A 62,695-nucleotide genomic window follows, 5' to 3' on the forward strand; every position below is an offset into this window, starting at 1 on the left:
AGCATTTTCCATAAATGGTGCTGGTTCAACTGGAGGTCAACATGTAGAAGAATGCAAATTGATACATTCTTATCACCCTGTCCATAGCTTAAGTCCAAGTGGATCAAGGACCTCCACATCAAACCAGATACACTCGAACTAATAGAAGATAAAGTGGGGAAGAGCCTCCAACACTTGGGCAGTGGAGAAAATTTCCTGAACAAAACACCAATGGTTTATGCTGTAAGATCGATAATAGACAAATGGGACCTCATGAAGCTGCAAAGCTTTTGTAAAGCAAAAGACACTGTCAATAGGACAAAAATGGCAACCAAGAGATTGGGAAAAGATCTTTACCAATCCTACATCTGATAGAGGGTTAATATCCAAAATACACAAAGAACTCAAGACATTAGACTCCAGAGACCCAAATCACCCTATTAAAAAATGGGATATAGAGCTAAACAAAACATCCTTAGCTGCGGATTATTGAATGGCCAAAAAGCACCTAAAGAAATGTTCAACATCCTTAGTCATCAGGGAAATGCAAATCAAAACAACCCTGAGATTCCACATCACACCAGTCAGAATGGCTAAGATAAAAAACACCAGTGACAGCAGATGCTGGTGAGGTTGTTGAGAAAGAGAAATATTCCTCCATTGTTGGTGGGACTGCAAACTGGTACAACCACTCTGGAAATCAGTCTGAAGTTTCCTTAGAATATTGGACATTACACTACCTGAGGACCCAGCTATACCTCTCTTGGGCATATACCCAAAAGAGGCTCCAACATATAACAAAGACACAAGCTCCACTAAGTTCATAGCAGCCTTATTTATAATAGCCAGAAGGTGGAAAGAACCTAGATGCCCTTCAACAGAGGAATGGATTAAAAAATTGTGGTACATCTACACAATGACTTCAGCTATCAAAAACAATGACTTTATGAAATGCATAGGCAAATGAAATGAACTAGAAAATATCATCCTGAGTGAGGTTACTCAATCACACAAAAACACACTTGGTATGCACTCATTGGTAAGTGGATATTAGCCAAAAAACTCAAATTAGCCAAGATGAAATCTACAGACCACAGTAAGCTCAAGGAGAAGGATGACCAAAATGCAGATGTTCCCATTCCTTCTTTTTTTCTTTTTTCTTTTCTTTTTTCTTTTTCTTTTTCTTTTTTTTTTTTTTTTTGAGCTGGGGATCGAACCCAGGGCCTTGTGCTTGCTAGGCAAGTGCTCTACCACTGAGCTAAATCCCAACCCCCCATTCCTTCTTAAAATGGGGAAAATATTCATAGGAGGTGATATGGAAGTAAAGATTAGAGCAGTGACTCAAGTAATGGCCATTCAGAGCCTGACACATCTGTGGCCCATTTATATGCAGCCACCAAAACTAGATAAGATTGATGAAGCTAGAAAATGAATGCAGAAAGGGACTGGCTATAGATCTCTCCTGAGAGTCACATCCAGACAATGTCCAATACAGAGGTCAATGCTAGCAGCAAACCACCGAACTGAGAATAGGGCCCCCTTGGAGGAATTAGAGGAGGTATTGAAAGAGTTGAAGGAGCTTGCAACCCCATAAAAACGACAACCAACCAGAGCTTCAAGGGACTAAACCACTACTGGACTGACCCACGGCTCCAACTGCATATGTAGCAGAGAATAGCCTTGGTGGGGCACCAGTGGAAGGGAAAGCCCTTGGTCTTACCAAGGTTGGAACCCTAGTGCAGGGGAATATGGGGGAGGGCAATACGGGGATTTATAAGGGGAATACATGTATGGGGGATGGGGAGGGAAGGGAATGGGGATTATGGACAGGACAGCGGGAAGGGAAATTATCTTCGAAAGGTAAGTAAAGAAATATATAATAAAAAATTAAAGAAAAATGAAAAATAAAAAGTCATGCCAAGAATGGTCTTTAGAGGAAAATAAATGTCACTGAAAAAATGCAAAGGTAAATTAACTTTGAAAAAGAAGAGGCATTCCCTGGCAGAGGCTGTGGCATTACTAAATTACTTTTGATCTTTCCCCTATGTAGACTGTTAGGGGCTGAGTCCCATAACCTGACACACACAGCTGCAGCCAATGAGTGGTCTGTGTCTCAAACATCGAACTGACTGAACTATGTCAATGAGGACAGCACATATCCACATAGGACAGTACCCTAACTGGAAATTCAACATTCATTGCATCAACCTAATCGCTCCAAATTGTACACCCACCAATCTTGTGTGTTTTACATTAAAACGTATGAATTAACACTTGGTAGGAAATTACAAAACCACCAAGCCTTTGTCAATCAGGTCTTTCTTTAAATAGGCAAGGCCTGCAGCTGAGTACTTTAAACATTAATGAGTCTGTGACCTAGCTATTACCTATCCTGTTTCACTGTCCAGTGTACACAGGACACTGTTTCTACTGTTGTGGTCTGAGAGCAGAAGCCATGCTCCACAGGCAAATCCTCTCCCTGTTACTGCAATTCATTTCATTCCATGACTCAAATAGGTAATTTTAAAAATCTCTTGTGGGGGTTGGGGATTTAGCTCAGTGGTAGAGCGCTTGCCTTGCAAGCGCAAAGTCCTGGGTTCGGTTCCCAGCCCCGAAAAAAAAAAAAAAAGAAAAGAAAAGAAAAGAAAACTCTCTTGTGGTCCTACACTTATATTGAAGAATTTAGAAACTTTAATCAAGAAGAAAGCAAGGGGGATAAGGGCACAGGAGCAGCAAGTCTGCTGCGTCTGAGACACCGCCGAAACCTGAAGGGACCGACCGGATAAACAGTTCTCTGCACCCAAATCTGGTGGTAGGGAGAGCTAAATCTTCAGAGAGGCAGACACGCCTGGGAAACCAGAAGAGAATACACTCTGCCCACATCTCTGACTCCAGAGGAAAACACCAAACGCCATCTGGAACCCTGGTGCACAGAAGCTCCCGGAAAGGGCGGCGCAGATCTTCCTGGTTGCTGTCCCCGCTGAGAGCTCATAAGCAACACCCCACGAGCAGAATTGACCCTCCGGACCACAGATAAGACAAACCATCCTGCTCCAAGCGACCTGCCTGGTCAATTCAAGACACAGGCCCACAGGAACAGCTGAAGACCTGTAGATAGGAAAAACTACACGCCCGAAAGCAGAACACTCTGTTCCCATAACTGTCTGAAAGAAAACAGGAAAACAGGTCTACAGCACTCCTGACACACAGGCATCTAGGACAGTCTAGCCACTGTCAGAAATAGCAGAACAAAGTAACACTAGAGATAATCTGATGGCGAGAGGCAAGCGAAGGAACCCAAGCAACAGAAACCAAGACTACATGGCATCATCGGAGCCCAAATTCTCCCACCAAAGCAAACACGGAATATCCAAACACACCAGAAAAACAAAATCTAGTTTCAAAATCATATTTGATCATGATGCTGGAGGACTTCAAGAAAGACATGAAGAACTCCCTTAGAGAAACACAGGAAAACATAAATAAACAAGTCGAAGCCTACAAAGAGGAATCACAAAAATCCTTGAAAGAATTCCAGGAAAACATAAATAAACAAGTAGAAGCCTATAGAGAGGAATCACAAAAATCCCTGAAAGAATTCCAGCAAAACACAAACAATTGAAGGAATTAAAAATGGAAATAGAAGCAATCTAGAAAGAACACATGGAAACAACCCTGGATATAGAAAACCAAAGGAAGAGACAAGGAGCCGTAGATACAAGCATCACCAACAGAATACCAGAGATAGAAGAGAGAATCTCAGGAGCAGAAGATTCCATAGAAATCATCGACTCAACTGTCAAAGATAATGTAAAGTGGAAAAAGCTACTGATCCAAAACGTACAGGAAATCCAGGACTCAATGAGAAGATCAAACCTAAGGATAATAGGTATAGAAGAGAGTGAAGACTCCCAGCTCAAAGGACCAGTAAATATCTTCAACAAAATCATAGAAGAAAACTTCCCTAACCTAAAAAAAGAGATACCCATAGGCATACAAGAAGCCTACAGAACTCCAAATAGATTGGACCAGAAAAGAAACACCTCCCGACACATAATAGTCAAAACACCAAACGCACAAAATAAAGAAAGAATATTAAAAGCAGTAAGGGAAAAAGGTCAAGTAACATATAAAGGCAGACCTATCAGAATCACACCAGACTTTTCGCCAGAGACTATGAAAGCCAGAAGATCCTGGACAGATGTCATACAGACCCTAAGAGAACAAAAATGCCAGCCCAGGTTACTGTATCCTGCAAAACTCTCAATTAACATAGATGGAGAAACCAAGATATTCCATGACAAAACCGAATTTACACAATATCTTTTTTCAAATCCAGCACTGCAAAGGATAATAAATGGTAAAGCCCAACATAAGGAGGCAAGCTACACCCTAGAAAAACCAAGAAACTAATCGTCTTGGCAACAAAACAAAGAGAAGAAGAGCACACAAACATAATCTCACATCCAAATATGATTATAACAGGAAGCAATAATCACTATTCCTTAATATCTCTCAACATCAATGGTCTCAACTCCCCAATAAAAAGACATAGAGTAGCAAACTGGATACACAATGAGGACCCTGAATTCTACAGCCTACAGGAAACACAATTCAGAGACAAAGACAGACACTACCTCAGAGTAAAAGGCTGGAAAACAAATTTCCAAGCAAATGGTCGGAAGAAGCAAGCTGGAGTAGCCATTCTAATATCAAATAAAATCAATTTTCCACTAAAAGTCATCAAAAAAGATAAGGAAGGACACTTCATATTCATCAAAGGAAAAATCCACCAAGATGAACTCTCAATCCTAAATATCTATGCCCCAAATACAAGGGCACCTACATACATGAAAGAAACCTTACTAAAGCTCAAAACATACATTGCACCTCACACAATAATAGTAGGAGATTTCAACACCCCACTCTCATCAATGGACAGATCATGGAAACAGAAATTAAACAGAGACGTAGACAGACAAACAGAAGTCATGAACCAAATGGACTTAACAGATATTTATAGAACATTCTATCCTAAAGCAAAAGGATATACCTTCTTCTCAGCTCCTCATGGTACTTTCTCCAAAACTGACCATATAATTGGTCAAAGAAAGGGCCTCAACAGGTACAGAAAGATAGAAATAATCTCATGCGTGCTATCAGACCACCACGGCCTAAACCTGGTCTTCAATAACAATAAGGAATGATTGCCCACATATACGTGGAAATTGAACAATATTCTACTCAATGATAACCTGGTCAAGGAAGAAATAAAGAAAGAAATTAAAGACTTCTTAGAATTTCATGAAAAGGAACGTACAACATACCCAAACTTATGGGACACAATGAAAGCTGTGCTAAGAGGAAAACTCATGGCTCTGAGTGCCTGCAGAAAGAAACAGGAGAGAGCATATGTCAGCAGCTTGACAGCACACCTAAAAGCTCTAGAACAAAAAGAAGCAAATATACCCAGGAACTCCTCCTCAGAAGACAGGAAATAATCAAACTCAGAGCTGAAATCAGCCAAGTAGAAACAAAAAGGACCATAGAAAGAATCAACAGAACCAAAAGTTGGTTCTTTGGAAAATCAACAATATAGATAAACCCTTAGCCAGACTAATGAGAGGACACAGAGAGTGTGTCCAAATTAACAAAATCAGAAATGAAAAGGGAGACATAACTACAGATTCAGAGGAAATTCAAAAAATCATCAGATCTTACTATAAAACTATATTCAACAAAACTTGAAAATCTGCAGGAAATGGACAATTTCCTAGACAGATACCAGGTACCAAAGTTAAATCAGTAACAGATAAACCAGTTAAACAACCCCATTACTCCTAAGGAAATAGAAGCAGTCATTAAAGGTCTCCGAACCAAAAAGAGCCCAGGTCCAGATGGGTTTAGTGCAGAATTCTATCAGACCTTCATAGAAAGAGAACTTCAAAACAATTTCCCTTATGAATAGCGACACAAAAATACTCAATAAAATTCTGGCAAACCGAATCCAAGAGCACATCAAAACAATCATCCACCATGATCAAGTAGGCTTCATCCCAGGCATGCATGGATGGTTTAATATACGGAAAACCATCAATGTCGTCCAATATATAAACAAACTGAAAGAACAAAACCACATGCTCATTTCATTAGATGCTGAGAAAACATTTGACAAAATTCAACACCCCTTCATGATAATACACCTAGAAAGAATAGGAATTCAAGGCCCATACCTAAACATAGTAAAAGCTATATACAGCAAACCAGTTGTTAACATTAAACTAAATGGAGAGAAACTTGAAGCAATCCCACTAAAATCAGGGACTAGACAAGGCTGCCCACTCTCTCCCTACTTATTCAAGATAGTTCTTGAAGTTCTAGCCAGAGCAATCAGACAACAAAAGGAAATCACGGGGATACAGATTGGAAAAGAAGAAGTCAAAATATCACTATTTGCAGATGATATGATAGTATATTTAAGTGATACCAAAAGTTCCACCAGAGAACTACTAAAGCTGATAAACAACTTCAGCAAAGTGGCTGGGTTTAAAATTATCTCAAACAAATCAGTAGCCTTCCTCTACACAAAAGAGAAATAAGCCGAGAAAGAAATTAGGGAAATGACACCCTTCATAATAGACCCAAACAATATAAAGTACCTCGGTGTGACTTTAACCAAGCAAGTAAAAGATCTGTACAATAAGAACTTCAAGACTCTGAAGAAAGAAATTGAAGAAGACCTCAGAAGATGGAAAGATCTCCCATGCTCATGGATTGGCAGGATTAATATAGTAAAAATGGCCATTTTACCAAAGGCAATCTACACATTCAATGCAATCCCCATCAAAATACCAATCCAATTCTTCAAAGAGTTCAACAGAACAATTTGCAAATTCATCTGGAATAACAAAAAACCCAGGATAGCTAAAACTATCCTCAACAATAAAAGGACTTCAGGGGGAATCACTATCCCTGAACTCAAGCAGTATTACAGAGCAATAGTGATCAAAAACTGCATGGTATTGGTACAGAGACAGACAGCTAGACCAATGGAACAGAATTGAAGACCCAGAAATGAACCCACACACCTAAGGGCACTTGATTTTATTTTTTTTATTAACTTGAGTATTTCTTATATACATTTCGAGTGTTATTCCCTTTCCAGGTTTCCGGGCAAACATCCTCCTAATCCCTCCCCCTCTCCTTCTTTATGGCTGTTTCCCTCCCCATCCTCCCCCCATTGCCGCCCTCCCCCCAACAATCTAGTTCACTGGGGGTTCAGTCTTAGCAGGACCCAGGGCTTCCCCTTCCACTGGTGTGGGCACTTGATTTTTGACAAAGGAGCCAAAACCTTCAAATGGGAAAAAGATAGCATTTTCAGCAAATGGTGCTGGTTCAACAGGAGGTCAACATGTAGAAGAATACAAATCGATCCATGCTTATCACCCTGTACAAAGGGTAAGTGCAAGTGGATCAAGGACCTCCACATCAAAGCAGATACACTCAAACTGATAGAAGAAAAACTAGGGCAGCATCTCGAACACATGGGCACTGGAAAAAATTTTCTGAATAAAACACCAATGGCTTATGCTCTAAGATCAAGAATCGACAAATGGGATCTCACAAAACTGCAAAACTTCTGTAAGGCAAAGGACACTGTGGTTAGGACAAAACGGCAACCAACAGATTGGGAAAATATCTTTACCAATCCTACAACAGATAGAGGGCTTATATCCAAAATAAACAAAAAACTCAAGAAGTTAGACAGCAGGGAGCCAAATAACCATATTTAAAAATGGCGTTCAGAACTAAACAAAGAATTCACAGCTGAGGAATGCCAAATGGCTGAGAAACACCTAAAGAAATGTTCAACATCCTTAGTCATAAGGGAAATGCAAGTCAAAACAACCCTGAGATTTCACCTCACACCAGTGAGAATGGCTAAGATCAAAAACTCAGGTGACAGCAGATGCTGGTGAGGATGTGGAGAAAGAGGAACACTCCTCCATTGTTTGTGGGATTGCAGACTGGTACAACCATTCTGGAAATCAGTCTGGAGGTTCCTCAGAAAATTGGACATTGAACTACCTGAGGATCCAGCTATACCTCTCTTGTGCATATACCCACAAGATGCCCCAACATATAAAAAATACACATGCTCCACTATGTTCATAGCAGCCTTATTTATAATAGCCAGAAGCTGGAAAGAACCCAGATGCCCTCAACAGAGGAATGGATACAGAAAATATGGTACGTCTACACAATGGAATACTACTCAGCTATCAAAAACAATGCCTTTATGAAATTCATAGACAAATGGTTGGAACTGGAAAATATCATCCTGAGTGAGGTAACCCAATCATAGAAAAACACACATGGTATGCATTCATTGATAAGTGGCTATTAGCCCAAATGCTTGAATTGCCCTAGTTGCATAGAAAACATGAAACTCAAGAAGGATGATCAAATGTGAATGATTCACTCCTTCTTTAAAAGGGGAACAAGAATACCCTTGGCAGGGAATAGAGAGGCAAAGATTAAAACAGACACAGAAGGAACACCCATTCAGAGCCTGCCCCACATGTGGCCAATACATATACAGCCACCCAATTAGACAAGATGGATGAAGCAAAGAAGTGTAGGCCGACAGGAGCCGGATATAGATCTCTCCTGAGAGACACAGCCAGAATAGAGCAAATACAGAGGCGAATGCCAGCAGCAAACCACTGAACTGAGAATAGGACCCCCGTTGAAGGAATCAGAGAAAGAACTGGAAGAGCTTGAAGGGGCTTGAGACCCCATATGAATATCAATGCCAAGCAACCAGAGCTTCCAGGGACTAAGCCACTACCTAAAGACTATACATGGACTGACCCTGGACTCTGACCTCATAGGTATCAATGAATATCCTAGTAAGGGCACCAGTGTAAGGGGAAGCCCTTGGCATTCGAAATGTAAATAAGAAATACTCAAGTTAATAAAAAAAAAGGAGGTAGAAAGTATAGAAAGTATAAAACCTCGGGTGGGGTAGTGAGGGGCTAAGGTGGATGCTAAGGGAAGTTTCTGAAGAACAGCAGCTGTAGACTACCTACAGGGAAAAATGGAAAGAAATGCAACACTCCCGTGAAGTCAGCAGGAACTACCATACAATGGACAAAAGAAAGAGGGCTCTATCAAACAATTCTGCACACTGAGAACAGAGTAATTTCATCAAAATTACTGACCATGACTACAGTGGTTTGGAACTGATTCCATTAGCCCCACGTGGTAGGAATTATTGGAATCTCAGGATCAGAGATACCCCCTCTCCAAAGGACCTGGCCCCAGACCATTACCAGCTCTCCCAAGCACATGGCTGGTTTTAGAGAAGGAGCTCTATTTCTTGTTTTTTTTTTTTTTTAATAAATACATCAAGGCATTAACTAAAGGTACAAGTTCTAGGACCCAGGCTGTTACATGCTCAGCCAAGGATATGGTTGAGTTTCAGAGGGAACCATGTAATTCTCCATCCATGAAGGCCTCAGGGAGAGCCTTGCTCAATCAGGCCATTCTGCAACACAACAGTGCTTTTCCTTTTCGAATGGTATCACCAGATGTCTTGTCCATGGGACAGAACTATGCTTTTCTCAAGAAGAAAAGCAGTCCTTTATGGCACACCAGGCCTTAGTGTTAGTTACGACCCCACAATGCTCCATTGAGCAGTTTTTTAATAGGCTGGTCTTTGACCCGGTCATGGACATTGTGGGTGTTTGTTAATTAAGGTTCTCTTCTTTTATACGATCTGGAGCCATATTTCCCCACAACCGTGAGAAACAAACATGTGTATCCTACCACCCTAATCTCTGACATGATTGGTTAACATATGTTGGGAGCATTTATCTATAGCACTGACATCTAGTGGTCGCTTGTATTACTACCACCTTTAGCTTTCTTCTGACATCTTTACTAGGTCATAGTTGATAAGCATGTTAATAAGATGTCTTTACTCCACCAATCCCCCGAGGACAAGTCCTTAGCCATGCTGTCTGTTTTGTACTTAAGGCAAGTGCCTTTGTTCCCCGGGGTCCCCGTACTATCAATTAGGTGTTCCTGCAATAAAGGCTGATTGAGAAGGATCCAACGTTGTTGCGTCTTCCTTGCCGGTCGAGGTGGGCGCGACAACCTGTGGCCCGTACGGGGATCCGAGATCTTTTCTCGTCTGGATCCAGAACTTTTTCAGCCTCGGGACGGTCGGCGTTCCCAGTAGGGGCAATTAGGTGCCGGAATTGGGACAATAAAGTTCCTAGAAGTGGAACGGTAAAGTTCCTAGAATTGGGACTGTAAAGCTCCGGGATAAGGGATTGTAAAACTTCCCTGGTAGGACAATAAAGTTCTCTGGAAAAGTAGAGACAATGATGGCCTTGATTTAGAGGCAAAAAGGGGTTTGTGGAGCACGGTAATGTTGTCTTTTCCATTTGATCCTTTGTGGGTTGGACTAGCACTTTTGCCTTATACTCTTTTTGTGTTGTGGTGTTGCTTCTGTCTGAATTGCCACCGCCCAGGGCACGAATGCATTTGTTGGGAAGAGTCCACTGATGAGCCACAAGATCGTGTGTAAATAAACACGCCAGCTCGCCAACTCGCCTTGGTTGTAAATCGATCGTAAATAAGGTCGTAAAAGCATGGGAAGCTCTCACTCCACCCCGCTCCTGTCAGCTCTTCAGGAGCTTCTTGGTCAGCGTAAGCTTAAAATTGAAAAGAAAATCCTGCTGAGTTTTCTTGATGAGTGTAACCGTTGTGCCCCATGGTTTATAGTGTCAGGGTCGCTCACTTTGAGAGCATGGGAGAGGCTGGGAAAAGATCTTGATAAGGAGACTACTGTGGGCAAGCTTAAACCAGGGACAAAGCCGCTTTGGCATATAATCCGTGCCTGCTTGGAAGATAAAAGATGTGAAGAAGCTGTTAGGACAGGTCAGAGAATCCTTACAGAACAACAGGAGAGTATGTCAGAAGGAGAGAAAGTTTTGAAGGAAGGAAAGAAAGGAAAAGGAGGAAAAGAGGTAAGAGAAAAGATAGAAAAGATCAAAGAGAGGACAGACAAAGGCGGGAAAAGTAATCAAGATCAAGGAATAACGAAAATTTATCCCTCATTAAAGGCATTGACCTTGGAGATGTCTAGTGATTCAGAGTTTAGTGATAGTGACCTAGCTGATCTTGAGGAGGAGGTAGCTCATTATGAGAAAGAGATTTATCATTCTGACTGGCCAAACACTTATGCTGTGCAGAAACAAGCCAAGGACTTAGATAAGAAGGCAATTATGCCAACAGCACCTCCTGCACCATCGTATAACTTTCAAAGGAAAACAATAGTGAAGTCTGCAAGAGGTACTTCTTTTTGCCCAGAAATGTGGAAAGAGTTAGGGCTGAGTTTTCCAGTTTTTCTGGATGCAAACGGGCAGCGACATCATGAACCTGTTGACTTTAAGACAATAAAACAATTAGCAGAGTCAGTCAAAACCTATGGAGTCAGCGCAGCCTTTGTTATGTCTCAAATTGAGACTCTTGGCAGATACTGTCTCACCCCTGGAGACTGGGGGACTTTAGCCAGAGCTTGTCTCTCTCCGGGTCAATATCTGGACTGGAAATCTTTTCTTTATGAAAATGCTAACGCTCAGGTTGCAATCAACTTGGCTTCAGGAGCCGACCCTCAGAGACATTGGGACGCTGACATGCTATTGGGAATAGGCAGATTTGCTTTGGACCAGACCGGTTATCCAGATCAGGTCTATACTCAAATTAATGATATAGCAATTAAAGCCTGGAAAGCATTGCCTAATAGAGGCGCAGTCTCTGGGAACCTTACCAAGGTTCTGCAAGGACCCACTGAGCCATTTTCAGACTTTGTAGCCCGCATGGTGGAGTCCGCTACTAAGATTTTCGGAGACCCTGATACAGCTATGCCTCTTATTAAACAACTAGTGTATGAACAGTGTACTAAGGAGTGTAGGTCTGCTATAACGCCATACAAACATAAAGGTTTGGAAGTCTGGATGAAGGTCTGCAGGGAGATAGGCGGGCCATTAACTAATGTTGGACTAGCAGCGGCAATGATGCAATTAAAAGGAAAGGGTTCTGCAGATACCTGCTACAAATGTGGCCAAAAAGGGCATTACAGAAGGCAATGCCCTGAAAATAATAAGGAACAGAGTATTAAAAAACATCAAAGACCTAACTTGTGCCCTCGCTGTAAAAAAGGGAACCATTGGGCAAGTGAATGTCGATCTGTAAAGGACTTGAATGGCCAACCTCTGGTGACAGGAGATGGTAGTGCATGGCCAAAAAACGGACGACGGGGCCCACGTCCCCAGGGCCCTCAAATATATGGGGCTCTACAGAACGACAGGCAGGGACAGAGCAGACGGAGGTCCTGGCCTTCTCTTCACCACCCGAAGGACCTAGGAGAGCCACTAAGGGCTCCGCAGGACTGGACCTCCACTCCACCACCAGACTCGTATTGACCCCCCAAATGGGAGTACAGCCTATAGACACAGATTTTAAGGGACCTCTCCCTAAAGATACAGTTGGGCTGTTGTTGGGGTGCTCCTCTTCTGCCCTGAAAGGCTTACACATTGTACCTGGAATAATTGATCCTGATTATTTGGGCACAGTAAAAGTCCTGGTAGCCTCTCCCCAGGGAATTTCTGCTATTTCCCCTGGAGACAGAATTGCCCAGCTGCTGCTTCTGCCCAGCCTGCATAAACATTTTCCTGCTGATAATAGAATTAGAGGAGATAGGGGCTTGCGATCTACAGGCTCCCGATTTGCTTTCATCTCATTAGAGCTTGACAATCGTCCAATGTTAACCTTGACTGTGGAAGGACGCTCTTTTCTTGGCTTATTAGACACTGGAGCAGATAGTAGCATTATCTCTGTGCATGACTGGCCATCCAGGTGGCCTGCACAAAAATCTTCTCGGGCCCTACGCGGCCTTGGGTACGAAATGGCTCCTCTAATTAGCTCAAAGGAATTGACATGGGAGGATTCAGAAGGAAGGTCAGGAAGGTTTACTCCCTATATCATAGACATTCCTGTGACACTGTGGGGCAGAGATGTCTTAATAAATCTGGACTTGAGGCTGACTAATGAGTACTCTCCACAGGCCAAGGACATGATGATTAAAATGGGCTACATGCCCAAAAAAGGTTTGGGAAAAAATTTACAAGGACGAGTTGACCCAGTGCTACTGGAATCTAAAAAAGACAGAACAGGTCTGGGTTTTTCCTAGGGGCCATTGAGGGAAGCATACCCATTACATGGATTTCAGAGGAACATGTGTGGATTCCTCAATGGCCTTTACCCTCTGAGAAATTAACTGCTGCTACTGAATTAGTGTCTGAACAGCTAGAATTGGGACATATACAGCCATCCACGTCGCCCTGGAATACACCTATATTTGTCATTAAGAAAAAAATCAGACAAGTGGCGATTGTTGCATGATTTAAGAGCTATCAATTCTCAGATGCAAATAATGGGCCCCATACAGAGGGGTTTACCATTGCTCTCCAGTATTCCCAATAATTGGCCTATTATTATTATTGACATAAAGGATTGCTTTTTTTCCATCCCTCTTGCCCCACAAGATAGCGTGCGATTTGCATTTACCTTACTCTCTATGAACAATGAAGAACCCGATAAGCGCTATCAGTGGGTAGTCTTACCTCAAGGTATGGCTAATAGCCCTACTATGTGTCAGCTGTATGTGGGAAAAGCTTTACAGCCTATACGTGATCAATTCCCAAAATTGAGAATAATACATTTTATGGATGATATATTGCTTTCTGCTAAAGACTGTACTACCCTAGAAATGGCCTATGCTGAAGTGATAAAGACGCTTGAAAGTAATCAATTGTTTATAGCACCAGAGAAGGTTCAAATGGGCAAAAAGGGAGAATATTTAGGAGCTAAGATTACTCCTCATAATGTTTCCCCTCAGAAAATTGAATTACGAAAAGATCATTTAAAAACATTAAATGATTTTCAAAAGTTGCTGGGAAGTATTAAGTGGATTCGACCCTATATAAATATGCCTAATGCAGAGTTACAACCACTCTATGAGATCCTTAAAGGGGATTCTCAGCTTACTTCACCCCGTGCTTTAACTGAGGAAGCACGAATGTCTCTAAGGAAAGTGGAGAAAAGACTAGAAAAAGCAATGCTGAGAAGATACAAGGAAAATGAGGATCTTTTTTTGTGTATACTGAGAACTTTTCGTCAGCCTACAGGGGTGCTATGGCAACAGGGACCACTTCTGTGGATTTATCCTCATATTTCTCCTAATAAGACCCTTGAATACTATCCTTCTGCTGTTGCGCAGCTTGCTATGTTAGGTGTTAAATCTTACATTCAACATTTTGGTATTTTACCAAAGAGGATTATTGTACCATATACTACAACTCAGGTAGAAACATTGTGTGCCTTGATAGATGATTGGGCTATATTACGCTGTAGTTTTGACGGAGAGTTTGACAATCATTATCCTAAGGATCCTTTGCTGCAATTTTTTACTGAACATCCAGTAATTTTTCCTAAGGTCACTGCCTCAGAGCCTTTGTCTGGAGCATTAGATATTTATACAGATGGCTCCAAAACAGGTGTAGGTGCCTATATGGTTAATTCTCAAGAACCAGTTTTAATTCAATTCAATCCAGGCACCCCCCAAATTACAGAATGCAAAATTGTATTGGAGGTTTTCAAAAGATTTCATGATCCTTTTAATTTAATTTCTGATTCTGCTTATGTAGTTAACGCTGTGCGCTCTCTTGAAATTGCAGGGCCAATTAGGTAGACTAGTACAGTATGTCAAATTCTTTTAGAATTGCAAAAATTAATTTGGGCCAGAAAAAATAAGTTTTTCATACAACATATTCGAGCTCATACTAATTTGCCTGGTCCCATGGCCAGTAATAATGCTTTGGTGGATGCTAGTACTCGCAGAGAATTCATTTTTCATACAGCTCCAGTTGATCTCGCTAGAGAATTTCATCAAAAGTTTCATGTTCCTGCTTTCACTCTTCAACAAAAATTTAAAATCTCTAGAGCTGTAGCTCGTGATGTAGTATTACGTTGCCAGAATTGTGTTCAATTTCACCACCCTCCTCAGGTGGGAATTAACCCTCGTGGCCTGATTCCATTAAAGCTCTGGCAGATGGATGTTACACATATATCTCAGTTTGGAAATTTAAAATATGCACATGTTTCTGTTGACACCTGCTCTGGCATTATACATGCCACTCTAATGACTGGTGAAAAGGCTCGTAATGCCATTAGTCATTGCTTAGAGGCGTGGGCAGCCTGGGGAAAGCCTGACAGCCTCAAGACAGAAAACGGACCTGCCTACACCGCAAAGTCTTTTCAGACATTTTGCCAAACAATGCAAGTCAAACATACTACAGGATTGCCATACAATCCCCAAGGTCAAGGAATTGTGGAAAGAGCACATCGTACTTTAAAAGAGCTCTTACAAAAACAAAAAGGGGGAATTGCCTATGGCAGGACACCAAAAGAACAGTTGTCTTTAGCTCTCTTTACTCTAAATTTTTTAATTTTGGATGCGCATGGCCGCTCTGCTGCAGATCGCCATGCAGCCACGAAACCCATGACTTATGCAGATGTAAAGTGGAAGGATGTCTTAACTGGTGAATGGTGTGGCCCAGATCCCGTAATTTCGAGATCTAGGGGAGCTGTTTGTGTTTTTCCACAGAATCAAGACAATCCAATCTGGGTGCCTGAACGTTTGACTCGCAAACTGCCTCCTGCTATTCGTGAAGATGAGACTACGAATACTACTACTACTACTACTGGAAATGATGATCCAGGTTGATTCACTCACGCTGTGGGCTATTGCCAGATCCTGGCCAGTACTTATGCCAGTTCATAGCAATTCTACTGTTTTGCCAACCTTTTTCTCCACATCCTGTTTGCGTGATGTTCCTTGTATAGTGCCTAGTGGAGAATTGCCTCAACGATATACTGCCACTAATCTTTCACTGTTACATACTTTATGTTTCACTCTTAGAAATTCCTCCCAGCCTTGTATATGGCTGCAAAGGACCACTTTGGCAAACTGGTTAGATCCTGTGAGCAACCGTGCTATGGGCACTGGAGCCATCCAGGCTGCTCTGAGTAAAATTACACAAGGGGCCTCTTCAGGCAATGGAGATATGTCAATTGATAACTCTGCTAATTCGTACATTACAACTTTGATTATGATGCATAATGGTAGCTTTCCATCACTCCCGGGGCAAGGCATTCGCACACTGGTTAACTCTACCTGTCGTAGAGTCCTACCTACTTGCCCCCCCATATAAAGCCTTTCCACCTAATTTACCCCATGTCAGAGTCCGTTCCATAGACCTAAACAATTCCTACCGGGATTTGAATTTTCCCCTCCTCTTAGCAATGCCCAATATGATAGGAAGAGAAATAAGACTGGCAAACGTTATTTTTGGCCCTGGTATCAATGGGTATTATCTAATGAGCAGGGAGCATACACATCTCTAACTCCTTTTGCTCGATTATTAGGTGAAGAATTTACATTATATAACATTTCAGCCATTAGAACCAATAACAATACAAGTTTAGTAGGTGTTAAGATCAATAGCCTAATAGGTAATGATGCTGCTGTTGGCGCTCCAGTATGTGTTAGACCACCTTTCTTTTTTCTGATAAGCGCTAATGCAAATAATAATGCTTTAAATTGCAATAGCTCTGACGTAGTCTGTTATTTAGCTGAATGCTGGGATGGCACCAATGATACCGCAGTGATTGTAAAGATTCCCTCCTTTGGGCCTATCCCTGTAGTAGCAAATCCAGATAATTTTCCCATACTTCATTTATTAAGAACCAAAAGGGATTTTGGTATTACGGCAGCTATAATTTCAGCCATTGTACTATCAGCCGCTGCAGCAACAACAGCCGCGATTGCTATGACTAATCAAATACTGACGGCTGAGACTATCAATAAGATTGTAGAAAGAACCACAGTAGCATTGGAGATACAAGAAGAATTCAATGCCCACTTGGCATCTGACTTTCTATTAGCTAACCAACGAATAGATCTGCTTCAAGAACAAATTGAGACATTATATCATATGACGCAGCTGTCCTGGGTTTCCTCCTTTAGAGGCTTATGTGTTACTCCATTGAAAGCTAACTTTTCTCAGTATTCTCAACAGAGCAAAGAAATCTCTAATTATTTGAAAGGAAACTGGTCCATGGAAGCGGAACAATTATCGAGACAATTGCTGATGCAGATTGCTGTCCTTAACAACACCAGAATGGAACCCATCTCGATTGGGGATTTCACCTCGTGGATCACCAATGCTTTCTCATTTTTCAAAGAATGGGCTGGCATGTTTGCCTGGGGGGCCATTGTCCTCTTGGGATGTGGAGTATGCCTATGGCTTTTTTGCTGTTTAAAACGAGAACATGCTAGACACAAAGCGATTGTTTACCAGGCTATGGCGGCCATTGAGAGCGGTGCTTCTCCCAGTGTGTGGCTGGCCTCTCTAAAAGATTGAGAGTTCGCCCTAGATCATATTTTGTCACTGTCATGTGAGGTCATTGTATCCAGAGACGGGCAACTTTCCTCAGGCTCGGACCAACCTAAGCCAGGAGCCCGGTGGCGATAGGGTTAATTTCCAGTGATGGGTAAGGCCGAGTTTTGAGAGGAACGACCTAAGACAGGAGCAATGACGTGTATTGACGTGACACCCAGATCTAGACCAGTCATGAACAGAGGTGGCCCTGACCTGTTTGTACATTCGGGCTGGTCCCACGCCCCTCTGCTCTGTCTCTCCCCTATTATTAGCACACCAATAGCCCAGAACGGTGTGTTGTACATTTCAGTCATCTCTAGCCATTGGGGTGCAGTCCTAACTGCAGGAGTGGCTCGTCATGGCCGAGCTGAGCACTCTGTGAGGCATGTCTGACCTCTCTCAGACCACTACCTCCACCTAATGGACTCATCTTTTAATAAAACAAAAAAGAGGGAGATATTGGGAGCATTTATCTATAGCACTGACATCTAGTGGTCGCTTGTATTACTACCACCTTTAGCTTTCTTCTGACATCTTTACTAGGTCATAGTTGATAAGCATGTTAATAAGATGCCTTTACTCAACCAATCCCCCGAGGACAAGTCCTTAGCCATGCTGTCTGTTTTGTACTTAAGGCAAGTGCCTTTGTTCCCCGGGGTCCCCGTACTATCAATTAGGTGTTCCTGCAATAAAGGCTGATTGAGAAGGATCCAACGTTGTTGCGTCTTCCTTGCCGGTCGAGGTGGGCGCGACAAACATACTACTTCTCTGTGGGATGTTTTAAAGGGAGTCATTCCCTCAACCAAATTTTACTCCGTGTGACCTACTATTTTCCAAACTTTGGATAATCCTTTAAATCACAGATTCTAATCTCATCACAGCTTAAATTTGGAGCGTTACACAGTGGGTGAGATGGGTTTTACAGTCTCCACGAAATTAACTCCAAACGGATCTTAAGCGGCAAGGGCACACATTCTACAACATACCAGACAAACCAGGCCTCTCCGAATTTGGCATATAGCTAAAGATATTTCTAAATGCAAGCCCTTGTTCCAAAATGAAGTTATCCAGATGCCACGACTGAGTACATCTAGCGGCTCAGACCATAGGGAACCACACAGGGGGCTGTTAGTTTCCACTCCATACAAGGGTTGGGCCTGCCACCCGGACTCCCGCTTCTCAAGTCACCTTCCCTTCAGGTTAGGGGCAGTGGTCCCAGGCTTACCATATTGCGATTCAGTAGTTCACCCGTCGGTACTCTGCTAAGGCACAGAGAAGCAGAGGTCAATCCAATCCATTATGGTTGCTCTGCAATGGAGCTGAACCCGCAGCAGTGACCAAAGTGCTCAGAAGTACCTGCTCTTCTGATCGGAAGGTCTTCTTGGAGGTCCTCATTGGCCAGTGAATCTTGAGTGATGTGTGCACTTACATTAAGCTAAGAATGTGAGGAACCTACAGCAGGCAGGAAAGCATTTGCAAGTTCCTGTCCCATCTAAGTGGAAAGTGTTCTTGTGGACACTGATTGGCTGCTGCATCTTGAGTGACTTGAGCACCGCCCTTAGGGTTAGAGTGCATTGAAAGTACACAGTAAAGACATTCCTGCCCCAGGATTCTAGTGTAGGAGCTGACACTTTTCTGATGGTCAAGACTCTTGTTTCAATGTCACTTGTGCCAGTCCTCCAATAACCTATCTTTCTACATTCCAACACTCAGCAGGAATTTCTTCATTTGCCTCCTGGTCCTGCTGCTTCTGCCTCTCCCTTTCCTCTTCCACCTCCTCCCCTCCCCCAACCGTCCTCTGTTCCTGCTCTTGAATCAAGGTGAATTGCTTGCACAGTCTATTTTTCACCTTTTAGCAGAGGGAAGTATAGGACCCACAGGCAGAAGGATTCCAAGGATAGTGACAGTTACAGGGCTATTTGTAGGACACAATACGATATTCGTTCCTGTGATTTCACACTGATGTCAGGAAAGGAGGAATTGATATTCACCTGCCACATGTTGTGATGGTCTGAAAATCACTGAAAGAAAACCCTAGGCCCAGATAATATGCAAAAATAAAAAGCACTTATTTATGTAGAAAACACCCGTTTGTGGGTGTTAACCATTCTTTGAAATGTCGATCCCAGGAAAGGCACACACACACTTTCTTATAGGGAACAGGTGGAACCGTCTAGAAGAATTAGGTAATCTAAAATGTCATTGCTGTGTGCTAGGGGGTGACAGGTCAGTGTCTGAATTTCAATGCCATGGACTTTTAATCATATGGTGAAATAGGGCTGCACAGTGCAGATCGGGCATTCTGATATACCATATTTCTACTATTTTGTGGTTATAACAAGATTGGTCTCTGGCAGTGGAGGTTTATAATCTTGTTCTGGACTTTAGGGTCTGTTCCTAGAGCTCCTCCCTTATGACTTACTTTCAGGGACTTAGGGTCTACTTCTGAAGCTGGTGCTTAATGGCCCTTTAGGAAATCAGTTCTGGTCTTCCAAATGGAGACAAATGAGGTCCATATGGAGATTAATGGAGTTTATCTTTACCTTTCAATAGGATTCTCCAGAAATGGTGCTGATCTTGCCCTTTCAATAAGATTCTCCCGATAACCCGGGGAGAAGAGCAGGAAATGGTTGTGATCACTAAGGAGCACCATTGTTAGCCATCTTAAATATCCTCTCTGTATGTGGCCTGCCAACAGAAGCTGTGGGCTAATGTAAAGATTTTCCTTGTAAATCCAAAAGCTCCACATTAAAGAGCGTTTTCCATGCTAAGTATTAAAAATAATATAAAGCCCACATAGTGTCCACTGGTTTCAGTTTTAGGTAATTAACTAGAGTAATTTTAACTGAAGGGCATCTGACCTCATCCTGAGTGCTGTTTGTCTCAAGGCTGTGACATCTGCATAGAAGACTCCGTTTTTTTTATACTATATTTTTATTTTATATATATGAGTGTTTTTCTGGCACTTGTTTGTACAAGGGTCAGAGGAGGGGAATAGATCCGAGAGATTGCAGTCAGAGCAGCAGGATACTGTCATATGGTCTCTGGTAATGCAACCTGTGTCTTGTGTAACAACATTCAATGTTCAAAACTTAGCCATATCATTATTTAGTATATTTTCATTTAAAATTAATATTTATACATTTGAAATATAATATATCACTGTGTGTAACCTTTACCTTTTTACATCTTCCTATTATGTAATTCCTATACTGACAAACAAGAAGGGAGGTTTGGTACAAACCTGCTAACCTAGAGAGTAAACTTAATTTTCCTACGTATATGGGAAATATCTATTTATAAGCTTGAATATACAACTAAACTGCTAGGTGCTCAGACCTCTCCTTCATCCATGACCTTTTACCTAGGTAGGCGACCTTTCTCTTGAGGTCATCAGAACTCATGGGAGCTCCTCTACTTTCCTCACATCCTGTTTCATCTGTGTCCTGCTATTTCTCACGCCTCTTCTTCCAAGATGCTCTTCTACGCCAAGAGACAGAGATAGAGTCAAAAGAGAGTGCCCACCAAGAGGGCTCTCGAATGTCTAATTGCTGCTAAAGAAGACTCTGTCTTCCTCACTATACCCTTGTCAGGCTGTAGCAGGTCATTGCAATTAGTGGTTCTGCTGTGAGGATCCAAGCAGTCTGTAAGGAGTCAACAGTTTTCAACTTAACTGATGAGCACCTCAGTGCATCCAGCTGACATGGCCTCAAGTCTGACAGCAAAGAAACAAGATCCCTCTCCAGCAATTTGTCTTAAAATAGGCAAGAACTTTCCTCTCTTCAGAATTCTTCTCTAGTGAGACTTTCAGTGACACAACCAAACCACATCTGCATCTGAAAAGGCAATATCTTCCTAAGCTTTGGTATTTTACTACAACTACTCTTTCTAGGAACCATAATCAAATATCCTCAACAATTTATGCCCTTCTTTGTTTTTTCTCAATCCTAGATTCTTCCCCACCAATTTCTTCTTTGTTATGTATGTGTCAATATAAATGCTCAAACATATAAATAAAATTTTTGACTGCATTTCTACTGGTTATATGTATATGGTTGAAGGACTGACCATGTTGCACTGATTAGCTAAAAAGAAATTCACTGCCTGAGCCTAATTCTCCAACTTGAGGAGGAGTTCCAAACTTTAATAAGCAATAGGATTTGCAGATCACAATGCATCCACCAATTATTAGGAAAATAAAGAAGGGGCCTCCCTCCTTACAGATGGAGATCAAGTGCCTGCCTGGAATTTAAAAGCTGTATTTTTTTATTTACATTTTCAGCTTTTTGCTTTTTGTGGGGGGGAGAAGTACCCTACCTTGATATACAGGTAGATGTCACCCAAATTCCCAAGAATGATTAACCCATGCTTTGCCCACTCCGAACTGTAACTTAACCTTATGTAAATGTGACATGTATTTTATGGTCTGCCGTCCTCTTTGTTATTTGTCAGAGACCACATTTGATCATACATCTTTAAGCTAGACAATCTATTTCCTGGTAATATGCTTTTGGAAAAAGGGTTTCTGTCTCGGTACTTCCTAGGATGTATTTTGCCCCTGGAGTTGTACTGATTGGATTGACAGTTGCCTGGAACCCTTTTGACTTATTGTAATGTCTTTTAGGTATGCTGGCAATGATTTGCCTGGTGTTAGGTGCCCTGAATTCTGATCCAGGTTGAAAAAGACAATTTTCATGAGGTTTTCATTCTCATCTCTTCCCAAGATTTCCTTTCCTTTCTTCAGGGACCCATCTAGGAAATCATGACCCCCCCCCACATGTCCTAGAACACATAGGACGAGAAACATAATCAAGATTAGACAACCTAGGTTAGAATGTACCCCCCAAACACAGAGTCTTAACGTTCTATCAGATCATTGAGATTTCATTCCCAGTATATAAGGTGGCCCTGACTAAAAGTAGTAGAGCCTTTTAATAGTCAAAATCAAGGCTCAGTAATATAGCACGTGATGACAAAAGGAGATTCTTTTCAGGTATTTAGTTAAATATCAGCCAATTTTTAAAACATACCATAAATAGTATAAATCATTTATGATGTGGAAATCACAAGATTATAGAGGAAGAACAAGTAAAAAAAGTTGATTTTAACTTAGAAGTCAAATTTTACACTGTGATTAATTAGTAACTTGTAGAAACAGTGTAGTCTGCTAGGCTGTCACAAATATGTTTGATCTGTCTCCTCTGTATGAGACAGAGTCTCATTTAGAACTGCTGCTGACCTTGATTCACTAAGCACACTACAATATATAATAGATACTGAACGCAGTATAGATACTGAAATAGCAGTATATATTTATGCCATGCAATTGTACCACTATTCCTAGCATGATAATCTTCTACAGAAGAGTGACCAGAAAAGTAATTTGTTATTGGCCTGTTTAGAATAAAGCATTATGTTCCTAACAGGATTGATTCTCCATAGCAGCCTAGACTTGTCTATCATGGGGTTGCTCTTACTCTCAAAGGGAATGGACTTAAGCTAACTGCTCTGGAACTCGATTTAGAAAATACCCTCCATGGTTTCTCATTGGAAGGGGAGGTGGGCTGTGCTCTCACTGTTCATAAAACCTTTCTGTGTAGTTAACATTTAGTGTTGTCATGAAACACAACATGGCCAAGGCAAATTATAATTGAAAGAATTAAATTGGACTTCTACATCCAAAGGCTTAGAGTCCTGGAAGAAAATGAAAACCCATGGAAATGAGAAGAAAATAGAGTTCACATTTTGAAACTCAAAAAGGAAATAGGCAGCACACTTTGCATGGTCATAAGCTTATAAAAGTTCTTAAATCATCTACATGATACACATGTGCTCACATCTCTATTCCTTTCCACAGTCTTCCAGGTACTGGAAAATAAGTATTTTTAGATATGAGTGAATGAGACACATTCCCGTTTCAACACCACATTTTCCTAAAATCTTAGAGAGTGCAAACTACCTCTTACACTCCCACAATCTTCCATGACCATCAACAAGAGTGCTAGGTTTCCGCCATACAATGTGAAGAATAAACGGTATTACTTCACAATGAGTCAAAGCATGCTAAGGATGGAACAGACCAAAGAAAGACTAAATCCAGCAGGAAAACATGGAGTCAGGAAGATCATTGTTCAGCTTCTTGAGATTATGATGAAGTCGCCTAACTACAGTGTACTTAGCTATCCTTACTCTGCCAACTCTGTCACTGAAGCACACATAGCTCACTTGTAGGTCAACTCCTCTACATGCTTGCAGCTCTTTTCAAAGCTGCTCCTCTTGTCCCAAATACCTTGTGCATGAGATCATACTTTACTATGTTCAAAGTGGGTTGTTGTAAAAAGCACTAACTATAGAAGCAGGCTTTATCCCTAACATTTACATGGCGGCTCACAGTGATCTATATGTAACTAGAGCTCCACAAAACATCAGATTGTTTTGAAACAGTCTGAGCTGAAGTAAATTTGCAAGTGCATTGGACATATCTCCAATAGTGCCCTCCAGTTGGAAATTCAATATTAAATGGATCAAGCTAATCTTCCCAATTTGTATGACCACTACTGTGATTTGCTTTCATACACAGAACATGAATTAATACAGGCTGGGAAATTACAAAATCACTCACCGTGGCACAACATGGTAATTCTACATAATCTTGGTGCTAACAGATGTTTGCTTGCCCTATTTGTCTCCATGATTTACACGAGAAACTAGTCCTCCTACTGTGGTCTGAAGGTAGAAGCCATGCTCCACATGCAGATCCTTTTCCTCTTGCTTCAATGGATGTTGTCTACATGGCTCCAAGAGGGAATTTTAAAACTCAGTGGTGCTGTGGGCAGTTAATTTAAGAATTTAGCTTGCTAATGAAGAAGACAATATTTGTGGCCCTCAGGAGCAACAACTGGGATCAGGGACACATGGCTGTGGTAGAGCTTTTTTCAGAAACATCTTTCTAGTTTGCAGGTATAGCTGCTCTAGCATTAATATGTGTTTGATAAGGGATTTACCGCCCAAAACTAAATATCTGGTTGAGTGTCCCGGCCTGCGGTGGTTCAGAGGAGACCTCAGAGGGGGGTGAAAGAATGGAGGACAGGAGGCCCAAGGAAGGACAACAAGTCTGTGTTCTGATCAAGCTCTCACACTTTAATTAAGAAAAAACAGCGGCTTATAAAGACAAGCAGGTGGGAAGGTCACTCAGGACCCAAGACTAATAGATCACTGCCACCACCCTCCCTATAGCCCTAAACCCTCATTTGCAGGTATCCACTGATAAGAACAGATGCTGGAGACAGAAGTTGTAAAAGTGATAAGAATGGACATCTGGCTTCTATGTCCAGAGGGTGTAAGTGGGCTTGACATTCCTGAAACATTCCTGAGAGAGAGGCTGAGTAAGGACTTGGCTCCTGGCAGTTGCCTTGCCTTCCACTTTATTTACTGAGTCATTAGTATCACAGCATGAAGAAGATGAGCAGGTCTACATATCTATTCAGTAATGGCATGCACTCTGAGTCTGGGTTTCACAATCTGTATAATAAGGACAGAACTCTGCCCTAGGTCTTTGGTGACTCAGAACAAACATTATAATGAAGCAAAAACAAAATTCCTCCTAATTTGAAAGACATTGGAGTTGAAGGTTGAAGGGCTGCATTTCAGGGTAGACATCTATTGCTAGACTTAAGACCACAGTCTGTGTCTTAGCTACCCTAACCAGAGAGACTCAAAAGAACTGACCCATCTAGCTGTGACAAGTTCGCCTATAATGCTGGTATTGTGGAGGCAGGGTGGGCAGAATTTTCTGATGTTCTAGAACAGGTAAGAGTTCCAGGGCAGCCAGAGACTCCTGGTAACAATACACTTTCAAATAAAACCACAAAAATGAATAAAAAGAACAAAACAAAATTATTAATGAGAATTGAAATTAGATTAATGTATTTGCTCAGTGTGACTCATTTGGAACAGCAATTTTCTCCCTTCTCAAATTCTTTCACTGAATTTTAGTTGCTTTTCCCCCTGACATGTATTCAGTTAAGGAATAAACTTTTGTTATGCACAGAAGTTCTTACCTAGAGGAATCAGTCATATTTGAGAATGACATTCCAAGGGAAATTCTAAGGATATGGGGTCCAGTGTTCTATTAGGCCATAAGCAACAGGAGAAATATTAATGTAGTTTTTGAGTACCTAGATCCTAACATGCAGGCAATTTACTGGGACCATTGGGTGGCCACTAAATGCCTTTAAGTTTTAATTGGAGACTGCCACAGAGGCTATGCATTGTGCTAACACAGATAGATCTGTGTAGTTGTTGCGAAAAAAAAAAGAGGAGGGGAAGAACTGGACAGGACTGACCCACCACATCTGAGTGGATACAGAGATTACAATGGAAAGCAGCTGGTGTTCAGGTCCACCCTAAGCATTGGGGTCGAGGGTCTTTTCTGCCTCTTTAATATACAATGCCCATCCCCTAATAGTTGATCAATACTCCATGATTCTTTCTTTTATTTTTTAAAGATTTACTTACTTTATACATATGAGTACACCATCACTATCTTCAGACACACCAGAAGTCATCTGATCCCATAACAAATGGTTGTGAGCCACTGTGCCATTGCTGGGTATTAAACTCAGGACCTCTGTAAGACCAGTACCTGCTCTTAACTGATGAGCCCTCTCTCCAGCCCCCATTGTTCTTTCTAAATACCTGACTTCCATAGTTTTAGAGTGATTTCTGTTTGCGGTCCATGGTACTCTAATGACAGACTTGATGTCACCTAGAGTTACCCACAGAGTTCCAAAATGAATGTTTTTTAGTCATCAAGGAACTCGAATAGGATCCCATTCAGCATGTCAATCTTCACGTATGCATGTTCCTGTTCTCCCCTTACATGAAGCACAACTCACATCAGACGTACACCTGACATACATTGTTGTGGGCTCCCACTGCTGCCAAATGAGTTCAGCAAACACTCAGATTCTATTAGGGAATGTCAATTAAATAAAGTATGCTCTTTCTTTTCGTATTTTTTTCCCTGAGTCAGAATGTGGCTATAAAGTATGTCACTACAAAGTCCAGCACTGTGCCTCAAATTCAGAGAGACTGGCCTACCACCCTCCCCATGTCCTGGGATTACACGAATGCAGCCCAAAGGCCAACTGATTTTTTTTCAAGACTTAGCTTTGAATCAAAGAATGAATGGCAATGTAAACTTACAGATGAAGCCTCATGGGTTTGATGTTTAGTAATACCTACTGAAACATTGCAATAATAATTTAAACAGGAAAATCATTTCATATTTTCTCAAAATGGGGCATATTCTTTGCATTGTTTATTTCCTCTGCATAAAAAAATGTTTCAACTGTGTTTGTGCACATACACCTGTGCCATGGGTATAGGTAGCAGTGAGAGAAAAGCACCTTACAGGTGTCTATTGTCTACTTCCACTATGTGCATTCTACAGATAAGATCCAAGTATGCATTTAGCTTCAAGTGACATCATTGTTCCTTATTTTGTTTAACATTTTATATACTGCCAGTGTGTGTCATACCTATGCCAGACTATAACTACAGAAATGGGAAAAGAATTCATAGATAATATGCATCTATTAGAAATTGAAATTATGGGGCTGGGGATTTAGCTCAGTGGTAGAGCGCTTACCTAGGAAGTGCAAGGCCCTGGCTTCGGTCCCCAGCTCCGAAAAAAAGAACCCAAAAAAAAAAAAAAAAAGAAATTGAAATTATGTCATGAGGTTTAGAAGCAACCAGCCATACCCACTGCGACAGTTGTCTGGAACTCGTTGTGGTTCTGAGAAAATTGTTCTGAATACGTGTTTCTCTCTAAGAATGCAATAACACAGTAAAAGAGATAGCACTTCAACATTTTTTCTTGCAAATAAGATTCATTATCAACTTATACTTTTCTTCAATACTTATAGTTTCTATGGTTATGGTTACTTATAGTTATACTAGGGTTATAATCTAAAATTAAGACAGCATTAGCACTCAGCAGGCATGTTCTCTTCTTCCTCCAGGAATCAAGGTGGATATATTTCACAATACAATATTCAACTTGCAGGAGGGTGAACTATCACATTCACAGGAGAACAGTTCTGAGAAGATTCCAATTAAAAAGAGATTTAGGATACAAAATATGGCATTTGTTTCTGTGACTTCACGATGGTATCAGGACAACTGCAGCTGCTATCTAGAGACTCCTGACACTGGGAGAAAAGAAGGAAATGGATGAAAATGATTTTGGAGCACTATCATTACCTAGCAACATCTTCCGCAGTGGGAAGGTGAAAAACACACAGCTGTAGTAGGGAAACTTCTGTCCATGAACAGAACAGATAGCCTAAAACTTCTCTCAAACTAAATATTCTTTTTGCTCTGATCACCATGTCAGTGAAGAAATAAGAAAGTAATTATAGACTTTCCAGAATTCAATGAAAATGAAGCCACAACACAAACACACACACACACACACACACACACACACACACACAAAACTGAACCCAAAACACATGTAAACATCAACCACAGTCCAATTGAATCAAGGATATCAACATAATATAAGACACAAGTGCTCAAGATGCAATTTCCTGACAAGAATGGCAATGGTTCAGGCACCAACATCAGCAATTGAAAAGTGGGACTTCATGAAACTACAAAATATCTTTAAGGTAAAGGTCACTGTCAGTAGGACAAAAAAGCAGCGTAAAGATTGAAACAGAATATTCACTAACGCTTTATCTTACATAGGGTTAGTATTAAAAATTTCTGAAGAACTCAAGAGGTTAGACAGAAACAACTCAAATATCCCAATTAAAGTATAGGGTACAGTACTAAACAGAGAATGGTCAACAGAGAAATTTTGAATAAACAAGGAATACTTAAGGAAAGGTTCAGATGCTGAGAATCAAGATCTCCGAATTTGGAATCATGCCAAAGATGCATCTGTACTTGAAATCCCTTGCTCCAAATGCTTTGTGCAGATGAGTCTCCCATACTGAAGTTATTCATGTGAAACCCATAAGAACACTTAGTGGCTAGGAACACAAGAACCTCAAAGTTGGCTGCTAATTTACACCCTGCAAACAGGAGGGCCACTTTGCCACCTCCCCATTCTCAGTCCTCTGATAATTCAGGTTAGGGACAGTGGTCACATGCTCACCACAATGAGGCTCAGTAGCTCAACCTGCACTCCTGGAAAGCACTCAGCAGAAGAGTCAAAACACACTATACCAACCTTCGAAGCATCCTCAGCAAGAGAGCTGAACTTGCTGTAGGAACAAGGCACCTGTAAGATCCCTCCTCTTCTGATTGCAGGGTCTTCCTAGAGGCCCTGATTGGCCAGTGGATCTTGAGTGCCATAAGCACCTCTCTTAGGGTTGGATTGTGCTGAAGGGACACATTAGCTTAAGGTTTCCTGGGCCAGCATTCTAGTCCAGGAGCTGACCCTTTTAAGATCCCCAAGATTTGTGTTTCAGTATCAAATATACCTGTCCTCCGTTATCCCACCTTTCTATCTTTCAGCAGGAATTTCTTCCCCCTCCTCCTCCCACTCATTCTTCTTGTCCTCATTCTCCTCTTCCATATACACTGCTCCTGCTTTTCCTTCTCACGCTCTTCCTCCTCTTCCTCTTCAGTTTCTTCTGCTCTGCCTTTTCTTCCTCCTCCTTCCTCATCTTTTTCTCCTTCTTCTTGTTGTCTTGTTCCTCTTCTTGTTCTTCTTCTCACTCTTCCTCTTCCTTTTCTTTTCTACCACCCCTTTTTCCTCCCCCTCCTCCTCCACTCAAACTATACCACCTTGAATCAAGATGGATAGCTTCTAAAGTCCATGATTCACCATATGACCCCTTGAAAGATGGGGTCTTCCCAATTGAAAGAGCTTCCTGGACACAAAATATGATGTCTGTTTCTGTAACTTCACACTTACATTAGGAAAACTGTAGCTACTATTCATCTGCTATATAATGTAAGGGTCTGAATATCACTGAAGGCAGACCCCAGACTTAGATACTATGCAAAAAAAAAAAAAAAGAGGGTTCATTTTACAGAGATGGTCTTCATACAGAGGTCAACCATTCTTTGAAATACCAACCCCAGGAAAAGCACAAAATCATTTTATAGGGAACCAGGTAAAATCTCTAGCATAATAAAATATTTCTTTGGTGGATGCTATGAGGTCACATGTTGTCAGTGTTTTGCATCCCTGTGTTATGAACTTTTAACCATGTAATGAAATAGGGCTGCCCAGTGCAAATGGCCCATTCAGAGAAAAGGTATTTCCATATTTGTACTTATACCTGGACTGGTCTCTGGAGTGAGGGGTGTTTATGAATTTGTTCTAGATTTAATTTTATTTTCCTAGAGCTGGTGTCTCATGACTTTCTCTATGTTAATTGTGGTCTATCCTGAGGCTGGTGCTTTATGGCTGTTTTTTCAAACAGGCCTGCTGTTCCAAATGGATAAAAGGGTTGCTTCAGTGGAGATAAAAGGGGTTTATCTTTCCCTTTCAAAATAATTCTCCAGAAATGGGGTTTATCTTGTTCTTTCAATATGAGAATCCAGACAACTCTGGGAAAAAAGTAGGATATGGATGGCAATCTCAGTGGAGCACTATTAGAAGACAGCACATCTTCCTCAGTGGGAGGTGAAAACACATATCTGTACTAGCAGAGGTTTTCCAGATGAACAAAACCCAAAGCATGGCTCTCTCTATGTATGGATGAAGTGGATATAGAGAAATGTCTCATGGAATATTGTCCACGAGTAAAACAATGACTGTGTAACAATGGCAAGTTGAAGAATACAGTCGTGTCTCTATGTCTCAGCTGGTCTTCAGCATATACCAGAATTCCTAACACGGAACCTTGAATGCTAGAAAAGTAGTGATCTCTCTTGCCAGAGTATGGCAGGAAGAAAAAGAAAAAGAGTTCCCATCTTCATCATCCTTACATATGTAAGCTTCCAGCAGAAGATAAAGAATTTTCTTGTGAACTCAAAAGCTCCAGAAAAAAAGAGGGGTTTTGCCATGTTATATATTCCAAATAAGAAAAGATCTCACATTAACCACCTGTTTAAGTTTAGGTAGTTGACTGCAGCACTTTGACGTGAAAGGCATTTTACCTCATCCTGAGTGCTGTGTGTCTGAAGGCTGTGACATTCTAAAGAAGACTCCATTTCTTTTTTTCCTTTTCTGTCAAAGGATATTTTCTTTATTTACACTTCAAACGTTATCCCCTTTCCCAGGTTCCACTCCAGAAACCCACTATCACATAGCCCCTCCCCTGCTTCTCTGAGGGTGCTTCCACAAACCCACCCACTCTTGCTTGCCTTCCTGGCATTCCACTACACTGAAGCATTACAGCTTGACAGGACCAAGGGTCTCTCCTCCCACTCATTTCCAATAGGGCCATCCTCTGCTACAGATGTAGCTGGAGTCATGGGTGGCTCCACGTGTGCTCTTTTGTTGGGCGTTTAATGCCTGGAAGCTCTGTGGGATCAGCTTGGTTGATATTATTGTTCTTCCTATGGGGTTGCAAGCCTCTTTAGGTCCTCCAATCCTGTTTCTAACTCCTCCATTGGGGACCCCGTACTGAACCCAATGGTTTGCTTTGAAAATCTACCTCTGTATTTGCCAGGCTCTAGCTGAGCCTTTCACCTGACAGCTTTCTCAGGCTCCAGTCAGCAAGCATTTCTTGGCATCTGCAATAGTATCTGTTTGGTGACTGTATGTGGAGTGAACACCCGGTGGAGTATTCTCTTCTCTTCAGTCTCTCCTCCATACTTTGTCTCCTTATTTCCTTTTGTGGGTATTTTGTTTCCCCTTCTACAGACTGAAGCATCCACACTTTGGTCTTCCCTGTTCATGAGCTTCATAGGATGTGTTAATTTTATTGTGGGTATTCTGAGCTTTTGGGCTAATATCCATTTATCAGTTTGTGGATATCATGTGTGTGTGTTTGTGACCGAGTTCCGTCAGTTACTATGATATTTTATAGTTCCAACCATTTGCCTAAGAATTTTATGCAGTCATTTTATTTAATGGCCAAGTAGTACTCCATTGTGTAACTGAAGGTTAACATGTAGAAGAATGCAAATTGACCCATTGTTATCACCCTGGACAAAGCTTAAATTCAAGTGGATCAAGGAACTCCACATAAAACCAGATACTCAAACTAATAGAAGAAAACGTGGGGTTGAGCCTCAAATACATGGGAAAAGGTGAAAATTTACTGAACAAAACACCAATGGCTTCTCTCCCGGTGTATGTGTTGCTGCAAAATTATAAAAAATGGAATACTGTTTTTACCCACACTGGTCAGCATCACAGTGCCCCTAGATATGTGGTAGATATCTTAATCTCAATCAGCAAAGCCTCTCACCCGCTTTGCTCTAGCCCCTATAACATTGCCTATGGCCTCTCTCTGAGCCTGGCAACAATCTGTCTACCAATGCAGTCCCCAAGGCAGGATGTCACCATGCCAGAAATATACATCTCAATTCCATGGTGGCATAGTGTCCCAGCTGACACATACTCTATTAAACTTAATTCCCCACAGGAAACAACACACAATAACCTCTGATCCAATTGATAAGATCCTCTTCCCTCAAACTTTTCTGCCGCTCATCCTTCCCTCTCATCCAATGACAGGCCTCGTCCTACCTTGTGCCTGCCTTCACCTGCTTAATGACATCACCCACTCCCACATGCCTTTTAAGATGACTGTGCTCTGTGCTGTCTTTCCCTGGCAGGTGAGCATCTATGACCGTGAAGGCTGAGCTGTTCAGTTTCAGCAGGTACAAGATATACCTAGGACATGGGCAACATTATGCCAAGGAATATTGGAAGGTTTTCCAGTTTTCTTACTGGCAAAAGTGAGTCTGCATTCCTTTCCAAAAGGAATCCTAGGCAGATGAACTAGACTGTCCTCTACAGATACACACACACACACACACACACACACACACACACACACACACACACACACACGAAACACAGGCTGAAGAAATTCAAAAGAAAAGAACCCGCAGTACAGTCACATTCCAGGGAGTCATCCCTGTGTGTCTCGTGCTGATATAATGCTAAGAAGAATCAGAAAACAGGAGTCAGGAAAGCTCATTGAGAGCAGGCTAGAAGGGCTGACAAGAAAGGAAAAAAGGCTAAGCGGGTATCAAAGACAGCAATGGTGGCTGCCAAGGCCCCCACAAACGCAGCCAATAAACAAAAGATTGTGAATCCTGTGAAAGTCTCTGCTCTGAGAGTTGGTAGGAAAAGTTAATTTGGTAAATCAGAGTTTAAAATAAAATCTGTCTTTAACTCTTAACAGAATAAAACAAACATACAAAAAAAGATGAATGTGGATTGGAAAACTTTTATCACAATTTTTATCTTGTAGGGTTTCTCTCCAGAATGTATTTTTCTATGTATTTGGAGACTATTATATTGGAAAAAGGCTTTGTCACACTGGTTACATTTGGAGGGTACCCCTCCTCTGTGTGTTCTTTAATGTATTTGGAGATTACTGTGTTGTGAAAGGCTTTATCACATTGCTTAAGGTTGTAGGGTTTCGCTCTGGTATGAACTCTATTTGTCTAGAGACTATTTTGTTGTGAAAAGGGTTTAACACATTCACTACATTTGACGAATTTGCTCCTGTATGAATTCTTCTATGTACCTGGAATCTACTGGGTTGTGAAAAGGCTTTATCACATTCATTACATTGGTAGGGTTTCTCTCCAGTATGAACTCTATTATGAATCTGGAGTCTCTGAGATGTGAAAAGACTTTATCGCATTCATTACACTTGTAGGGTTTCTGTCCAGTATGAATCCTTTCATGTATCAGGAGTCTATTGTGTTGACTAAAGGCTTCACCACAGTCACTACATTTGTAGGGTTTGTCTTCAGTATGACTCCGAATGCTACCGTGGACTGAAAAGACTTTATCGTATTCATTATATTTGTAGGGTTTCTCGCCAGTATGAACTCTTTTATCCCTGTAGAGTATACTGGGTCGTGAAAAGGCTTTATCACATTCATGATATTCATAGGGTTTCTCTCCACTATGAATCCTTTTATGCATCTGGAGACTACTGTGTGCTGAAAAGGCTTTATCACATTCATTACATTTGTATGGTTTCTCTCCAGTGTGAACTCTTTTTGCTTCTGGAGGCTACTGGGTCGTGAAAAGGCTTTATCACATTCCTTACATTTGTAGGGAGTCTCTCCAGTATGAATCCTTTTATGCTTCTGAAAGCTACTGTATTCTGAAAAGGCTTCACACATTCATTACATTTGTAGGGTTTCTCTTCAGTATGAACTTTATTATGCCTCTTGAGTCTACTGGGTCGTGAAAAGGCTTTATCACATTCATTACATTTGTAGGCTTTCTCTCCAGTATGAACTCTATTGTGCATCTGGAATCCACTGGGTCGTGAAAAGGCTTTATCACATTCATGACATTTGTAGGGTTTCTCTCCAACATGAATCCGTTTATGCATCTGGGGACTATTGTGTTCTGAAAAGGCTTTATCACATTCATGACATTTGTAGGATTTCTCTTCAGTATGAACTCTATTATGCCTCTTGAGTCTACTGGGTCGTGAAAAGGCTTTATCACATTCATTACATTTGTAGAGTTTCTCTCCAGTGTGAATTCTTTTATGAATCTGGAGGCTACTGTGTTCTGAAAAGGCTTCATAACATTCATTACACTTCTAGGGTTTCTGTCCAGTGTGAACTTTTATGCTGCTGGAGTCTACTGGGTCGTGAAAAGGCTTTATCACATTCATTACATTTGTAGGGTTTCTCTCCAGTGTGAACTCTTTTATGCATCCAGAGGCTACAGTGCACTGAAAAGGCTTTATCATATTCATTACATTTGTAGGGTTTCTCTCCAGTGTGAACTCTTTTATGCTTCTGGAGGCTACTGGGTCGTGAAAAGGCTTTATCACATTCATTACATTTGTAGGGTTTCTCTCCAGTGTGAACTCTTTTATGCTTCTGGAGGCTACTGGATCGTGAAAAGGCTTTATCACATTCATTACATTTGTAGGGTTTCTCTCCAGTGTGAACTCTTTTATGCGACTGGAGGCTACTGTGGTCTGAAAAGGCTTTATCACATTCATTACATTCATAGGGTTTCTCTCCAGTGTGAACTCTTTTATGCTTCCAGAGGATACTGTGTACTGAAAAGGCTTTATCACATTCATTACATTTGTAGGGTTTCTCTCCAGTGTGAAGTCTTTTATGCTTCTGGAGGCTACTGGTTTCTGAAAAGGCTTTATCACATTCATTACATTTGTAGGGTTTCTCTCCAGTGTGAACTCTTTTGTGCTTCTGGAGGTTACTGTGTCCCGAAAAGGCTTTATCACATTCATTACATTTGTAGGGTTTCTCTCCAGTGTGAACACTTTTATGTGTCTGGAGGCTACTAGGTCGTGAAAAGGCTTTATCACATTCATTACACTTGTAGGGTTTCTCTCCAGTGTGAATATATTTATGCTGCTTGAGTCTACTGGGTCGTGAAAAGGCTTTATCACATTCATTACATTTGTAGGGTTTCTCTCCAGTGTGAACTCTTTTATGCTTCTGGAGGTTACTGCGTACTGAAAATGCTCTATCACATTCATTACATTTGTAAGGTTTCTCTCCAGTGTGAACTCTTTTATGCATCTGGAGGCTACTGTGTTCTGAAAAGGCTTTATCACATTCATTACACTTGTAGGGTTTCTCTCCAGTGTGAATATATTTATGCTGCTTGAGTCTACTGGGTCGTGAAAAGGCTTTATCACATTCATTACATTTGAAGGGTTTCTCTCCAGTGTGAATATTTTTATGCTGCTGGAGTCTACTTGGTTGTGAAAAGGCTTTATCACATTCATTACATTTGTAGGGTTTCTCTCCAGTGTGAACTCTTTTATGCTTCTGGAAGCTACTGGGTCGTGAAAAGGCTTTATCACATTCATTACATTTGTAGGGTTTCTCTCCAGTGTGAACTCTTTTATGCTTCTGGAGGCTACTGGGTCGTGAATAAGCTTTATCAAATTCATTATATTTGTAGGGTTCCCTTTCAGTATGAAGTCTTTCATGCTTTTTAAGTTTAATGTGATTTGCAAAAACTTTACCACGTTGACTACATTCATAAGGTTTCTGTCTAGCTTGTGTTCTTTTATGTATTTGGAGAATTGTGTAAGGAGCATAGGCTTCAACACACTGAATAACTTCAGAGGGCTTCTTTTCTGAATGAATCCTTTCATTCTTTTGAGGATGACTATGAGCATGTGAAGCAAAAGGTTTTCCACAGTGAGTATATTCGGAGGGAATCTCTGCACTCTGACTTCTTTCATGCCTGAGAAGATAATATGCACATGTGAAAGGTTTACCACACTGATGAACACTTTCATCTGGATGATTTAATGTTACTGTTTCTCTAAATATAAAGAGGCATCTGGCCTCAAATTTTTTTCACTTCGTTCACATTCAAGCTTTCCCTTGACTATGGGCTGTTTTGCATCTTCCAAGATCCCTGAGATGGCAGAGCATTTATTACATAGCTCAGATTTACATATCCTTTTTCTATAAAAGGTTTTTCCCAATTTTAAAGAAAAGCAAAAGAGCTCAGAGCTTTAACACACTAAGTGTATTCCAATATTTACTGTAGTGTTGTTCATACTATATTTGGGAAGTAATCCAGGAGAAACAGAAGCATTTCTCCATTCCAAGTACTCAAGAGAATTTATTACAAATTGAGGTTCCATATGTATTGCTAATGAAGTTGGAAAAATAATTAATTGTAAGCATTTATTGTGTTGAAACAGTCTAGTATAACAGCCACCCACTATATGTCTTCTCATTGTTATGGGAGAGAGAGTGTCAGAAAAAGGTTGAGATACATAGATAGAAAGATAGGTAGAAAGATAAATAGATGGAAGGGTGGAAGGATGGGTGGTTATGATAGATAGAGATAGATAGATACATAGATGGATAGATAGGTAGAGAGAGGTACATTGTTTCCTTCAATGTCCCTTTTATATACATGGTTTGTATTTATTATGATGTATGACATATCTATGAAAGGAAGCTGAACGCATTGCATTCACATAATTTAACACTTTGTTCTTCATATACAAGTGATACAGGAATGGAGGTTAATGCATAACATCCTCTTACAACAAATAATCTGCCAATTTCACTAAACGAACAATATCACTATTAATATCTGGATAAGCTTAGTAGCAGCTTTTCGAAATGTATTCGTCAACTATTCAACATGTGGAGCTTTTACAAAATTAGCAGAAATGTATTGCCAGTTGTACAGTGTAGTTGTAATAGGGCTGTCTTTCAAATGGTGATACACATTAAGGCATTGTTTCCAAGCACACTTCCTTAAAAAATTGCATTGCAAAAACAAATCAGATAAAGCACACGGAATACCATGGTTTTGTTAGAATGTATCGATCACCAATATATTTAAAGCAGTTCTTATTTACACTGTTGCTTTACTTTCAAACTTTCAGTACACATTAAAATTTCTTCAGAGGCATATTTGTATGACCTTGCATATAAGAAGTACCTCTTCTGTCTTCTAGATCTTTGACAATGTTCCTCAATGTTTTGTTCTTCCCAATTAAAGCCTGAAATAGAGTAAGAGAAAAACGATGAATGGAAATTATGGAAAATGTAAGTTACAATGTTCAGTGAATCTTAAAGTCATGCATGCTTTACTCACCAAATTCTCTACCCATCTCAATTGAAATTACACAAGTGCTTCAAAAGAAAGAAGGGTTTTCTCCAATTTTAAAACAGGAAAGGGTATTTATACTCTTACCTATAGCATTGAGGTTCCTGTAGGTCTCCAGCATGACATCTTTGTAGAGCTTCTTCTGGAAGGGATCTAGCAAAGCCCACTCTTCCTGAGTGAAGTTCACATGCACATCCTCAAAAGTCACTGTCTTCTCGAGTATCCCATACATGGGTACAAAAGAAAGCATGATAGAGACAACATTGGGCATGTGTTCTTCATAGACAATGTGTTCATATAATTATGGGGCCTATCAGACTTATTTTTTGACTCCAAAGTTCTACTGTAACTACATATACATACTTGTAGGAAATGTATTAATGAGGTTCAGCCCTGTCATTTCACAGCCTGTTCAATAGGATGTAGCCTTTCTAGTGAAATGACACCTACATATGTAAAGAGGACACAAGCTCTACAAGATCAATAGTGCTTACCACACAACAAAGAAATTGTATTAACACTAACAATTACTAACTGTAAAAAGCAGTTAAAAGCTGGGTCTATTGTCCTATGCCTTTAACACTGCAGTCAGGAGACAGAAGCAGAATTATCACACTGAGTCAGATGCCAGTGTGGGGTATACAATGAGTTCTAGAACAGCCGAAGGTACATAGTAAGTCCCTGTATCCTCTACCAGAATTGACTAACCAAACCAGAAATATAGAAAGACCTCAGGTTTTTCCTTAAATCTATAAGAGCATTATACATAAAATCCAGTTCTGTAGTCATCTTACAGATACCTGACGTCCACAGGTACAAATTAAAACATTAACAAGATATTACCAAAAGGGAATATATGTTTAAACATTTACAATTAGGCAGGGGGCTGGGGATTTAGCTCAGTGGTAGAGCACCTGCCTAGCAAGCGGAAGACCCTGGGTTCCGTCCTCAGCTCCGGGGGTAAAAAAAAGAACTTTACAATTAGGCAGAAGAAAATCTTAGCTATATGAAAGTTGATTAGATGTAAACAACACAGTGCAGGATGGAGGGCTCAGCAGTGAAGTACAGGGCATGGATCTCATGCTTTGACTGGGAATCTGCATGTAAATTATGCAGTTCCTTCTCTCTAATTGGATTTTGATCGATCAAGATCCATTGACAGCAGCCAATGGAAAGGGTAGAAAAGGTGAGAATTCCAGGTTCCAAAAGGTGAGGAAAGAGAAGCAGGAGACAGGAAAGAGAGATTTGTCTTGCTTTGGAGAGAGAGCTGCCAACCATGTAAGATGTCCAGAGGAGTGTTCATTGGCCACAACCCCAGGTTGGAGATTAGAGATGCAATTAAGCTGAGAGTAGTTTTATGGTGGTGAGCAATGAAAAGGTAACTGGAAACTAAGCTAAGGGCAGATATAGAGTGTCGAGCAAAGAGTAACGGAGAGGACACACTAGCTGTGGAAAGCTTGGATGAGACATTAGTCAGGATAAACATATTAGTGTGTGTGTGTGTGTGTGTGTGTGTGTGTGTGTGTGTGTGTGTGTGTTCTATTGTGTGACACTGTTCCCCGATACAAGGGAACCAAGGCAGGGACTGGAAGTGTACCTGTCAGGAACTTAAGGCCAGGTAGTGAAAAGGTTACATGCTTCAGGAAGAGCTCTTGCAGGTCCTACAAATAAGTGAGGTAAACTGCTTGTATTTACAGCAGGATCACAGCTATCAATTATCCTACTTTCAGCAGGTGTCAAACCATTGTCTGGCTACTCTGAGGATTAGACACACCTGAGGGATATATTCATGGATATAGGCAAAAGACTCATAGTCTTTCTAACATAAAGTCACAACAAACACAACAGGTAGAAAGAAGGTCAGTGAATGCCCTGCAATGACTGAGAAGACTCAGAAGTATTAACATCATGAGTACATGGTACCCTAGGAAATAGAATGATAATGACTAAGAAATTTCAAAAATCAAAATGTGGGGTAAGTTCAGCACAAAAGCATATGCTTGACATATAAAGACACATTCATTCCAGGCCCATTTATATCAATAAAAGAGAAAGTCCAGGCACATCGGCCCACATTTGATTCCAGCACTAGACCCCAGAATCAATTTGATCCCTACATTCAAGGCCTGCCTAGCATATAGGCCTATTTTGAGGATACCCACGGCCACAAAGAGAAACATTGTCTTCAAAAACAAAACCAAACTTGAAAAATATGAAAACATTATTTTAGCAAAATAGCTTAGCATTTGCTTCTTCTGTATCTCATATGATTTAAGGACAGAGTCTATTAAAAGGAAGGCAGGATGGGAAGGAAGGACACGAGAAGGAAGCTGAAGGATGAATTTCAAGGAAAACAGAATAACACAAGTAAGTGGTTATTGATTAAGTCTATAGACACTCAAATCCCATCCCAATAAGGAATTGCCTCTTGTAGGAGTCCTTCTCCACATATTCTCACCAACAAGTCCACCAACAAGAGACAAATGTTTAAAGTCAACATACTATCTGGATGCTCTTCCATCCACCTAACTATGCTAGACCATGCTCTCTATAGGTTCATGGTCATTCCATGACAAAAATGCATTTAACCTAACATCAAGGACCCTTAAAGTCTGTTACAGCATGTACAATGTTCAAATGTCCAAAGTCTCCTGTCACCCTCAAGACATTCTTTAGACTGTCACATACTCTAAAGTCTGAAAGCAAGTTATATCATTATCATATAAAATGGCAAATCCCATGGGGTAGAGAGCTGAATTCCCAGAAGTGTGGACAATCCTGAGACCTCAAGGGAGACCGCCACTTCTGCCCACTTCTGTTCACATTCCTCAACCAAAAGGAACCTGCAGTGTGTCCCCTGGATACAGGAATACAGGAGTGGTCACTGGCAGGAACCTGGTGATTCCTGAACTGAACTGGAACTGAACTGAACTGAACCAGTACCAGAGCTCCCTCCACCCAAATCTTGTGGGTGGGACAGCTGGACCCTCAGAAGTGTGGACAATTCCGAGAACTCACAGGAGACAACTACTTACTGCACACCTATCTGACCAAAGATTAAACCTCCTAGTGACATCTGTGCCCTCTGGACACAGGGACCTAGGAGCAGTCAGGGACAGGACCCTTCGAGTTTCTGCCTGTGCCGAGAGCTGAAAGGCAGTCACAAGGAGTCACACCTGAGAGCAGAGGTAAGATCAATTTTTCTGCTCCAAGCAACCCGTCTGGTGGCCTCAGGACACACAAGGCAGAAGAATTCTGGGACAGGACACTTCTGCTTTCTGGCTGTGCCCGGAACTGACCTGAATGAATACCACAGGTCGCAGCACCCAAATCCTGTAGGGGAGAGAGCTAAATTCCCAGAAATGAGGACAAATCTGAGACCTCAGGACAGACCACCACTTCTGCCCACTTTTGATCACATTCCTGGCCCAAGGGGAACCTGCATAGTAGCCTCTGGATACAGGAATAGAGCTGCAGTCAGTGGCAGGAACCTGCTAGTAGTTTCTGCTGGAGCCTGGAGATGAACTGAACTGGTCCCGTAGCTCCCTCTACCCAAAACCTGTAGGGGAGAAAACTGGACCCTCAGAAGTGCAAACAATCCTGAGAACTCAGAGGAACCAACTACTTTCCGCCCACATTTTTCCCCCAAGTGGAAATTGCTTAGAGCCATCTGTGCCCTTTGGACACAGGGACTTAGAAGCAGTCAGGGGCAGGAACCTTCAGGGTTGTGCTTGTGCCAAAAGCTGAAAGCTAGTCACCAGGATAGCCTACACACCATGAGCAGAGGTAAGACCAACACTTCTGTATCAGCAACCCGCCTGGAGGCTTCAGGTCAAAAAAACCCAGGAGTAGGTCTCTGTTCCCAGATTCAGCTGAAAGAAAACAGGCCTACAGGAGGGTCAAGCCACTGTCAGACACAGCAACACAAGCTAACACCAGAGACAACCAGCACAGGATCCTAATCAACAGGAACCAAGACTACTTGGAATCATCAGAGCCCAGTTCTCTGAGCAAAACAAACTCTAGATTTCCAAACACACTGGAAAAGCAAGATTTGGATTTAAAAGCACATTTTACGATGATGATGGAGAACATAAAAAACTCCCATAAAGAAATACAGGACAGAACAAGTAAACAAGTAGAAGCCCTTAAAGAGGAAACACAAAAATCCCTTCAAGAATTACAGGAAAATACAACCAAACAGGTAAAGGAATTGAATCAAACCATCCAAGATTTAAAAATGGAAATAGAAACAATAAATAAAGCACAAAGGGAGATAACCCTGGAGATAGAAAACCTAGGAAAGATATCAGGAGTCGTAGGTGCAAGTGTCACCAACGGAATACAAGAGAGAGAAGAGAGAATCTCAGGGGCAGAAGATACCATAGAAAAAATTGACACAACCATCAAATATGATGTACAATGCAAAAATCTCCTAGTCCAAAACATCCAGGAAATCTAGGACACAATGAGAAGATTAAACCTAAGGATAATCGGTATAGGAGAAAGTGAAGACTCCTAATTTAAAGGGCCAGTAAATATCTTCAAGAAAATTATAGAAGAAAACATCCCTAACCTAAAGAAAGAGATGTTCATAAATATACAAGAAGACTACAAAACTCCAAATAGGATGGACCTGAAAAGAAATTGCTCCTGTCACATTATACTTAAAAGACCAAATGCACACAACAAAGAAAGAATATTAAAAGCAGTAAGGAAAAAAGATCAAGTAACATATAAAGGCAGACCTATAAGAATTACACCAGATTTCTCACCAGAGACTATGAAAGCCAGAAGATCCTGGGCAGATGTCATAAGAATACTAGGAGAATACAAATGCCAGCACATGCTACTGTATCCAGCAAAACTCTCAATTAAGATAGATGGAGAAACCAAGATATTCTATTACAAAGCAAAATTTACACAATATCTTTCTAAAAATCCAGCCCTACAAAGGACAATATGTGGAAAACTCCAACACATGGAAGAAAACTAAATGCTAGAAAAATCTCATGCAATGAACCCAAAAGAAGAGAACCAAACAAACATAATTCCACCTCTAACACCAAAACCAACAGGAAACATAAATCACTATTCCTTAATATAGTTTAACATCAATGGACTCAACTTCCCAATAAAAACATGTAGACTAACAGACTGGATATGTAAAGAGGACCCAGCATTTTGCTGCATACAAGAAACACAACTCAGAGACAAAGACAGACACTACTTCAGAGTAAAAGGCTGAAAAACAACTTTCCAAGCAATTGATCTGAAGAAACAAGCTGGAGCAGCCATTGTAATATCGAATCAAATCGACTTGCAACCAAAAGTTATCAAAGAAAATAAGGAAGAAAAATTCATACTCATCAAAGGAAAAATCCACCAAGACAAACTCTCAATCCTAAATATCTATGCTCCAAATGCAATGGCACCTACATTCTTATTAAAAAAAAAAAACAAAACTTACTGAAGCTCAAAGCATATATTGCACCTCATACAATAATAGTAGGAGGACCCCACTCTCATCAATAAATAGATCATGGAAATACAAATTAAACAGAGACATAGAGAAACTAACAGATGTTATGAACCAAATGGACTTAAAAATATTTATAGAACATTTCATCCTAAAACAAAAGACTATACCTTCATCTCAGCAGCTCATGATACCTTCTCCAAATCTGACCATATAATCAGTCACAAAACAGACTTCAACAGATATAAAAAGATTAAAATAATCCCATGCATCTAATCAGATCACCATAGACTAAGGCAGGTCTTAAATAACAACAAAAATGACAGAAAGCCCACATATACATGGAAGTTGAACAAAGCTCTACTCAATAATAACAAGAGAGAAACAAAGAAAGAAATTAAAGACCTTTTAGAAATTAATGAAAAAGAAGGCACAACATATCCAAACTTATGGGACACTATGAAAGCAGTTCTAAGAGGAAAACTCATAGCTCTGAGTGCCTCCAAAAAGGAATAGGAGAGAGCATACATCAATCAACAGCTTGACAGCACACATAAAAGCTCTAAACAAAAGGAAGCAAATACACCCAAGAGGAGTAGAAGGCAGAAAATAATCAAACTCAGGGCTGAAATCAACCAAGCAGAAACGAAAAGGACCATACAAAGATCAACAAAATCAGGAGCTGGTTCTTTGAGAATATCAACAAGACAAATTAACACTCAGCCAGAATGACCAGAGGGCACAGAGAGTGTATCCAAATTCACAACATCAGAAATGAAAAGGGAGACATAACAACAGAATCTGAGGAAATTAAAATAATCATCAGATCCCACTACAAAAGCCTATATTCCACAAAACTGGAAGAAAGGGACAATTTTCTAGGCAAGTACCAGGTACCAAAGTTAAATCAGCATCAGCTAAACCATCTAAACAATCCTATCCCTCCTAAAGAAACAGCAGCAGTTATTAAAAGTCTCCCAACCAAATAGAGCTCTGGACCAGGTGGGTTTATTGCAGAATTCTCTCAGACCTTCATAGAAGATATCGTACCAGTACTGTCCAAACTATTCCACAAAATACAAACAGACACAAACCACACAAAAACCCAACAAAGAAAGAGAACTTCAGACAAATTTCCTTTGTGAATATTGACACAAAATTATTCAATAAAATTCTTGCAAACCTAATCCAAGAACGCATCAAAATGATCATCCATCATGGTAAAGTAGGCTTCAACCCAGGCATGCGGGGATGTTTCAACATACAGAAATCCATCAACGTAATCCACTATATAAACAAACTCAAAGAAAACTACTACATGATCATTTCATTAGATGCTCAGAAAGTATTGAGAAACTTTAACACCCCTTTACAATAAAAGTCCCGGAAAGATCAGGAGTCAAGGCCCATACATAAACATTGTAAAAGCAATACACAGCAAACCAGTAGCCAACATTAAACTGAATGGAGAGAAACTTGAAGCAATCCCACTAAAATCGGGGACTAGACAAGGCTGCCCAATCTCTCCCTACCTGTTCAACATACTACTCGAAGTCCTAGACAGAGCAATCGGACAACAAAAGGAGGTCAAAGGAATGCAAATTGGAAAGGAAGAAGTCAAAATATCACTATTTGCAGATGATATGATAATATACTGTAGTGACCCCAAAAGTTCCACTAGAGAACTACTAAGCCTGATAAACAACTTCAGCAAAGTGGCTTGGTATAAAAGTAAATCAAACAAATCAGTAGCCTTCCTCTACTCAAAGGATAAACAGGCTGAGAAATAAATTAGATAAAGGCATTCCTTCACAATAGTCCCAAATAACATAAAATACCTTGGTGGGACTCTAAGCAAGCAAGTTAAAGAACTAAAGTCTCTGAAGGAAGAAATTGAAGAAGATCTCAAAAGATGGAAAGATCTCCCATGCTCATGGATTGGAAAGATTAATAGGTTAAAAATGGCCATGTTTCCAAAAGCAATCTACAGACTGAATGCAATCCCCATCAAAATTCCAACTCAATTCTTCATAGAGTTAGAAAGAGCAATTTGCAAATTCATTTGGAATAACAAAAAACCCCCGGATAGCAAAAACTGTCCTTAACAATAAAAGAACTTCTGTGGGAATCATCATCTCTGACCTCAAACAGTATTACAGAACAATAGCGATAAAAACTGTATGGAATTGGTACACAGACAGGCAAGTGGAACAGAACTGAAGACCGAGAAATGAACCCACACACCTATGGTCACTAGATTTTCGCAAAAAAGCTAAAACCATTCAATAGACAAAAGATAGCATTCATAACAATTTGTGCTGGTTCAGCTGGAGGTCAGCATGTACAGGAATGCAAATGGAACCATTCTCATCACCCTGTCCATAGCTTAAGTCCAAGTGGTTCAAGGACCTCCACATAAAGCCAGACACAGTCAAACTAATAGGCAAAAAGTGAGGAAGAGTCTCGATCACATGGGCACTGGCAAAATTTTCTGAACAAAACACCAATGGCTTAAGCTCCAAGATCAAGAATCGACACATGGGGCTCATAAAACTGCAAAGCTTATGTAAGGCAAAGGACACTGTCAATAGGACAAAACGGCAACCAACAGATTGGGAAAAGATCTTGGCCAATCCTACATCTGATAGAAGGCTAATATGCAAAATATACAGAGAATTCAAGAAATTAGACCCCACGGAGTCAAATAACCCTATTGAAAAGGGGTACAGAGCTGAATAAAGAATACTCAGCTTAGTCACATTGGAATCCTTATTCATAATGGAAAAGAAAATCAAAACAACCCTAAGATTCCACTTCACACCAGTCAGAATGGATAAGATCAAAACCTCAGGTGACCACAAATGCTGGCGAGGATGTGGAGAAACAGGAACACTCCTCCATTGTTGGTGGGATTGCAAACTGGTACAACCACGCTCGAAATCAATCTGAAAGGTCCTCAGAAAATTGGTCATTCCACTACGTGTAGACCCAGCTATACCTCTCCTGGGCATATACGGAAAAGGTGCACCAACATACAAAAAAGACACATGCTCTACTATGTAGATAGCAGTCTTATTTATAATAGCAAATGCTGGAAAGAAACCAGATGCCCTTCAAAAGAGAAATGGATACAGAAAATGTGGTACATCTACACCATGGAGTACCACACAGCTATCAAAATATTGACTTCATGGAATTTGTAGGCAAATAGATTGAACTAGGAAATATCATCCTGAGTGAAGTAACCCAATCACAGAAAAATACACATGGTATGCACTCACTGATAAGTGGATATTAGCCCAAAAGCTCGAATTACCCAAGATGCAATCCACAGACCACATGATGTTCAAGAAGGACAAGCAAAGTGTGGATGCTTAACTCCTTCTTAAAAGGAGGGTATATGGAAGAAAAGTTTGGAGAAGAGACGGAAGGAACAGCCATTCAGAGCCATATATATCCAAGAAAACTAAATAAGATTAATGACGCTGAGAACTGCATGCTGACAGGAGCCAAATATAGCTGTCTCCTCAGAGGCACAACAAGAGCATGTCCAATACAGAGACAAATACAAGCAGCAAACCATTGAACTGAGAATGGGATCCCTGTTGGAGGAATTAGAGAAAGGATTGAAAACGCTGAAGGGGCTTGCCACCCCATAACAAAAACAGAGCTCCCAGGGACTAAACCACTACCAAAGACTATTCATGAACTAACCCTGGGCTCCAGCTTCAAAATGTAGCAGAGGATGGCCTTGCTGGGCAACAATAGGAGGAAAATCCCTTGGTCCTACCAAGGGTAAACCTCCCCCCCTCCCCCAGTGTAAGGGAAAGTCAGGAGGGTGGGAAGGGAGGGTGGTTGGGGTGGGGAACACCCTTATAATGAAGGAGAGGGGGATAGGATAAAGGGCTTAAGTCTGGGAATCTGGGAAAGGGAATAACATTTGAAATGTAAACAAAAAAGTATCCAATAAAAGACAAAAATGCCACAGAATATCACTTCCCATTCCAATAAACAGGGATGGGTACATCAGTAGATGGAGCAAGGCAAGAAACCTACCTGCAGGTCAAAAGGCAAGTCCTATGGCTCTGTCTCAGACATATGTGGCTTACATTTTAAGGGGCAACTTGTAACATAGCTGTTGTTTTGGTTACTTCTACATTGTGTATGCAGCTCTCCATAACAAATGCTGTGGGAGGTTTGGAAAAGACATGCTACCCTATTGAGCTAACTTCATTTTCTTAACTATGTGTAACATAGATATTGACAAGCTTGAATGTAGAACTAAACTGCAAGACACTCAGAAATCTCTTTCTAATTATGCCCTTCTACCTAGTCTACGTTTCTCCTGAAAACATCAAACCCAAGTCAGCTCCTTTGCTCTCTTTCCTCAAATCTTGTTTCATTTGTGTACTGCTCTTTCTTACCCTTCTGCTTCCAAGAATCTATTGTAAGCCAAGAGATAAAGCTAGAGTACAAAGAAGTGCCCACCATGACAGTTCTCAGACATCTAATTGTTATAAAAGAAGGCTCTCCCCCCAATACACCCTTGGCAGGCTAAAACACTTCATTTCTTGGGGGTGGGAGGTAGGTGGGTGACTCAAGTCCAGTCTATAGGGAGTTAAAACTTTTCAACTTAAATGAGGAGCATCTCAATGACTTGAAGCTGACTTTGCCTCAAGACATCCAGAAAAGACCACAAGATCCCACCCAAGCAATCGGCCTTCAAATAGGCAGGAACTTTCCATTCTTTAGCATTTTATCCCTCAGCACATCAGCACAGATGCCTTTGCCACAGCTCCCATACACCGGGCTATATACCATGGTAGAAAAAGAAGCTCAAAGAATAAAAAATACAGCCAAAAAGTCGGAGTTTAAAAATGGAATCTCACCCCTAAGAAGCCCTAAATACCTCAAATTCCAGACCATGCCTTCTACCAGTAAGTAAGTAAAGGATCACATTTTTTGAGCCTGCTCTCCCAGGATTCAGATAAAAGGGTTTAAGATTAGGCCCTTAGATAGGTTATCCCAACCTAGTAAAGATAAGAGGAAGCTTCTTCCAGGAACTAGCTGACCATAAAGTTAGATTAAAATCTTAAAAGAAACACCTTGAGAAGCAGGAAGCTTCTCCTAGGAACTAAAGGGAACAAAAAGTTAAGCAATCTTGACAGGAAGTTTCTTGTGATTTTCCAAATGACACTACCCCTGCCCCCTTGGGTTGTGTTTTCTCCCTTTAAATACTCTTTCTCCCAGCATCACGAGGTCGAACTCCACTGCCCCTGCGTGGGACATGAGTCTCGACCACAGTGCACTGTTTCCTATCAATAATCCTCTTGTTTTTTACAGCAAGGACGGGCTTACGTGAGTTCTTGGGGGGTCACATCATCTCGAGACTTGAGTGAGGGTCTCTCTGCTCCGGTGGTCTTTCAAAGCCAAAATCTTAGGTCTCTTGGATGTCATGATGAAGGTAACAACAATGACATCAGATGGGAAGAGACTCAGTGGCACTGGACAATAACCAGGTAGATCAGGTGTCTCCAGAAACGGCTATGCAAAGGAACATCCCGGTTTTGGACCAGCAAGAGACACCTGTTGGGAACCGGGATTAGACTAAGGGATGGGCTCATTTAGAATATACAACAGAAGAAAGAGCCCAAATTGCTTAGAAGAAGAAGGGCAGTGGCACACTCAAGGTTAAAGCTATACTCCCCAGAGAATAAGCAAAAGACTCACTTTCCCAAATGCACAAATGGACTCATTTAGCCCTCACATGCATAAACAGAACAATTCACAGACACCCTAAGTTTGATTCTGAACAATTTAAGGATAGAGTGGTGACTACTTGTTTTAGCCATTTGGCAGTTAGGAGATTTACATAGCAAATATATTTCACCAATCATTTCTTAACTACACCAATACTCTGAAAGAACAGGCCATTCTTCAGGGACAGAATCCTAAGTGGAAGGCTTCAGAGGATGTAAAAGATAGAAAAAGAAAGAGATAGAACGTATGAAAGCTGGGGTGGGGTAGCAAGGAACTAAGGCTTCTGCTAAGGAAGCTTCTTAAGAACAGCAGCATTTATACTACCTACAAGGAAAATGGAAAAAAATGGGAGACTTACATAAAGTCAGCAGAACCAACCATACAATGGACAAATTAAGGAGGGATCTGATAAAACAATATTGCTCACTGAGTACAGGGCCATCTCATTAACATTAAAGACCATGCCTCCACTACTTTGGAAGTGATGTCTTCAGCCCCATGTGGTACAATTTTTGGAATCTCAGCATCAGAGACAACCCCTCTCCAAAGGACCTGGCCCCAGACCATTAACAGATCTCAAAAGCATATGCCTGGTTTTAGAGAAGAAACTCTGCTTTTTTAATACATACCTCAAGGCCTTAGGGAAAGGCCCCAGGTCCTAGGCCCCAGGCCCTTACAGGCTCTAAGATGTGGCTAAGTTTGAGAAGGAGCTACGTAATTCTCTATCCATGAAGTCCTCATGGAAAGCCTTGCTCAGTCAGGCCAGTCCTCACCACAACAGTGTTTTTCCTTTTCAAATGGTGTCACCTGATGTCCTGCCCACCTGGCGGATCTATGCTTTTCTCAAGAAGAAAAGCGGTCCTTTATGGTACACCAGGCCTTAGTGGTGGTTGTGACACTGCAATGCTCCATGAAGCTGCTTGTTAAAGGGCTGCTCTGTGATCTGGGGATGGGACTACTGGCTGTTGGTTAATCATGGCTGTCTCCTGTGTTACCTTCTGAAGGTGAAAGATCCCCAAAGAGAGACCCTTATTCAAGTCTTGGGAAATTGCGGACCCCAGACACAAAGAGACCATTTTGGATGTAATAAGCAAAGGCGAGGTTTATTACAGAGATCTATTACGGAGATCTCTGGGCCGACACATATCCCGAGCAGGAGACAGAGGTGTCGACCTGGACTTTTAGAAGCAAGGGGTTTTTATAGGGTGAGAAACAGGGGGATGGGGAGAGTTGGCACAGCTATAAGTGATTGGCACATTCAAACATAGCAGTGAGATTACAACACAGCAGAAGAGTATGTGCTGACTGGAGCTTACAGGATTTTAGAAGCCAGGGGCTTATCAGGGTTTGAAGGACATCTGGTTAAAGTGTCACTCTGAGTAAGCTGGGGGAGATGCCCTCCTGTCAGATAGTTTATGAGTCAGTCCTGATAGCTTGGGCTGTTTCTTGTATTACTTTTTTTTTCATCTTTATGGTCTGTTAGTCCTAGCGGCAGGGAGGGCCCCGTCATGTCTGGACTTGCCTGGTCTTGTTTTTCACAGTGTTTAGCCCTGAGTCTGTGAATTTTGAAACTTAAACCTTAAATCTGTATAATTTTCCTTTCATTCCCCTCTTCTTCTACTAAGTAATTCTAATCTTAGAATTTTGATATCAAATCGCGTATTTGGTCTCACCAGTTGTCCTAACTGACTGGTACTGTTGTCTCAGAACCATCCACTGTATACCACCCTCCCGATTTTTAACAAAAGCTGTTTGTCACGCAGGGGCCAAAAACTAAAACCAAGAAAATTATTAGTAATGGCCCAGCTATAGTAGAGAGTAGGGTAGTCATCCAGGGAGACCGAGTGAACCAAGACTCAAACCAACTTTGTTGAACGTCTCTATCATTTTGTAGGAGTATTAACATATGTAATGTTATATCATTTTTAATAGAAATCAAGCCTATCTCCACACCTATCCTGACGGAACCCAGGGCAAACATGAAATCTTTGTTTTTAAAACACACTCTTCAAGTGAGCATTATAGCAACCTCCCAGTCACATCTCTGATGTATCCACTTATTTGATGTGTAAGTCTAGGGAGCTTTTTGAAGATCTCAGTTTCCCTCTAGGTCCCAGCTCTCAGCCCCAACAGCTAGTACACGGCTGGTGAGGGCTGAGAATTGACGGATGTCAGGGTGGTCAGCAGCACCAGGTATGGTCCTTTCCAGTGAGGCTCGAGTGTCTGGGCTCCATATCGTTGTATGTAGCTGTAGTCTCCGACCTGGAACTGATGAGATGTCTCAGGGGTCCCAGGGCATAGGCTGCTGCCAGCTCTGAGCAGATTTCTTTCTGTATCACCTGTAGGTCTTTTAGCCTGGCATACAAATCATTATTACTATGACATGTTGGTTCAATAACATCATCTAATACAGTCAGAGGAGCTGAGGCCCCATATAAGATCTCAAAGGGGGTAAGGCTGAATCTGGAAGGGGTATTTCTTGCTCTGAAGAGAGCAAGAGGGAAGGAGTGCCACCCAGTCTGCGCCAGTCTCCATGGTCAATTTAGTCAGGGTCTCTTTTAGAGTTTTATTTATTTACTCTACCTGTCCTGAACTTTGAGGTCTGTAAATAATAATGTAATTTCTAATCGACCTCTAAATATTTGGCCACACCCTGACTTACTTTGGCAATGAAAGGAGGACCGTTGTCTGACCAGATTACCTTGGGCACTCCAGACCTGGGGAAGATTTCTTCCAGTATCTTCTTGATGACTACTGAGGACGTCTCTTGCTTGGTGAGGAAAGCTTCTATCTATTCCTAAAAAGGTATCTACAAGCACTAGGAGATACTTGTGACCGTATTTTCCTGGTTTTATCTCAGTGAACTTCACTTCGACTTCTCGCTAAACTTTCTAGGTCTCTTTGCCCTGTTTGTTTACTAAGCATTCACTTATTGACATACCTTATACTTTTTACTGCCTCTCTGGCTAGAATCTTAAAGTCTATTACATATATCTTAACTACTTGGACAAACTTTTTATCTAAGTGAGTCCATTTCTGTATTTGGCAAAGTGAGTCTTTTGTTTGTTCTCTGAGGAATATAGTTTTCCCTCAAGTGTGCCATTGTCTTTTTTTCGTTTAAGCAATTTGGGCCTTTTCTTCTGTTGTACATTCTAAGTGAGGCCATCCCTTAGTCCAATCCCAGTTCCCAGTGGCTGTCTCTTGCAGGCCTGTAACCAGGATAGGCTCCTGCATAGCCATTTCCCGAGCCACTTTATCTGCTTTGTTACTGCCTCATGCCACTGAATTTCTTCCTTCCTGATGTCCTGGGCAATAAATAATACTCACAGTTGCTGGCTTCATCAGGGCATCCAAGAGATGGCAAAGGCATCTGCAGTGCTGATGCGCTGGGGGGTAGAGGTTCAGCCATTCCAGATGACATTGTGTTGTCCACCATGGCAACACCCACTTATCTCTGACCTTCATGAAGAGAACTGTTCTGTCCGTGGACAAGGTAGCTTCAGCTTTCAGCAGGTGTCGGTCAGTCAGTCACAGAGGTCTTCCCTCCACCCATGGGCTTCTGCCAGTGCTTGACACTCGTGCTGTGGTGGCTCCAGGTCAGGATTGGGCAGCAAGGTGACCAGATTGCCCCCAACAGGTGGAGAATCTAGTCCATGGCAGCTGACCAGTGGTCCCATCCTCTGGGACATTTCATTTAAAGGCAAAACATCAGCCACTCTACCACAGTTTAAGTCCTGGATTGGGTGATAATTGTTAGTGCCCAGCTGGCAGGAGTGATGTGTTCCAGGCAGAACAGCACTAAGCCACACACCTCCCAGCATCAAGTACTGGTGCACTGAGACAGGTCTTAAGCTCCACATACACAGTCTGCAGATATGCATACACATGGCCTCACCCAGCCATTTCAGCCCAGGCAAGCCATTTTGGAGAGCAAATTTCTCATGAGCAAGGGATAGGGGCAGTCAGGGATGACCATGAACTAGTGGGTTACCCGGCCCACGCCAAGGTCCACTGTTCTTCGGGCAGTCCATAAGCATTGTTTGTTGCCAGTAGTCCCCTGTACCCAAGGTCTTTTGCTGGACACTAGTCCATTTGGGCATAGGAGCACAGAGTGTTAGGCCCCCCGTATTTACAAAACAACTGGGCGGGCTTCCCTTCTATCTTTGCGCATAGCCAGCACTCTAGGACCGAGAGGCTTGCCTTCGGGGCCACTGGAGAGGCCCCTCTTGTTCTTCCTGGGGCAGTCCCTGACCCAGTGTCCTTTTTCTTTGCATTAGGCACACGGATCTTTAGCCAGGAATTCTCTTCTGTTGCCAGGTACTGTCTTCCTAGGTTCCCTAACTACTGTGGCCAGTATATGTTCCTCTCTTGTCTTTTATCTCTCTTTAGCTCTCTAGCTTCCTCTTCTTTTTGTCTCTTTTCTTCCCTAGCTTTCTGTTCTTTTTGTCCTCTTTCTTTCTTTCTTTTTTCAGTCTCTCTGTCTGCATCTTCTTCTACAGCTATTAAGTGTTGTCCACTTTTGTGCACAGACCCTGAACCACACATCAACCTTATTTTCTCTGCAACTTACAATAACTCTCTCAGTGACTTAGCTTAACCCTTCAAGTTTCTGTAACTTTTTCTTCATATCTTTTCCTTACTTTAGCCAAATTGGTGGGGCGTTTTTTCAGCCCCTCAGAGACACACCATTGGAGTCTGACGGTAGACCTGGCGCTCCCTACCTTCAGGCATATTGAAGTCAACAGGCAGAAGTGAGGGCCTTCCATCTGTGTCTGGAACGTTTTTTTCTGGGCTCTAGTAGGATTCTGTATTTCCTGTAACAGCTACTAAAAAGCATCTCAAGTGCGATGGTGAGAAACCAAGAAGAGAATCTAGAGAATAGAGGTCCACTGAAGAGGACAAATAGCATTTAGTCACACAGCTAAACCAGGAGGCCTTTTTTGGACAAAGCGGCCATTAAAAAATAAGCACAAGCTTTGTCTGTGAAACAGAAAGGCGAGCAGAGAGGCAGCTGATCGGTTACCGACTATCTCTCTGGACTTAGATTTTCCCTCAAGGAGTATCTCTCTTCAGTGTCAGCTTGGTTGGTGGCTTTGCCTCTCAAGAGAACCAGCCTCCAAATGACACTAGGCTTCTAGTCTGTCCCTTCCTTAGAAGCTGTGAATGTTTAAGCAACAGGGAGAATTTTTCTTCAGGATCTAAGGTAAAGCTTTCAGGTTCTTGTTAATGTCTGCTTCGGACAGGGTCACTCACTAACCTGAGTCCTTCATACACAACTGTTAATAGCAACTAGACTGGAAAAGGGGAGTAAAGGGAGGGGCATCAATCCTTGGAGAGGAGGCTCAAGAGAGAAAGATAAAACTCCCTGGCAGAAAACAATTTTTCTCAAGCAAATTATTTTTAACTTTTAAGTTAAGCACCAAGAGGACCAAGTAAAACTCTTTGACGAACAAAGCAAACAGTTCCATGATTTCAAACACAGTCATCAGTCCAAGATTTCAAAAACGAAACAAAAGCCAAAAAGACACTTGACAATACCACAGAAAACAAACCAGACAAACGAGACCAAGACAAAGTATCCTATAACCAATTTCCACAGATGCCTGGTACCTTCAGTAGCTGCACTTCAGTACACTGCAGCTTAACCTTAGCTGCTTCTGGGATGAGACGGACCATCTGATTCTACCTCCCAACAGGATTCCAGAGTGTCCTCTTGCCCTAACGTCTGTCCGACGGTCCACCATCAAAGACAAAGGGGTTGTCACAGTGTGCCCCATGGCAAAGAAAAAGAACACCAAACACAGAAACAGAATACAGAAAACAGACACTAACACGTCCAAGCACACTCGTCCGTGCCTATACTTAAATAGGCAGCCAAACTCGACCTCTGACAGAGTGGGATTCCTCGTCCACTCCTGCCTAGGTAAAAGAAGCACTCCGTCTGCTTTGTTCCAGAAAACTTCAGTCAGGTCCTCCTGACTGTCCACAGTCGGGCTCTTCCGACCGTTCTCCACCCATGGAACGTCTTCCAGGGTTGCAGCTTGCGGGCCCGGGGTGTCCCCCCTTCCGCGGCCAGAGGATCCTTACGGACCGAAAAGGCTACTGCACAGACTGGGATTCCACATCCACTCTCCTAGGAGGTAACACAAAGTGGGATTCCACATCCACTCTCCTCTCCTATTTCAGACCGGTACCAACACACACATATACACACATAGCGGCGCCGCTAACTCAGAAACACTCGGACAAAAATTTAACTCACCTCCATGGGGTCTTCGTAGTCTGGGGTGGTCGCGAAGATCCCGGGCGAGCCCCCAAATGAAAGATCCGTGAAGAGAGACCCTTATTCAAGTCTTGGGAAATCGCAGACCCCAGACACAAAGAGACCATTTTGGATGTAATAAGCAAAGGCGAGATTTACTATGGAGATCTATTACGGAGATCTCCAGGCCGACACATATCCCGAGCAGGAGACAGAGGTGTCGACCCGGACTTTTAGAAGCAAGGGGTTTTTATAGGGTGAGGAACAGGGGGATGGGGAGAGTTGGCACAGCTATAAGTGATTGGCACATTCAAACATAGCAGTGAGATTACAACACAGCAGAAGAGTACGTGCTGACTGGAGCTTACAGGATTTTAGAAGCCAGGGGCTTATCAGGGTTTGAAGGACATCTGGTTAAAGTGTCACTCTGAGTAAGCTGGGGGAAATGCCCTCCTGTCAGATGGTTTATGAGTCAGTCCTGATAGCTTGGGCTGGTTCCTGTATTCCTTTTTTTTTATCCTTATGGTCTGTTAGTCCTAGTGGCAGGGCGGGCCCCATCATGTCTGGACTTGCCTGGGCTTGTTTTTCACAGTGTTTAGCCCTGAGTCTGTGAATTTTGAAACTTACCCCTTAAATCTGTATAAATTTCCTTTCAAAGCCATATTTTCTGACAATCCGGGTGAACAACCATGTGTATCCAGCATCCTAATCTCTAAGATGCTTGGTTACCATGCTACTTACGTGAGGGAGGCAGTCTCTCCCTGAGGTAAACTCTACTCAGTGTGATTCACTATTTCCCAGGCATTGGAAAATCCTTTACATCAAAGATACTATACTCTTTTAATCACAGCTTAATATCAATGTCTACTCCAGGAACTTTGAAAGTGGTAAAGTCACAGTCCGGAAAGGGACAGAATAAAGGAAGTTGATAACTTCCCTTCTTTGACAATATTTAATATTAGGAATGAACAGTAAGGTAATCAATTTTAGATGATTGATGAGCGTCTGACTGGCCCATTTTTGGGCCTACACACCAGGCTATCAAGAATCTGAATAAAACATTGAACTTAGTATGAAACCAAGATACTGTAGTTACACTAGTCCTACGAAATAGAAGATGTGCATAATGCAATGTGGCCCATCGACTCAGGGGAGAAAAGGAGAGGCAGCTGGGCAAAGAATTATGGGAGGGGGTAACCGGGAGGAGGGCAGTGTTCAGAATGTAAACTGAATACATAAAAGAAATAAATCAATTTATTAAAAAGCAGGGGATAGCTTTTATACTCAAGCTCAAGGCCTAGGTACATAGCATGTGCTTACAGAAGTAGAATCTTTTTTCAGATAGTGACTTAGTTCACTATCACCCAGTTAAGAGAACATACCAGGAACACTGGAAACCATATATGATGTGGAAATGACAAGAATGTACATGAAGAACAAGTCAAAAAAAAAAAAAAAAAAAAGAAGGTAACTTTTACCTTGGAATCAAATTTTACCATTAAGACTAGTTAGTAAAGGAAAGAAAAACCGAAATATCCTGGCCTATCACAAATACAGTTCTGAATATTTCCTTTGTTTGAGACAGGGTCTGATTTAGAACCCCAGCTGACTTTGATTTGATGAGCACACTATAATGTATAACACATATTAAAAGTATAGTAGATGGCAGTCTGTGTTTAAGCAAGCACCTTTCAACAAATATTCCTAGCATCAAAATCTTCTACAGAAGAGAGAGCTGAGAAGTCATTTGACGTTGGTCTCATTATTACTAAAGGAGAACATTTTTAACAGGATTTTTCCTCACGGCAGCCTAGACTTGTCAATCTTGGGATCACTCCAACCCTTAAAGGATTTGCACTGATGCTAACTGCTCTACAGCTAGATGTAGAAGAAAGTCCTCCCTGGTTTGTGTAGTTGGAAGGGGAAATTTACTGTGTTCCGATCATCCACACAACTCTACTGTATGGTTAATTTTCACTGATATCATAAAATAGGCCGTGGCCAACAGGAATCATTATTGAAAGCATTGAATTGGACTTGCACTTCTAAAGGATTAGAGTCCATGATAGCAATGTAGGCACATGGCAACAAGAAGACCAAAGAGCTCACTGATTGAATCTCAGACACGATGGAGACAGCAACTCAGATTTAAAAAAACTATAAATTAAAATATCAAACAATTGGCACTGGTAAGAATGTTCGGTGGTTAAGAGCACTGACTGCTTTTCCAGGTAGACTGAATTCAATTCCCAGCAACCACAGGGTGGCTCACTACCATCTGTGTTGGGATCTGATGCCCTCTACTGGTTTATCTGAAGACAGCTACTGTGTACGCATAGACATAAAATAACAATTCTTTTAAAAAAAGTATTTTTAGAAACATTCCAACAATTTATGATGGGGAAGCTGATCCCAGGGTATGTGCCATCTTATAGAACACAGAGTTATCAATAGGATAATAAAGAAATAGAAAACACACAGACACAGTAAGACACAAAGATACAATAATCAAGACTGCGTGCAGTCTTGGTGACATAATGAGGGAACGGAGAGAAAAAGCCATGAACAAAAGCACAAAATATAGTCAGGCTTTCATCAAACACTTAAGGAGACTCTGCCAGGCATAATGTCAACTTGACCATCATTACCTATGTTTGTATGTATGAAAAATTTAAAAAGAACACAGACTTCACAGCCACCACAAAAATACCTCAAACTGCCCTCTAATCTGTTTATTTCTTACCGTCAGTAGCTACTGATCTTTCTCTCAAGAGTGCTTCCCATCACCGCCTGTCTATCAGTTTCTAAACAATTAGTAAAATGTAGCAGGCAAAACAATATGAAGTGTTCACAAGTCCTAGGAACCAGACCGTCATTTCTTAGAAATTATCTTTTGACTTCACAACAAAGGCACTGTTCATCCCTAATATTAAGTACTATCACAACAGCTGGAAAGAACCCAGATGTCCCGCAGCAGAGGAATGGATACAGAAAATGTGGTACATCTACACAATGGAGTACTACTCAGCTATTAAAAACAATGACATCATGAAACTCACAGGTAAATGGATGGAAGTAGAAAATATCTTCTTGAGTGAGGTAACCCAGTCACAAAAGAATAAATATGGTATGTACTCATTGATAACTAGAGGTTAGACAAAAAGCTCAGAATTCCCACGATTCAACTCACAGACCATATGAAATGCAAGAAGGAAGACCAATGTGGATGCTTCAGTCCTACTTAGAAGAGGGAATAAAATAATTACAGGAGGCAAAAAGACGGAGAGGGAAAGGCTGGGCGGGCAGTGGGGGTGGGAGAGCATTAGTTGTGGGGAGAGATAGGAAAGAAGTACAGAGGGTCAGGAAATGGAAGGGGAGTGTGTAGCAGTGGGGAATGAGGAACTGGGAGTAGCCACTAGAAAGCCCTAGATGCTAGGAAAGCAAGAGGCTCCCAGCACACAACTGGGATGGCATTAGCTGAAATACCCAACAAAGGGGAAAGAGAACCTGTAGAGACCATATGCAGACCCAGTTGAGGGATGGGGCCACACACACATCTCAAAAATATTAACACACAATTGTTCCTGTCTAAGGGAAATGCAGGGACAGAGAATGGAGCAGAGACTGAAGGAAAGGCCATCCAGAGACTGCCCCCCCATGCGGATCCATCTTATCTGCAGACACCAAACCCAGACACTATTGCTGATGCCAAGAAGCATGAACTCACAGGAACCTGCTATGGCTGCTCCCTGAGGGGCTCGGCCAGAGCCTGACCAATACAGATGTGGATGCGCACAGCCAACCATCGGACTGAGTGAGCACTAGGACAGCAGAGAGGACTTAGGGGAAAGACTGAAGAAGCTGAAGGGGTTTGCAACCCCATAGCAAGAACAACATTATCAACCAATCAGATTCCCCTAGAGCTACCAGGGATGAACCACCAACCAAAGAGAACACCTGGAGGGATCCATGGCCCCAGCTGTTCACATAGCAGAGGATGGCCTTATCTGACATCAATGGGTGCAGGGAAGGCCCTTTGTCCTGTGGAGACGCTGCCCCTACGTAGGGGAATGCTAGGGAGGTGAGGCAGGAGTTTGTGGGGGCGCACGAGAGGGATATCATAGGAGGTTTGCAGAGGGGAAACCAGGAAGCGGGATAACATTTGAAATGTAAATAAATAGGGCTGGAGAGATGGCTCAGTGGTTAAGAGCACCAGACTGCTCTTCCAGAGGTCATGAGTTCAATTCCCAGCAACCACATGGTGGCTCACAACCATCTGTAAAGAGATCCGATGCCCTCTTCTGGTGTATCTGAAGACAGCTACAGTGTACTTATATAATAAATAAATAAATCTTTAAAAAAAAAAAAGAAATGTAAATAAATCAAATAACCAATAAAAATGAACGAATTAATAAGAAATGAAATATAAAATGTGAAATCAATCGTTGACTCTTTCAAAAGAAAAACATTATTAATAATAAGAAAATCCCCACATATCCGTACCAATTTGGAATAAGTAAGGGCCATTCCCTGGCAGAGAGAATGGCTTTGACCTGGACCCTATGTGCAATGTTAGGTGCTAGATATGTAATGTAACACACAGCTGAAACATATGGCATTCTTCTCAACCCACTGAGCTGAAATAATTGTGCAAGTGGATTGGACACAGCTGCAAAGGGGTACCCTCCAGTTGGAAATTCAATATGCATTGATCAAGCCAACCTCCCCAAAACATATGATTTTGTATAGAACTTAGGTGAGTTTATCCATATTTGCTTGTATAAAAGTCTTTCTTCTGTGAGTGTGTCTCTCTTCTCCTGGCTCATAGAAGTTTATTGCTCCAAACTTCCCCCAAGCCTATCAAGTGAGTGCATCTGGACTTGAGGGAAAGGCTCTAGCAATCAATCCTTTACTCAATTACCTTTTAGTAGACAACGTTTGAGAAAAACTTGGAAACAAACATTAAAGTCACCTTTCAAAGTGTGTCTGTCACTTTTCTCCCTGTGACTTCAACTACCAGGCTGGAAGTTAGAGCAGCCCAGTTCCCTGGAGATAGAAGAAAGGCTACTTAACCCCCCAGCTGTTTTAAGGTGAGGGGCTACATACCAGAGATTGCAGTTTACAGTCTGGCCTCTGAGGAACTCAGGAAAGTCAGCTACAGCTGCAAAGCGCCTTAGACTTAAAATAGGTAAAACGGCAACCCTAAATATCTCGCAAGACCAAGTCTTGCCCCCGCGGACATTCTTCCCCCTCCGCAGCCTCAAAAGAAACCAAAAAGAAAGAACAGCCAGGGTTGGCCCCCTGCATCCCACCACACCGAGTCCGGCGGCTGAGCCGCCCGCTCCTTCTCGTTTTGGGCAGTGGGCACCTGCTCACCATGTTCCGAATTAGTAGATTGCCAGCACGTCCATAAGACATCCGGCAGCAGACATCAAAACACATCAGGCCAATCATTCAAGCCCGCTAAGCAACTCAGAAAAATCGGCTGCTGGAAACAGGGCACCAGGAAGTACACTCCTCTTCTACTAGTGGACGTCCTGCCTGGAGGCCCTGATTGGCCAGTGAATCTTGAGTGACATGAATCCCTCCCGTAGGATTAGAGTGCGATGAAGGCACACAGCATAGCATTTCCTGGCCCAGGATTCTAGTCCAGGAGCTTACCCTTCTCAGAGCTGCAAGATTTTTATTTCAGTATCTCTTTTGTGTGTCTTCCAATAACCTAACTTTCTGCCGTCCAGCACTCAGCAGGAGTTTCTTCCTCCTGCTCTTGCTGCTGTTGCTGCTCCTCCTTAATCAAGAGGGATACCTTGCAAGGTACAGTATTCAGCTTGGAGCAGAGTGAAGTATAGGTTCCAAGGATAGTAACAATTAAAGAGAGACTTTAGGACACAAAGCGTGATGTTTGTTTCTCTGATTGTACGCTGACGTCGGGAAAATTGCAGCTAATATTCAACTGCTACATGTGAGACTGCAAACAACCCTGGGAGAAAAGCAGGGAATGGATGCCGACAGCTACAGAGCACTAATGTTAGAAGCACATCTTCCTCAGTGGGAAGGTGAAACATCATATCTGTGTTAGTAAAGGTTTTCCAGATGAACAGAACTAATACAATGGATCTGTCTATGTGTGCATGGAGTGGATATATATAAGGATGGCTCGCAGAATGTGGTCCAACTAGTAAAACAAAAACTGTATTGGAAGAAATTTGAAGAATACAGCAGTAGCTGTGTGTCTCAGCTCGTCTTTACCATATGCCAGAATTAACGAGAAGGAGATGCTAATGCCAGAAAATAAAATGATCTTTCTAGCCAGTGTAGGGGAAGAAGAGAAAGAACTACCAACCTCAATATCCTTTATACATGGAAGCGCCCACCACAAGCTATGGCCTAGACTAATTTTTTCTTGTCAATCAATACCTCCAGATTAAAGAAGAGATTTCCCATCTTGAATATTGCAAATAATAACAATCCCTCAGAGTGCCCATCTGTTTGGTTTTAGGGAACTGAACTCGTGTAACTAGAGTAATTTGAACTAGCTGCATTAGTGTCAACAACAGTTCACAGTAAGTTCAGGTCTTTGTCCATATTCTTCTATCTTTACATTTGTTTCTACTTTATTTATTTTCTTAGATATTTTATGTATTTACATTTCAAATGTTATCTCCTTTTCCCCCTCTCTTATACCCCCGCCCCCTACCCTTGCTTCTATGAGGATGCTCCCACCCCCACACATCGATTCCAAAGTTCACACCCTGGCAATACCCTTTCCAGATTCTTCATTGCCTGGTCTGTGGTCCAGAGTAATGGTCAGTCAGGGTGATTATCGACCAAGGGAAATTGATGACGTCACTACTCATGGCTAATGTCAAGTACTGCCAATACAGGAAAACTTTCACCTTCAGAGCCAAGCCTAGAGGAGATGCAGGACTGTCCTCCCATCATGTGGCCTTAGAGTGGATATTAAGTGGATATTAGCCCAAAAGCTCAAATTACCCAAGATACAATCCACAGACCACATGATGTTCAAGAAGGACAAGCAAAGTGTGGATGCTTAACTCCTTCTTAACAGGAGGGTATATGGAAGAAAAGTTTGGAGAAGGGACAGAAGGAACAGCCTTTCAGAGCCATATATATCCACGAAAACTAAATAAGATTAATGAAGCTAAGAACTGCATGCTGACAGGAGACAAATATAGCTGTCTCCTCAGAGCCACAGCAAGAACATGTCCAATACAGAGACAAATACAAGCAGCAAACCATTGAACTGAGAATGGGATCCCTGTTGGAAGAATTAGAGAAAAGATTGAAAATGCTGAAGGGGCTTTCCACCTCATAACAACAACAGAGCTCCCAGGGACTAAACCACTACCAAGGACTGTACCTGAACTAACCCATGGCTTCAGCTTGATAAAGTAGCAGAGGATGGCCTTGCTGGGCAACAATAGCAGGAAAATCCCTTGGTCGGACCAAGGGTGAACACCCCCAGTATAAGGGAAAGTCAGGAGGGTGGGAAGGGAGGGTGGTTGGGGTGGGGAACACCCTTATAATGAAGGAGAGGAGGATAGGATAGAGGGCTTACGTCCAGGAATCTGGAAAGGGAATAACATTTGAATAACATTTGAAAGGTAAACAAAAAAGTATACAATAAAAGACAAAAATGGCACAGAATATCACTTCCCATTCCAGTAAACTGGGATGGGTATATAAGTAGATGGAGCAAGAAACCTCCAGGTCAAAAGGCAAGTCCTATGGCTCTGTCTCAGACATATGTGGCTTACATTTTAAGGGGCAACTTGTAACATAGCTGTTGTTTTGGTTACTTCTACATTGTGTATGCAGCTCTCCATAGCAGATGACTCATGTTTTGTATCTCAACATCATGTGGTCAGGAAATA

General features: G+C 41.6%; 2 protein-coding genes across 7 annotated transcripts; one reads left to right on the top strand and one right to left on the bottom strand.

The window, feature by feature from the left end:
- Positions 1-11,129: 11,129 nt before the first annotated feature.
- LOC147999939 (igE-binding protein-like) lies at positions 11,130-12,476 on the top strand. Its single transcript, XM_087591756.1, has one exon. The coding sequence runs from the start codon at positions 11,130-11,132 to the stop codon at positions 12,474-12,476; it is 1,347 nt and encodes a 448-aa protein (XP_087447882.1).
- Positions 12,477-32,909: 20,433 nt separating this feature from the next.
- Znf431l14 (zinc finger protein 431 like 14) lies at positions 32,910-60,296 on the bottom strand. 6 transcript variants are annotated; one of them, XM_087589728.1, is made up of 5 exons: positions 60,177-60,296; positions 59,907-59,961; positions 37,387-37,510; positions 37,132-37,192; positions 32,914-35,907 (listed from the first exon to the last, which is right to left on the bottom strand). In XM_087589728.1, exons 3-5 carry the CDS (start codon positions 37,418-37,420, stop codon positions 34,266-34,268), a joined length of 1,737 nt encoding a protein of 578 aa, XP_087445854.1. In that variant the 5' UTR covers positions 37,421-37,510; positions 59,907-59,961; positions 60,177-60,296; the 3' UTR covers positions 32,914-34,265. The 6 variants fall into 6 exon arrangements, with proteins under 6 accessions (NP_001419276.1, NP_001419277.1, XP_087445854.1 ...); XM_087589726.1 differs by having other exon boundaries at positions 37,114-37,192; XM_087589727.1 differs by having other exon boundaries at positions 59,907-59,978.
- Positions 60,297-62,695: the final 2,399 nt, after the last annotated feature.

The sequence above is a fragment of the Rattus norvegicus genome, chromosome 17 (assembly GCF_021556685.1).
Source record: "Rattus norvegicus strain SHRSP/BbbUtx chromosome 17, alternate assembly SHRSP_T2T, whole genome shotgun sequence".
NCBI lineage: Eukaryota > Metazoa > Chordata > Mammalia > Rodentia > Muridae > Rattus > Rattus norvegicus.

Coding starts and splice junctions, on each gene's coding strand:
- LOC147999939 (XM_087591756.1), top strand. CDS start 11,130: ATGTCTAGTGATTCAGAGTTTAGTGATAGTGACCTAGCTGATCTTGAG.
- Znf431l14 (NM_001432348.1), bottom strand. CDS start 60,254: ATGATTGGCCTGATGTGTTTTGATGTCTGCTGCCGGATGTCTTATGGA. Junction 37,511..60,176: donor ATCTACTAATTCGGAACATG/GTGAGCAGGTGC, acceptor ATACTCGAGAAG/ACAGTGACTTTTGAGGATGT. Junction 35,908..37,113: donor AGGTACTTCTTATATGCAAG/GTCATACAAATA, acceptor TTATCTTCTCAG/GCATGAAAGAAGTCAGAGTG.